This window comes from Haliotis rufescens, unplaced genomic scaffold (assembly GCF_023055435.1).
Source record: "Haliotis rufescens isolate VD_foot unplaced genomic scaffold, xgHalRufe1.0.p SCAF_18, whole genome shotgun sequence".
Classification (NCBI taxonomy): Eukaryota; Metazoa; Mollusca; class Gastropoda; order Lepetellida; family Haliotidae; genus Haliotis; species Haliotis rufescens.
Window position 1 is genome coordinate 27,762,711 of NW_025963868.1, and position 72,089 is coordinate 27,834,799.

At 42.1% G+C, this 72,089-nt stretch overlaps 2 protein-coding genes across 4 annotated transcripts; both read right to left on the reverse strand.

The window, feature by feature from the left end:
* Positions 1-6,016: 6,016 nt before the first annotated feature.
* LOC124148928 (A-agglutinin anchorage subunit-like) lies at positions 6,017-38,315 on the reverse strand. Of its 3 annotated transcripts, none has more exons than XM_046520217.2 (9): positions 38,118-38,315; positions 26,397-26,446; positions 11,920-12,001; positions 10,700-10,987; positions 10,045-10,350; positions 9,067-9,366; positions 7,069-7,113; positions 6,817-6,837; positions 6,017-6,532 (listed from the first exon to the last, which is right to left on the reverse strand). In XM_046520217.2, the coding sequence occupies exons 3-9, from the start codon at positions 11,981-11,983 to the stop codon at positions 6,162-6,164; spliced, it is 1,395 nt and encodes a 464-aa protein (XP_046376173.2). In that variant the 5' UTR covers positions 11,984-12,001; positions 26,397-26,446; positions 38,118-38,315; the 3' UTR covers positions 6,017-6,161. The 3 variants fall into 3 exon arrangements, with proteins under 3 accessions (XP_046376173.2, XP_048254501.1, XP_046376174.2); XM_048398544.1 differs by lacking the exon at positions 38,118-38,315 and adding an exon at positions 26,982-27,068; XM_046520218.2 differs by lacking the exons at positions 26,397-26,446; positions 38,118-38,315 and adding an exon at positions 28,243-28,314.
* Positions 38,316-41,166: 2,851 nt separating this feature from the next.
* LOC125381445 lies at positions 41,167-41,739 on the reverse strand. The gene is made up of 2 exons (XM_048397990.1): positions 41,731-41,739; positions 41,167-41,580 (listed from the first exon to the last, which is right to left on the reverse strand). Exons 1-2 carry the CDS (start codon positions 41,737-41,739, stop codon positions 41,167-41,169), a joined length of 423 nt encoding a protein of 140 aa, XP_048253947.1.
* Between the last annotated feature and the right edge of the window lie 30,350 nt (positions 41,740-72,089).

A 72,089-nucleotide genomic window follows, 5' to 3' on the forward strand; every position in this document is an offset into this window, starting at 1 on the left:
CAATTTTATAATGTAAGTGCTCATTTAATTCTCGGGTTTTTAAAAGACCAGGTATTATTTGATACATTCTATATTGTTTTAGAATAGTGGGATATTCTTGTCAACTGATTAATGAAGGTGGTGCCACTCAGGGGGTTAAAGTTGTGTCAAATTATTGTCCCCCTGACAGTGGCACGTGAGACCATCTATATTGAAGTAATTAATATCAATTAGTGTTTTAATTCCTTGATTGTGTTTTGATTTTTAATATTGGTTAACAGTTCGTACAACCACTCGTGACCAAAGTGATGGCATAAATCCTGCTGGGAATCATGCAGGAAGCAAAAACACTGTAAGTTCCCATGATCCCCAGTTAGCTGGTCTAGCTTTGGTTGCCAGTGGCCTATAGCCTGGTTTTACTTTCTAATGACTAATTGACTGAAATCTTCATTGTTTTAATTTTGCTCAGGTTTGTTTTATGTCTACACTGTGATACTTACCTTACCGTTTTACTGTCCTTTATCACAGGAATTTTATAGTAATAAACTTGTTCTCATCGCAATGTGGCTGCAATCTTGCCGATGTGATGTAAACTTAAAACTCACTCATTCACCATTATCATAAGGAATTAATTAATTAATCCGGACCTGCTGGACTGTGGTTCTACCAAACTGGATGATGTAAGCTAGTGTAATAGTGTAGGCATGTAAGGTATTATCGGCTAGTGTAATAGTATAGGCATGTAAGATTGTGTAAGGTATTGTCGGTTAGTGTAATAATGTATGCATGTAAGGTGGTTTATACATGTAAGGTGGTGTCGGTTAGTTTAATAGTGTCGGCTAGTGTTATAGTGTCGGCTAGTGTTATAGTTTTGGCTAGTGTAATGGTATTGGTTAGTTTAATAGTGTATGCATGTAAGGTAACGTCGGCTAGTGTGATAGTGTAGACATGTAAGGTGACGTTGGCTAATTTAATAGTGTATGCATGTAAGGTAGTATAGGCATGTAAGATAGTGTCGGTTTTTTGTAATAGTGTAGGCACGTAAGATAGTGTCGGCTAGTGTAATAGTGTAGGCATGTAGGTGAGGTGAGGTGAAATGGGGTTTAACGTCGCGTCCAAGATTATTGCACTTATATAGCGACGTGCATGTACGTGTGTGTGTATGTGTGGCTGCTTGTACTAGTCCGGACTGATGCCGATTTATAGTGCTAGCTCACTGAGATACCATGCCGCAGTTTAACATGAATACCCCACTCAGGAACATGAAAATTGACTCCGAGCCGCCCAGTCCTTGTTTTAGCCCCTTAATGCCGAGCGCCAGACAGGGTAACAACAAGTACCATCTTTTAACGTCTTTTGGTGTGACGCGGTCGGGGATCGAACCCCGGACCTTCCGCTCTCCGGGCCGACGCTCTACCACTAGACCACGGAGGCGGTTTGTAGGCATGTAAGGTAACGTCGGCTAGTGTGATAGTGTAGACATGTAAGGTGACGTCGGCTTGTGTAATAGTGTATACATGTAAGGTAACGTCGGCTAGTGTATTAGTGTAGACATGTAAGGTAGTGTCGGCTAGTGTATTAGTGTAGACATGTAAGGTAGTGTAGGCATGTAAGATAGTGTCGGCTAGTGTAATAGTGTAGACATGTTAGGTGGTGTCGGCTAGTGTAACACTGTAGGCATCTAACGTAGCGTCGGCGACAATCTTTGACCTCTATCTCACCCTTGTGTCTGATGATGTTAATATTCTAAAACACACAATTGACTCCTTGTGCGTGTGGGTGTCAATCAGATTAACAATGACACATTGTCTCATCCCGCAAATATTGTCTACTACAGCAATAGTACAGTAACATCAAAGCAGAGGGCACTGGAAATGGACTTCAAAGATTGCACCCATGTGAAAATCGAACCCTAGCTTTCTGCTCCTGACATATATGCCTCGCAAAACTGGTCACAAGCAACAAATAGCTAGTGAGTGAGTGAGTATGGTTTTACGCCGCTTTTAGCAATATTCCAGCAATCGCACGGGGGGGACACCAGAAATGGGCTTCACACATTGTACCCATGTCGGGAATCGAACCCGGGTCTTCGGCGTGACGAGTAAACGCTTTAACCACTAGGCTGCCCCACCGCCCCTCAACAACAAGTGTATCTCAAGCAATAAGAACTTATTGTAAGCATGATTTATTTATAGTGAAACCAAAACAGCGTACAACTGATACAGATGATGACAGAACAGTGATTCGAAATTTAAACATGTGACAAGATAGATTTTACGTCAAGGCATTTATAACAACGCATGTGGGGGTATTAAAATAAAATAATATATACATACACATCAACAGAAATAATAAGCGGACACTTCCTGGAAAGTCTTAAAATACTTTAGATGGAATAAATAACCTACACCGAAACGTCGCTCTTAATTGTAATAAAGAAGTTGTTCATCCATAAATTCTTATCCTTACTTAGTACTCCAACTTCTAAATGCCTGTCAAAGATATCAAAGAAGAATAAATAATCGGCAAGTTCGTTGAATGTTAAATTTAGCACAAACACATATGTGAAATATTCAAACAGTAAACATAATGAGAGTATTACAACGCCTGTATCAATATGAAAACAGTATATACATGCACAGCAAAATTAATTAATCAGATGACATGTGTTTCATCCTGGAATATCTTAAAATACACAAGCAGGTATAATTCGTCCGAAAGTTTTTCAAATGTTAATGATTAAATTCAGTACAAATATTCAGAGTTGTATAAAAATATACAAATAGTAAACATAATGACAAAAATATCACATATATATATATACACTTATAGAGTTAGTCCAGCTGACGTTGACTGGCTGGAATTAAAACATAATTGATTGAGACCTACACCTGGCAACGTCATTAACAAGAGATGCCTCTTGTCTCACCTGAGCTCTCAAAGAGCAAACCTCAGTCAGTGACCAGATCATGAACATTCCGCAGGGCGTCTTGAACGCACTATATCTCACTATGTAAATGTAATACACTGGTACAATTCTCAGACGGAAAGAAAATAGGGAAAATACTGCACATTCAGTTAATTTGATCATCTGAAAGGCTCTTTCAAAAGATCTGCTTGAACCTCTCAGTGATGGAAGTACAAACAGTTTGTCTTAGTATTGTAATTGCTTTTTATCGGTTTAGCTTTATAACAATTTTATATTTGATACCTAAATATAAGTCTAATAATAATATTTGAAAAAGCGAAAAATAATTTATTATAAGCTTAAGAAATATCTGCTAAAATCAGCGTCCATTGTAGGGTTCTCCATATGTAATAAGCATATAAAAAACCATAAAGTCATAAACACATATGTACATCAATGCACGTTAGTCATAAAATTAATGGACATATTATCCACTAAACTAATCTGCAACTGTGCGAAAAAAATGGGTGCAAACAGTTTGAAAACCAAGACGTATACAATCAGGAATTTGCATATTACAATGGCCAGTGTATTCGTCTCATTCCCTCACTCACTCTTTTCTTTCATTCACTCACTCACACTTGTCTATCACTCACTCTATCTGACTCACTCGTCTCACTGATTCAGGCGCTCATCCTTCTCAATCGCTCATCCTTCAAGGACGTGCTACGTGTTAAATGTAAGAAATGCTTGGAGAAAGAACAAAAAAGTTATATGTGTATAAAGTGATGAAATACAATTAACGAAACGGATGTTTTCGTCAGTATTTTAAAACTGTATGTTACAATTTAGCTTGATAGCTATATTTCTGAAATCCGACATACTAAATATATTGAACCCGTAAATATATTTACCATGACATTCTGTAGCATTTTTCATCATACATTATTCATGTACGTCGATGTCATCAGGGTGAACGTTATTTGCTTGTATATTGGTTGCTGTATAAAACTGTTTTGTTTTGTTTTGTTGTTGGTGAAAGCCGCACTCGGCAATATTCCAGCGATATGACCGCGGTCTGTAAATAATCAAGTCTGTACCAGACATCATGAGCATCAATCCATGCAATTGGGATACGATGACATGCATCCACCAAGTCAGTGAGCCTGACCACCTGATCCCGTTAATTGGTCTTACGACAAGCATAGTCGCCTCATACAAACTGACCTGACTTAATGGGTTTTTTTTATTTTTTATCACATACACATTACACAAAACTAACAACTCTTTTGAAAAGATATAAATGTTTTTTTGAACAATTGTTCCTGTTTCTTGGCTAACATATATTAAATGGGTTTTTTTCAGTATTAGAATATCTAAATTTATTGTATAATGGCTAGGTGTCTAGGATAATGAAAAAGGAAGAAGACGGTATCAGTTGCGGTCATATACGGATAAAGATGCAAATAGGAAAGGTCAGATAAGAACAACTTTCCGTGTTTACAAACAAACATGGCGTGGGCCTTGTCAATCGGCGACAGAGTCAGAATTAAACCATCAGGAATCTGGAGAATCTAACGGAATAGGTGTTATCATTATCAAACAGTAGTCAAAGATACCGAAAATCAGTGTCTAACTGGGACGTAGCTGAGGCATTTCACAGGTCTTGGCAACTTTGGAGATATATATTGCGAAATAATTTAGTGAAGACTCTAGCCTAGAGGGATCAGTTTCCATATCTGTGCTCGTAGACCTCAGAGGCTTGGGACCTTTCCCCCGAATTAGGGGCGGTCGGGTAGCCTGGTGGTTAAAGCGTTCGCTCGTCACGCCGAAGACCCGGGTTCGATTCCCGACATGGGTACAATGTGTGAAGCCCATTTCTGGTGTCCCCCGCCGTGATATTGCTGGAATATTGCTAAAAGCGGCGTAAAACCATAGTCACTCACTCACTCCCCCGAATTAAACAGTTTGATTTAGGCGAAATATGTCCGAATCGTACCCTTATTTCATTATGTCGCTTTGTGTACATCTGACTTTGCTCTTCCTAACGTTATGGATGGACAGGCAGACTCTACACAAACGTGACTTCGCGAAGAGCATTCGTCACCACTCGCCCCTTTCCGTAACCTGCAAGAAGACTCGTCCCCCTATCGATGAATGCTATGTGCGAAAATACGACAAACCAATCAGAATGCGCGCATGATTTCAAGTTCTTCGTCAAACAAACCCCTCAGGTATATTTTTTGATTTTACATATGTCTTGCATATAAAAATATACCCAAGACACAGTTAAATGTGTTCAATCATACTGTATAATACCTTACGTCCCGAAGTGTCTTAAATTGCATCTGGAATATATATGACATGTGGGAAATGTGCGTGAATCATTACGCAACGAGTTGACAATTGTTTAAGCTATGTCCGTTTGCGCTTAGACGGAACCCAGTCGCAAAAAATGGCAACGGAGAGGGGCACGAGTCATTCGGCTTGTCCCGGAATAACACGAGTTGGTCACGAATGCGCGAAGAGTAGAGTTAGAGTAGCTTCCCTTTGATGAAGTGGTGGGACCGATGGAGACACAATTTGTGTGGGCAATTTTGCCTATGTGTAATTACGCCACTGTCTAAGAAACATCCTGACGTGGGTACAATGTGTGAAGCCCATTTCTGGTGTCCCCCGCCGTGATATTGATGGAATATTGCTAAAAGCGGCGTAAAACCAAACTCACTCACTCACTCACTCTAAGAAACAGTCGGACAATATATTGACGGTTGTCACTGCGCGATAACATTGTTGAAATTTAGTCTGAAAACGTTTTTAGAAATTCCCCTTTCACTTTAAATTAGTATTTTCACAATCGAAATCGCTGCACATTGCTACTAGTTGTGAGATAAACTTCATGGACTGCGTTGTATCCAAAATAACACTTTAAAATAGACTAACATAGAATATTCCTCTTTGAGAAGTCGGTAGTACGGGTGGCCCAGTCGTCTAAGGCGCCGCGATCCGCTGTGCAGAGTTGCGTCCCTTTGGCACGCCAGAAACCTATGATTGTGGGTTCGAATCCCGGTTCGCCCCGATTATGTTTCTAGGTTTATCAGCACCATACCCGTGCTCGTGGGTTTCACCGAAGTGGTAAACGCCTGAAACCCGCATCACTTCGGGCTTTCCTCCCACATTAAGCTGACACGCCGTGATATAACTGGAATACTGTTAAAAGCGGCGTTAAACCCAACTCACTCACTCTTTGCGATGTCTTCATTGGGTCCTTCCGTCATATCTGCATCTCTGTAACTGACGCTCTTTTATCTCGTGAATCAGGGCCTGGAGTTGATCCAAGGACAGATTTCACAAAGTCTGTCTTTTTGTCAGGGTTGATTTGGGACATGCGTTTCCCTTTGTTCGGCTTCTCATTTTCCCTCAAGTTCTGAATTTGAGGCCTCTTCCTGGTAACGATGTACCTCTTTGCAACCCGTGAGATTCTGTTGCGGCAGACAACCAGGACAAAGATGATGATGAGCACCACGAGCAATGCAGCCACTATACCTATGATAAGGTAAACAGATACTGATGCTGGTGTTGGAGATGTAGTGGTGGAAGTGGGGATAGAGTTGGTGGAGGTGGTGGAGGTGGTGGAGGCTTTCACTGTGGAAGTAAAAAAGCAATTAACACTTCAGTCATATAATCACACGTAAAAGCTCTAAAGACAGCACATTCTAAATGAATCGTTCAGTATGTTATTTCTCACTCCAAAGGGTGTACCCTATCTTTAATTATCTATTGTATTAGAAGTGTTCATGGAATGTGTTTTGATAGATATGTTTTTAACTGAATGTTTCAATAAAATGAAATAGGTCTTACAATTGGATCACAGATACGTATCATAAAGCTATGATTTTTAAATGAATATCAGTACAAGTTATACGCACTTGTAGAAGTCGATGTTGTTGCTGAAAGGACGAAAAATACATAATATTAAAAATATCATTTTGAGAAGATTCTACATCTATCAGATTCTATTTATACCATTTTTTTATATTTATATTTTTTTTGTATTCAGTTATATTACCTGAGTTTATTAATGACAACAACATGTAAACATGTATCGATACGATATATACTTTATACATTATTAGCCAATAGAAGTACAGAAAGAGTATGGGGCAACTAAATATACCCACACGTAGGCGTCGATGTTGGTGGTTTTGCAGTTGATGTCACTCCAACTACAAAGGTGAAAAAAATGATGAAATACAAATTTCACCTACTTCAAACGAGGAATGATAAGTCATAACAATGTCCAAAGGTAATTAGGACATTGTAGAGCAAGACATTGGTACTGAACAGGACATTATATTCAGGTCCTTATTTGTCCTTGTACTCTATGGTTCTGTTCATGATATCGTTGTGTATCAAGTCTAGTTTGCATATAAACACCATTAAACAGAAATTGGAATGGCAGGTAATCTTCCTTCAAAGGTAAATGTGACTTTTATGCTATTTGGTTATTGTTCGATTTTGTATGAGCCTCTATCTTAGAAAACATAGACCCAATACATCATCGAGGTCAAAGACTCCTGTTGACAGTTTATATGTAGAACCCAAGACGCATAACAAATTACATTTTGAAATTATTCTGAAGTGTAGTCTTAATTCTTGTTCAACATGGCTAATAGAAGTCTGTCTGGCGGCCAAAGGTAGCAAAGAAAAGGCATGATTAATGCAATTATGTCCCACAGAGCTGTGTGACGTCAGCTTGGTTTCGGTTTAGCTGACATATACAGAACCATCCTCAAGGTATGAGGTAAAGGATCGTTCACGGTCTCGACCGCCTCGTTTGACGTCAGCACGCGAAGATGCGACCTGGCACAAATGAGAAATGAAAGTCTACACACTGATGTTGTATGCCATCCCAATCTTACAGCAAGTGAACATGCCACGACTGACGGGGGGCGGTTGGGTACCCTAGTGGTTAAATCGTTCGCTCGTCACGCCGAAGACCCGGGTTCGATTCCCGACATGGGTACAATGTGTGAAGCCCATTTCTGGTGTCCCCCGCCGTGATATTGCTGGAATATTGCTAAAAGCGGCGTAAAACCATACTCACTCACTCACGACTGACGGACCAACGCAACAACGCCATCGGCCTACTGAAATCAGGAAAATCGTCTGCAGTTGTAGCAAGGTTTTACCACGTAGCACCATGCATCATTACAAGACTGTGGAACCGTTATCAGCCACACGAGACAACACATGACTTTTCCAGATCCGGTCGACCTCGTATCAGTACAGAGCAAGGGACAGATTCATACGGCTACGTCACTTACATGAAAGACTAACCACGGCCACCCCTACAACTACGGCAGTACCAGGATTGCGTTGGATATGATCAGCCCAGACAGTGAGGAACCGTTTACGCGCTGAAGGTATTCGCGCTAGACGACCAGTGCGAGTTGTCATATTGAGGGACCTGCATCGTCGGCTGCGATGTCAATGGTGTCAAGGACAGAGAGCATGGACACAACTGCGATGAAGATAGGTTTGGTTGAATGGCGAGTCACGTTTTATGCCTCGCAGTGCGGGTGGTAGACGTCGTGTTTAAAGGCGTGGCAGGGAACGTTATGTACGAAGTGGATAGATTTGGCGGTGGTAGTGTGAGACTGTGGACCTCACTTGAAGAACAAGACTTGGCGCAAGTTCTGGGGAATTTAACGTCATAACGTTACACGAATGAGATTCTTCGGCAACATGTGCATCCAATTATTTTCCAAAAAGAAAATGCCCCCCAAAACGGCAAGATTGACAACAGCTCTTTTTCAGGAATCACAACATCCAGGTCTTGCCGTGGCCCTCAAGGTCTGCAGATTTAAACTCATTTGATCATTGATGGGACGCACTGGATCAGCAGCTGCGTCACGTCAGCAACAACCACAGAACCTCTCACAGATGCAACACGCACTGCAGGCAGTGTTTTAGACTTTAATGGTGGCCATACAATATATTGAGAACGGATTACTTTCACCTTGCAAATCTACTGTTCCATGTGTGCCATATGAAAAACCTGGGTCAAAAACAACGATGCGAGCCAGCTTTGAACAATCAATTACTATCTGTTGATTGTTTATGTGATATCTAACATATACATCTAAAATCACTTTTTTTGCAGAGTATATACTCACCTATAGTTATTGTGTCATCACCAGTGCAACTTAGTTCACGATTTATGTCGTCACAGCTGAAGCTGACTTTGATGTTTCCATTATGTGCAGGTGTGACATTGAATGTTTTCATGACGACCGTGCTGTTGATGTCCACAACATGATGACTCCCTACCAGCTCCTCTTCAACACTGCCGGTGGTGAGATTGAACGCAGCCTCTTCAGTGCAGTAGTAGTTGGTGATGTTCACAGTGAGAGTCAGGCTTGTACCAGGCATCAGAGATCCATTCCTAGAGCTGCTTATTTCACACTGTGGAGGGCCTGTATATTCAAAATTCGTACCGTTGGAATGCGGGTTTCATAACGGAAGCAAATAAGCGGGAAACGGAAGTGGTTATTATGTTCAATAATGATATCCATCCTTCCCGAACAAGTTTATTTTATTTAATGGAATATTTTTTTACACTGGGACAGCAGCCTCTTGAACCAAGGATCATTAACACTTACCGCAACGAATCATGTAAAAAAGAATCACAAACATTATCTATTCTGAAACCTGTTTAAGCCGTGTCATTTTCATCAGTCTCAGGTCATTCTGAGCCACTTACGTATGATAATATAAATTCAGTTTTGGAAAGAAATCACCACTAGGAAAAGCATAGAATCTTTACGAATATAAATGTATGTAATCTCTACACCTTTTGAGGGCTTAGTGGAACATAACTGAACACTGTTTTTGTCTCTGGCGAATTGTAGCAGATACAGAAGCACTTCGACATCAATTCTTTTACTTCTGATTTGAGAAAAAACACACAACAATCTTTACATATATACGTAAATATAAAACTGCAACGCCCGAGAATAATCCGTCTCGAGCATGCGACTGAACAGCTACTGGTTAAATACTGGTGAAAATTACATGAAAGGATCACTTAAAATCATCTCAGACAATTTTTAAATACTATATACACTGTTTAATATTTTAAAGTTTCTACTTACTCTTAAGAAGTGTATTCACCCCTCCACAAGCAAGATTATAAGTTGTGTTAGCACAAGTAAAGTCTAGTTTGATATTTCCAAGCCTCTTTAGTGTCACGTTGAAGGTGGTGTCGAGGACTGTGTTAGTGGCGTCGGTGACTGTTTTGTTCCTCAACCACACATCGGGTACCTCACGGCCACTGGTAAGATCAAACTGTGCCTGTTTAGAGCAGAAGTAACCCCGTATGTCTACGTCGAGGGTCAGCATCGAATTTGGTTCAAGGGAATGAGGGGCTTGAGAGCTGTTGATGTTGCAGCTTGGAAGTCCTATTGATAAAAAGAAAGGAAAAATAACGTCAACATAACGCGTGTTTTGTTGGTCTCACACAACATCCGTATCATTCCGTAATAATTATAATCTAACGAAAAGAGGGCATCCATTAAGTAGATTCGGGTATCCACGTATATTTTATTAATCAGTTATAACTTGGCTGTTATATTCGAAACGCCATGTGCCAAATGAATTTTATTTGGTTTGAAAAAAATAAAGAGGAGGAGATTTGATCAATTATTATATGATGCTAATTAGGAAAAATATTTAGTTATATTTCACTTGACATTTTCGATATCAGTCCCTGTAAATTAAAAAAAAACCGATGTCTTCATGCATACTAACCTGCGACATCTAAATTACATGCAGACGTAGTTGCGAACTCAGAGGTATTAGTAATTCTCCACGTTCCCACATCTTTAGGTGCAACGCTTTGTATCATGAGCTTTGTTGTGTTCCCACCATTTGTCAGGGTTGCATTATAACCAGCTGTAGGACTGCAATTTGGACTGCATGTGATGACAAACTGTCCATCTGGGCGTCTCCAAACGTACTTTGCATACGGTATTTCTGCGGAGATGTTGTATTCTCCACCAAGATGGGCGTTTCCCTGGCATGGCCTATCCGTCGATACTACAACCAAAATAAGCAATTATTACCGATGCATGATTTTATCTGATTTACGTTTTCAGTCATACAACTAACAAGATTAAAATACATATTAATAAGATTAACACAACGGTAAGGGATATTCCCGCTGGAGAGTGTTGACAAGTAACGGTAAACTTTATCATCAACCATCGACCAAGTCAACCGGGCCTTCGGCGTGACGAGCAAACGCTTTAACCACTAGGCTACCTCACCGCCCACAATACATAAAGTACATCTATCTCTAGGGACAATTCACAATGTACTAAATGTTTCATAATGTCTTCAGGCACTGGGTTTATTGCAGTATATGAAGTGTAGATTTGCCTTCATATGTGTGCGTAACGGGTGTCACCACTGGGGCAAGATACGCCCACCAGTTCAGAACTCCTGGTGCCATCACTATTTGATAGTGTTTCATAAGGACATGCTTTTGACAAAGTCAGAATCGAATAATGAGTTATGCTTTTTTCAGCGATTTCTTATGACTATATATATATAGTTTTGCTTCTTATAATTATAAGTACTGTATTCAAATCAATCAATCAATCAATCAATCAATCAATCAATCAATCAACCAATCAACGAATGAGTAAATGGATTACCACTGACTATTAAAATAAATATGAAATAATTATTCGTTTTAAGTATAGGAGAGACTTTCACAATAAATTATGATCGCACTGTGAAAATCTTGCTGACCCGTGAAGATCCGGGGTAGAATAGGTCTTCAGCAACCCTATGCTTGTGGATATGCGTGTCGTAAGAAGCGACTAACGGGATCGGGTGGTCAGGCTCGCCAACTGGTCCAGTCTGGTCCAGACTCGATTATTTAGACCGCCGTCAAATAGCTGGAGTATTGCTGAGTGTGGCGTTTAACAACAATGAACAAACAAATAAACAAAAAGTTGCCTTACCCGGCAGAAACTCTGCTGACCACAAAGCGATGCTACCAATCAGTACGATCCCGAAAGTCGTCATATTCTTGTTCAAGATCAGCTGGAACGAAATACAGATACTAGTATAAAACGAGTAAGTGACGTTGAATTTAAGGGCACTCAGACAATGTTTCAGCCAGCAATATAGCGACAAAGTTTCAGCAAATAGTGACACAATGGGTGACGTAGAAGTTAAGGGCGCCAAGACAATGTTTCAGCCAGCCATATAGCGACAGTGTTTCAGCAAAGAGTGACACCTTGGGTGTCGTATACGAATAAGTTCAGGGCGCCAAGACAATGTTTCAGCCAGCCATATAGCAAACGTGTTTCAGTAAATAGTCACACAGTGGCTGACGTACACGTAGAAATTAAGGTCGCCAAGACAATGTTTCAGCCAGCCATATAGCAACAGTGTTTCAACAAATAGTGGCACATAGGGTGAGGTATATGTAGAAGTTAAGGACGCCAAGACAATGTTTCAGCCATATAGCAACAGTGTTTCAGCAAATAGTGACACAGTGGGTGACGTAGAAGTTAAGGGCGACAAGACAATGTTTCAGCCAGCCATATAGCAACAGTGTTTCAGCCATATAGCAACAGTGTTTCAACAAATAGTGACACAGTGGGTGACGTATATGTAGAAGTTAAGGGCGCCAAGACAGTGTTTCAGCCAGCCATATAGCGACAGTGTTTCAGCCATATTGCGACAGTGTTTCAGCCATATTGCGACAGTGTTTCAGCAAATAGTGACACAGTTGGTGACGTATATGTAGAGGTCAAGGACGCCAAGACAATGTTTCAGTCAGCCATATAGCGACAGTGTTTCAGCAAATAGTGGCACAGTGGGTGACGTATATGTAGAGGTCAAGGACGCCAAGACAATGTTTCAGTCAGCCATATAGCGACAGTGTTTCAGCAAATATGGACACAGTTGGTGACGTATATGTAGAGGTCAAGGACGCCAAGACAATGTTTCAGTCAGCCATATAGCGACAGTGTTTCAGCAAATAGTGACACAGTTGGTGACGTATATGTAGAGGTCAAGGACGCCAAGACAATGTTTCAGTCAGCCATATAGCGACAGTGTTTCAGCAAATATGGACACAGTTGGTGACGTATATGTAGAGGTCAAGGACGCCAAGACAATGTTTCAGTCAGCCATATAGCGACAGTGTTTCAGCAAATATGGACACAGTTGGTGACGTATATGTAGAGGTCAAGGACGCCAAGACAATGTTTCAGTCAGCCATATAGCGACAGTGTTTCAGCAAATAGTGGCACAGTGGGTGACGTATATGTAGAGGTCAAGGACGCCAAGACAATGTTTCAGTCAGCCATATAGCGACAGTGTTTCAGCAAATAGTGGCACAGTGGGTGACGTATATGTAGAGGTCAAGGACGCCAAGACAATGTTTCAGCCAGCCATATAGCGACAGTGTTTCAGCAAATATGGACACAGTTGGTGACGTATACGTAGAAGTTAAGGACGCCAAGACAATGTTTCAGTCAGCCATATAGCGACAGTGTTTCAGCAAATAGTGGCACAGTGGGTGACGTATATGTAGAGGTCAAGGACGCCAAGACAATGTTTCAGTCAGCCATATAGCGACAGTGTTTCAGCAAATATGGACACAGTTGGTGACGTATACGTAGAAGTTAAGGACGCCAAGACAATGTTTCAGTCAGCCATATAGCGACAGTGTTTCAGCAAATAGTGGCACAGTGGGTGACGTATATGTAGAGGTTAAGGACGCCAAGACAATGTTTCAGCCAGCCATATAGCGACAGTGTTTCAGCCATATAGCGAAACAGTGAGTTACTTAAAAGTTCAGGGGGCAAACACAATGTTTCAGTCAGCCATATAGCGACAGTGTTTCAGCCATTTGGCGTCAGTGTCTTTATTGAGACCCATACCATTGCATATAGATATGATGTTTTTAATCAATGTTTTTCAATGTTATATTTGCCTAGAAATCTTTATGTTCCCCAATCACAAATTGAGACTGATCAGCACGGTCAAACCATTGTTGGATAGACGTCATGTGAAAGCGGATTAATTCATTTCATTTAAAAATCTAGTTTGTCCAAGCAAAGGCTCTTTCTGTGTAAATGTAGAAAAATGTGGATATCCTGATCACAAGTAGAGACATCAACGCTGTATATATCATGAAGAATTAGTTTATTTGTTATTTCTTGCATTATTTACGGTAATGCTTCCGCATGACATGACACTACTATGGGCTTCTTCGTAAATAAGGGGGCACGGGTGGCCCAGTCGTCTTAAGCGTCTCGATTCGCTGTGCAGAGTTGCGACCCTTGAGCACGCCAGAAACCTATGATTGTGGGTTCGAATCCCGGTTCGCCCCAATTATGTTTCTAGGTTTGTCAGCACCATACCCGTGTTCGTGGGTTTTACCGAAGTGGTAAACATCTAAGACCTGCATCACTTGTGGCTTTCCTCCCACATTAAGCTGACACGCCGTGATATAACTGTATTACTGTTAAAAGCGGCGCCAAACACAACTCACTCACTCACTCACCCGCTCTTTGCAAATAAAGAAACCAACACAGCCATTGTAACAAAGTAGTCAATCAACATGAAGCAGAACATAAAACACCCAGTGATACCAACTAAACGCCCAACTATACTTGTTTCCCTGTACGTGATATACACACATGCGATTTTAAAACAATGTAATCGTTGCATTCAGGAAGAGATCCTGGCACATTAAGGCAAACATTAGTTAGACATTTCGGAGGAATGTGTCAGCTTGATCGACTGTACAAAAGATAAATTTGCAAATATGCGATAAAACGAATTGTTCATCATGATCTAACCGGAATTTAACAGTGAAAGTGTTCCGTGCATGCTCTCCCGGTTATTGTTAAGCGGCAGCGGGGTAGCCCAGTGGTGTAGGTGTAAGACGACTTGGCCACACAAGCCCCCTTTAGTAATTCGAAATTGCGCTTTGGTTCTGTATTATTCAGTCTATTGTACCTCAACAAGACCCTTTGCAGCTTTAACAAATATCAAATATATTATGACGGTCGTGAGACAAATATTAACAGATGCCTACATGACAACACTGAAGTCTAGGGGTGACTGTCAAGTAATTATGGTTCATAAAATTAAGTGTAACGCGACATCGATGTTATACTTTTTTCTTTTCTTTTTTTTGGAATATTTTTTTTATTCAGGGTTCAGAATACATTGTACACGATATAATGCATATTAATACGTACATTTAACTGTTTGCACATCATTTGTAATGTGATGATTGATATTACCAGTGATAATAAATGATTTACTGCATAATATATATGTATCACATGATGGAATCCCTTTTTTTATCATTAAAACACAACAGCCTTTCACACTTCTCATACAGACACCATTTACACGCTCTCACACAGGGACGCCACAAGCATTCTCATACATACACATGTATATTATATTCTCAAAGCGAGGTCTCAAACCTCAAATCAGTGGTTTCAGTTCATACTTTTAATATTTAACTTTATTCATCGATGTTTACAATTGATGCTTTAACTATTCATCGATGTAATTGTAATCGTACCATGGGCAACTACAGTGCATCGATATTTTCAAAAAAGTGTTACAGAAAGTACACCATCCACCAACAGTTTCATGTTCCTGTAACGCCCTTTCATCCAGATCAAGTTGTTCACTTGCAGGAACGTGTTGCAGAACGTGGACTTGGCAGCTCATAATGGAAATTCAACTACTTGTGGCTACCAACCTATTGGAGACCCGTGAAGATTCCGGGATACAATAGGTCTTCAGCAACCCATTCTTGCGGTAAAAGGCGACTATGCTTGTCGTAAATTGCGACTAACGGGATCGGGTGGTCAGACTCGCTGACTCGGTTGATGCATGTCATCGATCCCCAATTGCGCGGATCGATGCTCATGATATTAATCACTGGATTGTCTGGTCCAGACTCGATTATTTACAGACCGCCGTCATATAGCTGGAATATTGCTGAGTGCGGCGTTAAACAACAAACAAACAAACAAAACCAACCTATTGGGCACATAATCACAGGACTTTCGTCAGTGATTCACATATGGACCAAAATATCCAGAGCAATCTCCAAACAATTGGGATCACATCTTCAAAGTCTTTATGGATGCAGTCAAAGTATATGCCAAAAATGGGCCTAAAAAGAAGAGGAGCCTTTTGAATGGGATTGATAAGTGCACAAACTTTAAAATATAATTGAAACAAACCCATTCTGTGCCAGCCAGTTGTCTGCATGGAAAGTACATAGTTGTTCCTACTAACAAGGCCTCAAATAGCATAACCATTATGAGTAAACAGCACCACATCAAAGAACCTGGTATAAGTGGCACATCAAATAATCGCACATATAAAACCAGAATGATAACTGAGGAAGAAATCTGTCAATACTAATCAGTGATATCAACCTTTGGCTTGACTCTAAACGCTGAAGACATGCCCAATCCCTTGTTTTACCTGAGAGACTTGTACTTGTACTTCAATAGCTCCATAAAAGTCCGTACAGAGATATATATTGCTGGGTCCAGCAAATCCCTGTCTCAAAGATTAACCATAGTCCTTAATACAATCAAAAGAGGACTTCCACAAAAACATTCGACATTTAGTAGTCTAGATCACGTAATTTGTGTACCCCTCAGACAAGTGTAAATTGGCACGGCTCCCATGGCCGAATACTATGCACACATAATGCCCTTTAGAGAGTGGTCAAATGTCACATGTCTAAAAGACATGTGTCCAAAAGTGTTTTGTAATTTTATCATTTGTATTCAAAATATATGTCATCATCAAACCAGTCATCATTGTGACCATATCGTCATCAAAAACATCCGCCATCAATCATATTCAGTTCTGTTGGGTTGTCGGCTGCCATATTTTATGGATCATAAGAAGGCTATTGTTGTATCCATACATCTTTTGTGAGAAACAACTTAACTTAAAAGAGGTATCAATCGGAAAGGATACCTCTTTTTAATCAGTCAGAATCAACGATTCTTCAATGTCATGGTAGAATTCAAATTTAACAGCTAGGCTTCGCCGCTTCCTCACATATCCCGAAATCCATTGGATTTTTTACCATCATCGGCAATTATTAAAATACCTTTAACTACAGTTACGGGGCTGCGTGTGATTAATTGACAAAAAACATCTCACTTCACTGTTAAAAATCATGTGTTTTAGTCGTACAAGGATCCGGGATTTGAATGGACACAGATCCCAAATTCGCTGAGATTACTATCCTTGATCTGCCAGTACAGATTTAGTGGGTTTCACCAAAGTGGTAGACATTTCCAAATTGGGTCGTTTAGGCTTTCGCCTCGCACTAATCTAACATTACACAGTGGAATTATGAAATTGTTCAAAACGGCGTGAAACCCAACTCACACATTCAGCATCCCGTATTGATGGGATTGAAATTGTGAAGAAAACAGCTCACGTGTAACTAAGAAGTGTGACAATGGTGGCGACGAAGCTAGAAGCAATCAGGTCGTATTTGGGACTCTAACAAACGGCCTCAGTTTCCTGGCACGCGTAGCGGACGCAACTCCGTAGACGTTGTGACCACGTAACAATGTACATGAGGAAGAGTTTCAGACATCGAATCCAGTTGTGCAGATCGGCACACTTATCTAGAAACTGAGAAAGAAAATGAAAAACCAGCATACCTGATAGTTGATCAGATTAGTGAACCTGGTCAATGTGGACCCTCGGGAAAACAAACAAGAAAGCAGGTACTTCACGAACACGTATTTCCAGTGTGGTATTTAACAACTCAACTACACACAAACTCTTGCTTCGCAACGCGGAAACCTTCGATAGTAATCGTATTAGAATGACAACAGTTTTACACATGAATATAACACTATTCACACAAACATACCACGCACGCATGATTCATGTTGTATTGTCCTCAAGTAGCCATTTACATTCACGTGGGTCAGTATCTTGAGGAAAATTGCAAGTGTGACCACGAGCTGCAATTTACATACATTTTCAGGGAAAAGACGCACCTGTACAATTAGCACAGCCATAGTCGATTGATAAATATCAGAGCATTCATTTAGTGCTGCAATCTACATACAGTTTCGGTGAACAAAAGCAATAGAGAATCATATGATCGACATCAGAAACATCAGATGAAATGGAGTTTAATGTCCATTCAAGATTATTGCACTTGGATACCTTGTCGCAGATTGACATGGGTACGCCACTCGGACACAGTATACTGACTCCGAGCCGCACAGCCCTTGTTTTTACCCTCCCCTTAATGCGAGAGCCACACAGGGAATCAAGTCTTTTAACATATTTAACATGGATCGAACTCCTGGCATTCCACTCTCCGGGGATACGCTGTGTCCTGTAGTCCACAGAGTTGGTCTTCCAACATGTGTGACAATAAACTTCATTCAATTTTTCCAGTGAGTGAGTTGGATTTAACGCCGCTTTTAACAGTATTCCAGTTATATCACGGCGTGTCGGCTTAATGTGGGAGGAAAGCTACAAGTGATGCAGGTCTAAGACGTTTACCACTTCGGTGAAACCCACGAGCACGGGTATGGTGCTGACAAACCTAGAAACATAATCGGGGCGAACCGGGATTCGAACCCACGATCATAGGTTTCTGGCGTGTCCAAGGGACGCAACTCTGCACAGCGACTCGCGGCGCCTTAGACGACTGGGCCACCCGTGCCCCCCATTTTTTCCAGTACTAATTCGTCTTATCGAGCGGTGTTGGTTCAGTGGAGTGAGTGAGTATGGTTTTACGCCGCTTTTAGCAATATTCCAGCAATATCACGGCGGGGGACACCAGAAATGGGCTCCACACATTGTACCCATGTCGGGAATCGAACCCGGGTCTTCGGCGTGACGAGCGAACGCTTTAACCACTAGGCTACCCGACCGCCCCTGGTTCAGTGGAGGGATTTTTAATCAACAGTACCTGTTGTAGTAATGCACATCCTGTTTGTTCAATACACGTTTTAATCCGGAAGTTTAACATCACAGTCAAGGAGATTCGATTTATCTAAAATATTAGTTGTATGATGTTACGAAATGTAAATTGTCATAAATTTATTCGAATGTTGTTTGTAGCCCAGGGACTGAACACATTTGGAATCATGCAATTGGAAACATTGACAATGATTCCGCTTTTGACTGCATTGTAATGTTGAAACATACGTCAAAGGACACTCCGATGTTGTGCTGATTGGGTGATGTCGTAATCTAAACCTTAAATGATTTCTAAATGTTTGTAAACCAGGTGTTTAAAATTTGACATTTACAAGCCTAAACAAGTGATGTGAAGAAACGTCTTACGACGGATGTTGGGAGCTCCACAGTAAGCGTGATGAGGTCAAGATTCAATTTGGAGGGGTGGCCCAGTCGTCTCAGGCGCAGCGATTCGCTGTCCCTTGGGCACGCCAGAAACCTATGATTGTTGGTTCGAATCCCGATTCGCCCCGATTATGTTTCTAGGTTTGTCAGCACCATACCAGTGTTCTGATTGAGGCAGACGGTGGCCAAGTATGGTTTTGATAATACATCACATAGAGCCTGGTGATAGTATCATGCACCCTGGTGGAAACAGAGCTGTTAAGAATTGTGCAAATACTTGGCACAGTCACGTATTCACAAGGCATTGAAACCTTAAGACAAGGAATGGACAACAACGTCAAACAGGAAAACAACGACTTTATAGATTAGTTCGACGAAAAACCTTGTGTGGAAGACAAAGGAATATAGTCTCCTGCTTAGAAAATTAATATTCACACCAAGACTAATAATGACTCCAAAACCTGCGATACATGTGTTTGATGACACCATTATAAACATCGAATGTGCATGTGATTGAGTAACTTTTCGTCAAAAGTAACGAACATGTATATAGGGCATGTCTGTTCATAAAAAGGCCCACTGACATTATGATAAAGTTGCTTGAGCTGGTCCTACATTAATTGTCTCCTTATGCATTTCATAACCCAAGTAATCCAATATTTTCGAAAGACTTTATTGAATTCATTTCGGGTAAATACCAAGCCTTACCGTGTCAACGTTTTTGCATCGCCAAAGGTGTATGCTAATTCTGCTATTTTTGCGTTTACCGAGTGTCTTTACGTTGTTATTTAAAAAATTTCAAAAACTAGTGTCCGGAAAATCGCCATCGGTGGCTGGATCCCTTGGCCGTGTCATACCCAAAACAATCAAAAGTGATATCTGCCGTTTCCTTGCCTTAATATGTGCATTAAAAGAGTAAGACGAGTTGTCACCTCCGAGACAGTATTCTGTGTTTGAGTGGTATTCCAATGTTAAACTGCAGCATGGTATCTCAGTGGGCTAGCACTATAAACGCGGGAAAATTCCATACTACACACAAGCAGCCACACACACGTCCATGCTCGTCGCTCTGTGATGGAAATCATCAAGAACACTACGTTAAATCAGCTCAGCTCAGCTCAGCTCAGCTCAGCTCAGCTCAGCTCACCCCACCTCACCTCACCTCACCTCACCTCACCTCACCTCCACCCTGACACCTGCCGTCTCGCTAACAATGTACAGCCTCGATTGCCCACAAGATCAGGTTCCCCTATGATCGTGCTCGAATATATCGAAAAGCGGCATAACACTACTCAGTACTCCAATTCTTAATATTCTGCTTTTTATCGGATTCGTTCGCGCTGTTCCATCAACTGAATACCTGACATTATATACAACACCCGCTTCACGGTTGTATTATTAGTGAAATGCTTCGCGTCGAGCTCCCGTGTTGACATGAGATCTATACAGTGTGTTCGGAACGTGTTGGACACACATACTGATGTCATCCCGGGTAATCCTCGGTCCGTCTCACTGTAGTATCTATGTTTGTAGTTCGGTCTGTGAGACATACACTTCTGTTCAGCTGACAATATCAGTTCTATGTTTGGTTCACTGTTACTATAACCCGTGATGATCCGGGGTAGATCAGGTCTTCAGCAACCCTGCTTGCCGTAAAAGGTGACTATGCTTGTCGTAAAAGGCAACTAACGGGATCGGGTGGTCAGGCTCGCTGACTTGGTTGATGCATGTCATCGTTTCCGAATTGCGTGGATCGATGCTCATGATATCAATCCCTGGGTCGTCTGGTACAGACTCGATTAATTACAGACCCGTCTTGAATAATGCTGAGTGCGACGTTAAATAACAAACAAACAAACCAATCACTATTAATATCATTATATCTCGCCCCTTAACATTTCAAATTAAGTTCACTCCAATTGCTTAACTCTGTGTAACTTATCTGTGCATATGTGATACACATAAGGCCCTTTTTATATTTTCCTTTTTTGTAAACAATGTGTTGTGTTGTATTGTTTTCATGTGCTATAGAAGAAAAGAACATGTACACTGCATTAAAGAAAATATACACTTGAAAATGGGATTTGACCAAAAGCTTATATCCGTTATCAAGACTGAAAACATTGATCGAATCTCGACAGACTTAAGGTCCAAAACATAACTATCATATCCGTATCAAAATACATCACCATCGAATAACAATTTCTAGTTTGTTCCATTTTTAGCCACCATCAAACATTTGTTTATACTTTCTGTTGCCGGGCAATTCATATCGGCGAAAAGCTTTTCGTGAAATCACTATTGACGTTTACTATAAATTATGCTGAATTGGAGCATTGACACAAAGTTGCTTCCTGCTGGGTTTGAGGATAACATTGTTACCATTTCATGGTTAGGTAATGATATTCATTCAGCAGTTAGAACATACTGCCTGGTAACATTTCAGAGGAATTACATCCGGATGAATTCCACCGCCACAATGGTCATTGGTCATTCACACGTACGTAATTCATCATGACAATACATTACATTTTAAGCGATAACAATACCAAATCAGTAATACAAATCAATAATGTATACGTGAGAACACTCTGACTCGTTTAACCGGATATAAATAAATATATTACAGTAAACTACGGTTAAAACGAACACGCTTATAACGAACTGACGGATATAACGAACTTATTTTTTGGTCCCGACTATTCGCTGTAATTATGTTGTATATATGTTTATAACGAACTACGGTTATAACGAACTAAAATTAGTAGTCCATTTGAGTTCGTTATAACCGTAGTTTACTGTAATTATAACTGTAGTAATTAATCTGTCAATATGTCAGTGATTGAGAGGTATTCTTGGGCTTGTTAAGTTTTTTTACTTTGTGGAAGAACAGAGCATTTTTAAATTTCGTGATGTTAGAATAATGTGCGTGTTTGTTGTCAATGAAAGAGGTTCTGTATTCATGGTTGCTGGTTATCTGTAGCCCATTTTCATAATGCATTGTTATGAATACCCAAATATTTATGGCTTTTACTAGTTTTAAATCGACATCTGTGCTAATCTAGTTATTTTACTTCCTTGTCGACAGTCTGTTGTAAAGTTTGAATTAATGTATTATTAATGTAAAACTTGATCTAGTCACGATATGGCTGAAATACTGCTGAGGTGACTATAAATCTTAACTCACTCACTCACGATCATTAAAATACTTCACATGTAATAGGTCATGACATTCGTCATTCATAGATGGCGATGTGCACTGATTCCGGTCAGTCCCTGCGTCTCTATGCCAAGCCAACAATGATAGTTACTAGTTCGAAATTTGAAATATTGTTGTAACTATGTTTAGGTAGTTGGAGGAATGTTTCAAATGTCGGCATATCTTTCAGGTATTTATAGTAATTTCCTCCGCCCTCCAATTTTGATAAAACTGATCTTTTCGGAGTATTTGGCTGCTCGTAGTCTGGACTTTTTTCCACCTTTGCTGGAGTATACAACCCCTTTATCCTCGGTCTTTGCAGCTTGGAGATCCGCTGCAGCATAAGACTGTCCTTGTTGACACTCCGTGATGGGTGGGGAATTATATTCCTATCGACATGGCTTTCCAACATCCTTGTTCACAAAGACGACACATCGAATCTAATGAAACTCCTATGCCCATTTGATCCGACTATTGGCAACGTTTCTTGGTAATCGAAGATTCAGACAAAGAACCAATCAAATTAAATCAATTTGCAATCTCCAAAGGTATCATTGGTATCTGCGGAGAGGTTACAAATGTCACAAAGCTTTGATCTGCCTCTCTCCTTGTAGAATGTGCACGGAGAAAACAATCTGTCAATCTACTCAAATTGAAAGAGTTTGTCAATATACTTCAATATCAAGGTTGTTGTCTCAGTGCACAAAACACTCAACAAGGGCATTATTCGTGACAGAGCTCGCTGCCTGTCAGGAATTACCGAAGATGGCATTGCCACGGAACTTGACCAACAGTCCGTCACAGCTGTGAGGTGAAATTGGGTTTAACGTCGCGTCCAAGATTATTGCACTTATATAGCGACGTGCATGCGTGGCTGCTTGTACTAGAACGGACTGATGCCGATTTATAGTGCTAGCCAACTGAGACACCATGCCGCAGTTTAACATGAATACTCCACTCAGACACAGTATACTGACTCCGAGCCGATCAGTCCTTGCTTTAACCCCTTAATGCCGAGCGCCAGACAGGGTAACAATAAGTACCATCTTTTAACGTCTTTTGGTATGACGCGGCCGGGGATCGAACCCAGGACCGTCCGCTCTCCGGGCGGACGCTCTACCACTAGACCACGGAGTCACTGTAAAGAGGGATGGTGAAGTCGAACCGACCAACACCTACCTCTTCACTTTTGCACGAAAGTCTTTCCCTCAATCGATCAAAGCTGGTTACTGTAACATCGGAGTGGAGATGTACATCCCCAATTCACTCCGGTGCTACACCTGCCAAGTGTTTGGACATGGATCCAAGTCCTGCCATGCCTCTGCTGTTTCTTTGTAGATAAGAAGAGGGTTGAAGGTTACACTGCAACCACTTCTTCTATCTCTTACTCTGCTGCTGAATCTTGTCCTCCTCTCACCACTGCCTCCATCGACTGTCAGATTGATCTAACATGGGTCAAGTCTGTACAGCCACTTCCAACTGCATCAGTCCAAAATCCTGCTGGGACACCTTCGTCTATGACTCCTCCAAAACCAAAAACTGTCGAAAATATTGAGTTTCAGATCCCAAAGCCAGTAACTGAGCCAGAACCAGAAATTGTTCATCTTACAAAAAGGGAAGGAAAATTATTGAAATTTAAAACAGCAAGAAGAATATTTGCAAAGACCCACATCAAAGGCCACCTCTCCTTTAGAGGTCCCCATAGAGGGCCAAAACTCCTTTGTCCTCTGGACAAGGAGGTAACTCCATCTCCACATGAAACCGATAGGAGTACTACAAAGTCTTCCTCACGTTCGCGTGACATTTCTCCCGTGGAAGCACCACCACCATGAATCCACAACATGTTATACAATGGAACGGCAGAGGTCTTAAGAAGAATTTTAATGAACTACAACTTTTAATCAAAGATTATAAACCACCAGCTGTCCGTCTCCAAGAAACGTATCTCAAAAACACAGATCTATTTGATATCCGTCAGTACTGTTCTTACCAGGGGCACGAGTGGCCCAGTCGTCTAAGGCGCCGCGAGTCGCTGAGCATATCTAGAGTTGCGTCCCTTGGGTACGCCAGAAACCTATGATTGTGGGTTCGAATCCCGGTTCGCCCCAGTTATGTTTCTAGGTTTGTCAGCACCATACCCGTGCTCGTGGGTTTCACCGAAGTGGTAAACGTCTGAGACCTGCATCACTTCGGGCTTTCCTCCCACATCAAGCTGACACGCCGTGATATAACTGGAATACTGTTAAAAGCGGCGTTAAACCCAAATCACTCACTGTTCTTACCACTCGTCCCCCTCCCCATTGGTGATAAAGCTACTGGAGGTTCTTCTGTCCTGGTGAAGCAGGGCATAATCCATAGCCCTGTTCCACTCAATACTACTCTACAGGCTGTTGCTGTCCTTGTTACTTTGCAAATAGTGCTTACATTTACATATACTTGGTTTACTTCATTAATTATGTATGAACTAGAGATGCAATGTCTGCAATGCGCGGAGCGTCAGCGGGCTATTGACATCCTGGAAACTGCCGGAAGTCAGCGTACAGTCGCCAATACGTTCAATGTTTCACAGTCCGTGATTAGCAGACTATGGAACGGGTACCAACAAACCCTAAATGTTGACGATCGACCCGGAAAAGGGCATCCCAGGTACAAGATCGATTGATCCGAAACAAGGCTCTACGAAATCGAGTTCAAAATCGCCTACGTACAGCTTATCCCTATGCTTATCCCTATGCTTGTCCCTATGCTTGTCCCTATGCTAATCCCTATGCTTGTCCCTATGCTTATCCCTATGCTTGTCCCTATGCTTGTCCCTATGCTTGTCCCTATGCATATCCCTATGCTTATCCCTATGCTTGTCCCTATGCTTATCCCTATGCTTGTCCCTATGGTTATCCCTATGCTTGTCCCTATGCTTGTCCCTATGCTTATCCCTATGCTTATCCCTATGCTTATCCCTATGCTTGTCCCTATGCTTGTCCCTATGCTTATCCCTATGCTTGTCCCTATGCTTATCCCTATGCTTATCCCTATGCTTGTCCCTATGCTTATCCCTATGCTTATCCCTATGCTTATCCCTATGCTTGTCCCTATGCTTATCCCTATGCTTATCCCTATGATTGTCCCTATGCTTATACCTATGCTTATCCCTATGCTTATCCCTATGATTGTCCCTATGCTTATCCCTATGCTTATCCCTATGATTGTCCCTATGCTTATCCCTATGCTTATCCCTATGCTTATCCCTATGATTGTCCCTATGCTTATCCCTATGCTTATCCCTATGCTTATCCCTATGATTGTCCCTATGCTTATCCCTGTGCTTGTCCCTATGCTTGTCCCTATGCTTATCACTATGCTTATCCCTATGCTTGTCGGCCACGTGCTGGGCCCGTCCTTACGTATCCTCATATTGCATGCATGCGTCAGTGGTGTACACAACCTCGAAACTGGGGAAAACGGTGTCTGGTCACGTGTCCTGTTTTCAAATGAGTCCCGTTCAAATTACACTTTATTGATAGGTGTGGTCCTGTCTGTCGACGTCGACATGAACGACAAGCCAATGTGAACACGAGACATGACAGATCCCAATTTCCCGGGGAAATTAAGGTACAGGTGTATAGATTGTCTAGCATTGCAAAAAGATGGATTGAATTTTAAAGGACCGTGTTGTTTCTCACAGAGAGAAAATTCAAATTTATAATTAGTCGATTATTCTTTTGTTATCACAACAATGATCACTATAATAAAAAATGAAAGAAAAAACAGAAACTAGCGAACTTTGAATATGCTCCCCGTTTTGTTAATATTGAGATAAGATAATCACTCTAATAAGTCTGCCGTAGAAAATAATGTGGAGAATCAATAAATTCGAAGCTTTACCTGTATTGATGTTTCAGTCCTATTGTAATGTCCAACGTGACCCAGGTGAGCTAGAACCAAATAAGGAAATATAACTGTATATTCATGTGTACGTGTCTCATGTCAAGACATTTTACAGATCCAACTTCACTTTTCAAAATTATGTCCCTAAAAGGATCCGGGGTTTGAATGGAGTCATATCTCCAATTCGCCCAGATTAGGATTCGCGGTCTGGGTTTCACTTAAGTCTTTTCAGCTTTCCTCGCGCATTATACTGTTATCACACTGAAGTAATTAAACTTAGTTCAAAGCTGTGTGAAACCTAACTCACTCATTCAACATTAGGCTGTCAAGGGGTGATGAATTTGTGTAGGAAGCAGCTAACGTGTAACTAAGAGGTATGGGTATGGTGCTGACGGAACATAATCGGGGCGTATTCGGGACTCGAACCAACGATCATAGGTTTCTGGCACGCCTAAGGGACGCAACTCGACAGAAAAAAATGGCAGCGTGTCGTGCGTGACCGACATATAATTCAATACTTGGAAATACTGTAAACCTGGAAATTAATACGACTGCTTGACCCTAGCCACAAATGCGACTCACCCAACCCCATCAGCGGTCAAATGATCCGTACCTTGATTCAACCGTAACTTAATCCAATCAAACAGCAAATATCACTGCTTGTTAGCAGTGAAAAGAGCACATCCGTAAAAACAATAAACAGTGTTTTCCTAAGCACAACACACAGTTTATATGTTTTCTCTGTTGACTGGCATTAAGGAAGTTCAAAGGCAATAAAATAATTGAACCAACAACAGTTCACTGATTGGTATGCGGAGAAGGTGTCAACAAGCTTGACACGAGTGGGTAGAACTCTTGACCACAGCAGTGATAACTCACCGGATGCCCATAGTGTAATTCCTATTGTTTGAATGACATTGTTATATACTTGTTACAACTGCTGCTGCATAAACCATGTTTGTGTTATTATTCAAGATGGTAATTCCACTATCCACAGTGTGCAGTTAGGCCGCCTTATCGTTAAGATAGACGCATTTTTATGGATAACAACTTCTTTAATACTGTGAAAAGCGACGTTTCGGTATAGATCCTTATACCGTTGTCAAGCAAGATTATTCACAGTATTAAAGAAGTGGTTATCCATAGAATTGTGTCTATCTTGTCATCCGTCAACTTCCAAGCAATGCCTATCAAACAAAACACGTCATTTTGGAGACATAAATGCGAAGTTAATAAATGCAACAAAGACCATTCTCATTTTTCTCATCTAATTCACGCTCGCGTTAATTTCAAGATTTACAGTATACTACTCAACGTTTGATAAGGATATCCTGAGTGCCCAGTTTGGGTTCTGAACAAGACCAATTGTTTGGACGTGTTGACATACAAATAGTATCTAATATTGCAGATTCATGCTTGGCTTCATGTCAAGTTAATTCAACCAAAGTCCATGATTCAATAACACTTTGGACCCGTGAAGATCCGGGGTAGAATAGGTCTTCAGCAACCCATGCTTGCCGTAAAAGGCGACTATATGCTTCTCGTGAACGGCGACTAACGGGATCGGGTGGTCAGGCTCGCTGACTTGGTTGATGCATGTCATAGATCCCAATTGCGTGGATCGATGCTCATGATATCAATCACTGGATTGTCTGGTCTAGACTTGATTATTTACAGACCGCCGTCATGTAGGTAGAATATTGCTGAGTGCGGCGTAAAACAACAAACCAACAACAATAACACTTTGTTCACTAGTTTTGTAACAGGATAAAAACATCACTCAATCTGGCTGTGCAGAAGCGCATTCTTATCTAAAATTGAGAACTTTAAAAAAAAAACATACGTGATACGTGATCTGGTGAATGTGGTCCTCCAGGAAAACAAACGCGTCCTTCCAGCCTGGCATCTAACTACCCGACTACATACACACGTTTGTATCACAACGCGGAAGCTTTCGACAAGGAAAAAGTGATCGCATGATAACAAAGGTGATACTAATGTGTCACGTTATATACTAGTGTACACCATTCACACCAAACACGCCCTCCGTTTTGTTATGCACGTTGTGCCCTCCATAAATAGCTATCAATATTTGCATGGGTCAGTATCTTGAGGAAACATCCAACTGTGACCACAAGCTGGAATTTACATAGAGTTTCAGGAAAGAAACACACCTGCACATTTGTTATATATGTACAACTGCTATTTACATGTATTTTCCGTGAGCAGACGCAATAATTATAATATTCTACCCAGAAGAATAAGGGAATTGATGAAATGATTGGACCCGTGAAGATCCGGGGTAGAATAGGTCTTCAGCAAACCATGCTTGTCGTAAAAGGCGGTATCGGGTGGTCAGGCTCGCTGACTTGGTTGATGCATGTCATCGATCCCAATTGCGTGGATCGATGTTCATGATGTAAATCACTGGATTGTGTGGTTCAGACTCCATTATTTACAGACCGCCGTCATATAGCTGGAATATTGTTCAGTGCGGCGTAAAACAACAAACCAAACCAAGATGAAATGATTATGAAGGTCTAATGACGATAAATGTCTCTAAAAATTATTCGGGCTTATAGATTGATATCTTGTGTGCCCACCATATGGGCGATGCATGCATTACACATTCAAGGCATAATGTTGATTAACTTGCGTATGTTGCCTTTGGTATTGCGGGCATTCCGCCTGAAGAGCTACCCTAAGGGTTACACACAACCAAATGTTTTCCCATAGACTTCTACAGTAAAGTTATATATTTTTTTTAATTAACCAAACATTCAACAGCTATTACCTGTACGTGTGTGCACAGTTTGGCCTTAGAGCAGCAATAAAAAACAAAAAAAATGACTAAGCTTAGCCAGCTCCTGTTCAGAGTACAGGAAGCTGAACACACCACGCCCAGTTTCGCACCAAATGTCACCTACTTGAAAATATCTGTGGTCACATTCAGCATAAGTCATCATGTTGAAAAAGACAGTACTAAATATAGTAAAACATGGTCAGTTTTAATAACTGGATGGATGTACATATAAAAGACATAAAACTGTTAAACAATATCCTCCAGTCACAGCCTGCAGCTATCTCTCGATCTGCACCGAAGGATCCCCACGAAAACCGCACTGTCCAAACTGGTTCTGATTTGGTGTAGTAGAACCTAAGATGAGCCGCGTTGGCGTACACTCTCCGCCCGAGAACATCCCACAGATGCTCTATTTGGGTACATGTCAGAGGACTTAGCGGTCCATTGCAATGTTCCTATGCCTTCTTGTCGAACGTAATCGGTAACGGCTTTGTCACGACGTGGTCTGGAATTGTCATCTTGCAGTTTATAATTTCAGCCGAAAATTCTAGTGAAGAGATCTAGGACTGGACGCGAAATTTCGTCCACATACCTCTGGCCAGTCAAATGTCCATTCACAATAACCAAATCAGTTTGCCTGGCATATGTGATACCGCCCACACCATGACGCTACCGCCCCGTACCGATCATTGTCAAGAATTGTTGCCGTGGCGTACCGCTCGCCGCTACTTCGCCACCAACGTTTTTCTGTCATCGGAGGCAAAACTTCGTCTGTAAACATAGTTAAACCCCATTTGTCCACAGCCCGCCCCTGGTGTTGCCTTGCCCACCCCAATCTTTGCCGCCTATACTGAATTGTAAGAGTCACACCCATCTCAGGACGCCTTGCTTTCAGGTGGGCGGCGAAGAGCCGGATTTTTACGGTAGATGTTGAAATTCGCCTTCCTGGTATTGTACGGAAAACTCTATTGTTAAGAGGAGTAAGTCTGAATCTACTGCGTTGTGCAACTAATGCAGTGAGACGATCAATTTAGGCTTGTCACGCCCCGATCTCATTTCAACCCCACCCATTTGACGGTACTTCTTCCACAGTCGAGAAATTAAACTTTTTTATTTGCCAAATATTCGGGCACCGCCTCCCCCACACCCCGGTCGTACCCACACTTTGCCATTTTGTCTGTTTATTGAGATTCGGTCTCGGAGGCATTTTAAGCATGTGATTTGGTCAGCAGCATTAGTGATTGTGACTGTTCATACGTGATGTGAAATTTCATTGTGATTAGATTTGTGTTCAGATGCGGCGCCACGGCGTCGTAGATGTACACCTCAACGATAGCTACATTCCAATTATAAGTTCCTATTTGTTTCTTTGGCAGTATAGTTCAGACAAATCATATGGCCGATCACATATTAAGAATTCGCATCAACTGAGCTATACAAATCTGAAAACAGGATTTCGGTATAATCTGCTTGTATTAGTCCGGACTTTCCATGCCTGTTTGATACAGTGCTAGACCACTGAGATACCATGCCGCAGTTTAACATGAACACCCCAATCAGACACAGTATACTGTCTCCGAGTCCTTGCGTCATCACCTTAATGACGAGCACCAGGCAGGGTAACAACAAGTGGTGAAAGCCTGTAAATAAACCGAACTTGTTTTGTTGAGGCACAGCTTTTTAATTTTTTGTTCGGTACTGTTTTAATTCGGACGGGAAACTCTATCATCCCAGTGAAAGATCGACGCTGCATTAGAACACACAACGAAATGTTAGTTGTATGATCAAGACTAATGTAAATAGTCATAAATTAATTAGAAGGTTGTACATGTAGTTCGCAGGACAGGGGTTGGGCATTTACCACGTCATACACCACGGGTAGATCGTGACAGGACGTCATACACCACGGGTAGATCGTGACAGGACGTCACACACCACGGTTAGATCGTGACAGGACGTCACACACCACGGGTAGATCGTGACGGGACGTCACACACCACGGGTAGATCGTGACAGGACGTCACACACCACGGGTAGATCATGATCGAACGTCATACACAACGGGTAGATCATGATGTGAAATCTTCAACAAGTGGAAGATCATGATCGGACGTCATACACCACGGGTGGGTCATGATCGGACATCATACACCACGGGTAGAGCGTGACAGGACGTCATACATCACCGGTAGATCGTGACAGGACGTCATACACCACGGGTAGATCGTGACAGGACGTCACACACCACGGGTAGATCGTGACAGGACGTCACACACCACGGGTAGATCGTGACAGGACGTCACGCACCACGGGTAGATCATGATGTGAGATCTTCAACAAGTGGAAGATCATGATCGGACGTCATACACCACGGGTGGGTCATGATCGGACATCATACACCACGGGTAGAGCGTGACAGGACGTCATACATCACGGGTAGATCGTGACAGGACGTCATACACCACGGGTAGATCGTGACAGGACGTCACACACCACGGGTAGATCGTGACAGGGCGTCACACACCACGGGTAGATCGTGACAGGACGTCACACACCACGGGTAGATCGTGACAGGACGTCACACACCACGGGTAGATCATGATGTGAGATCTTCAACAAGTGGAAGATCATGATCGGATGTCATACACCACGGGTGGGTCATGATCGGACATCATACACCACGGGTAGAGCGTGACAGGACGTCATACATCACGGGTAGATCGTGACAGGACGTCATACACCACGGGTAGATCGTGACAGGACGTCACACACCACGGGTAGATCGTGACAGGACGTCACACACCACGGGTAGATCGTGACAGGACGTCACACACCACGGGTAGTTCATGATGTGAGATCTTCAACAAGTGGAAGATCATGATCGGACGTCATACACCACGGGTGGGTCATGATCGGACATCATACACTACGGGTAGAGCGTGACAGGACGTCACACACCACGGGTAGAGCGTGACAGGACGTCATACACCACGGGTAGATCGTGACAGGACGTCATACACCACGGTTAGATCGTGACAGGACGTCACACACCACGGTTAGATCGTGACAGGACGTCACACACCACGGTTAGATCGTGACAGGACGTCACACACCACGGTTAGATCGTGACAGGACGTCACACACCACGGGTAGATCATGATGTGAGATCTTCAACAAGTGGAAGATCATGATCGGACGTCATACACCACGGGTGGGTCATGATCGGACATCATACACCACGGGTAGAGCGTGACAGGACGTCATACATCACGGGTAGATCGTGACAGGACGTCATACACCACGGGTAGATCGTGACAGGACGTCACACAGCACGGGTAGATCGTGACAGGACGTCACACACCACGGGTAGATCGTGACAGGACGTCACACACCACGGGTAGATCATGATGTGAGATCTTCAACATGTGGAAGATCATGATCGGACGTCATACACCACGGGTGGGTCATGATCGGACATCATACACTACGGGTAGAGCGTGACAGGACGTCACACACCACGGGTAGAGCGTGACAGGACGTCATACACCACGGGTAGATCGTGACAGGACGTCATACACCACGGTTAGATCGTGACAGGACGTCACACACCACGGGTAGATCGTGACAGGACGTCACACACCACGGGTAGATCGTGACAGGACGTCACACACCACGGGTAGATCGTGACAGGACGTCACACACCACGGGTAGATCATGATGTGAGATCTTCAACAAGTGGAAGATCATGATCGGATGTCATACACCACGGGTGGGTCATGATCGGACATCATACACCACGGGTAGAGCGTGACAGGACGTCATACATCACGGGTAGATCGTGACAGGACGTCATACACCACGGGTAGATCGTGACAGGACGTCACACACCACGGGTAGATCGTGACAGGACGTCACACACCACGGGTAGATCGTGACAGGACGTCACACACCACGGGTAGATCATGATGTGAGATCTTCAACAAGTGGAAGATCATGATCGGACGTCATACACCACGGGTGGGTCATGATCGGACATCATACATCACGGGTAGAGCGTGACAGGACGTCACACACCACGGGTAGAGCGTGACAGGACGTCATACACCACGGGTAGATCGTGACAGGACGTCATACACCACGGTTAGATCGTGACAGGACGTCATACACCACGGTTAGATCGTGACAGGACGTCACACACCACGGTTAGATCGTGACAGGACGTCATACACCACGGGTAGATCATGATGTGAGATCTTCAACAAGTGGAAGATCATGATAGGACGTCATAAACTACGGTTAGATCATGATTGTAGACCATAAATCAGTTGAAGATCGTGGTCCGAGATTATGGTGAACCAGACGCTGACAAAAGATCACGATTCCAGATATAAAAAAAAAGATCATAAACCAATTGGAGCATTGTCAGAAAACACTAATCAGCGGATGAATCATCAGAACACTTGGCAAGTCGGTCCTTCACACACTGGGAGCAGTGCGGTAACTGATGAGTGGGTAAAGCGTTCGTCACGCCAAAGACCCGGGTTCGATTCCCCACATGGGTACAATGTGTGAGCCCATTTCTGGTGTCCCCCGCCGTGATATTGCTGGAAATTGTTAACAGCGGCGTAAAACTATATTCACTTACTCACTTCACACACTAAAGGTTCTTGGTGCATGTAAATGTAAACTAACGACATACAAAGAACTATAGAACGTACACTGAAACCCTCAGCTAATATTTATACGAAACCAATATCATTGATGCAAACAAATGTTTATCAGGTAGAATAATGACAAGCGCGTCGTTGGGAACAGGCTGAAAATTCTTTTTTGATTGAACCTAATAAATGCATTAAATTCTGTTTATCAGTTCAACATGCTTGGTTAAATAAAAGGAAAATCATAGAACGGTCAGCCATTCTGGTCTGAGGTAAGCTTGTGTCATCATCGCTATATAATGACAGAGGTGATCTGGCTTGAGCAAGAGAGTGAGTGAGTTGGGTTTATCGCCGCTTTTAACAGTATTCCAGTTAAATCGCGTCGTGGTAGCTTAATGTGGGAGGAAAGCCCGAAGTGATGCAGGTCTCAGACGTTACCACATCGGTGAAACCCACGAGCACGGGTATGGTGCTGACAAACCTAGAAACATAATCCGGGCGAACCGGGATTAGAACCCACAATCATAGGTTTCTGGCGTACCCAAGGGACGCAACTCTGCACAGCGAATCGCGGCGCCTTAGACGACTGGGCCACCCGTGCCCCCGACTGGAGCAAGAAAAAACACAAATTTTCATAGGAAAAGGTTACTTAGGGCAGTATGTTTCACGCTTTCATCCCCATGGGGAATACGGGATAGAGTACGTTCCTTTAGCTATTGGCTCTAATTGTTGCAAGGTGAGGTGAAACGGGGTTTAACGTCGTGTTCACGATTGATACATTTATATAGCGATTGTATAGTGTTGGCCCACTGAGGTATCACGCCGCAGTCTAACATGAATACCCCACTCAAACACAGTTTACCGACTCCGAGCCGACAAGTCCTTGTTTTTGCCCCTTAACGCCGAGTGCCAGACAGGGTAACAACAAGTACCGTTATGGTATGACGCGGCCGGGGATCGAACCCCCGACCTTCCGCTCTCCGGGCGGACGTTCTGCCACTAGACCACGGAGGCGGTCTTATTGTTGTCACATCGGACTGAAATTGAACAGGTGGCTATGCTCGATGGCATTGCATGTCGATTTGGATGGTTGATCAGGCTTTCAGTAACAGACTTGTTTTATCCAGACACGATTATTTACAAGTCCCTGTTTTCTTACGTGGATATTAGTGTTTGCGCCGTTAAACAACATTCACTCACTCTTAGACCCGTGAAGATCTGGGGTAGAATAGGTCTTCAGCAACCCATGCTTGCCGTAAAAGGAAAGAAACACGCCTGCACATTTGTTATATATGTACAACTGCTATTTACATGTATTTTCCGTGAGCAGACGCAATAATCATAATATTCTACCCAGAAGAATAAGGGAATTGATGAAATGATTGGACCCGTGAAGATCCGGGGTAGAATAGGTCTTCAGCAACCCATGCTTGTCGTAAAAGGCGACTAACGGGATCGGGTGGTCAGGCTCGCTGACTTGGTTGATGCATGTCATCGATTCCAATTGCGTGAAGCGATGCTCATGATGTCAATCTCTGGATTGTTTGGTCCAGACTCGATTATTTACAGACCGCCGTCATATAGCTGGAATATTGCTGAGTGTGGCGTTAAACAACAAACAAACAAACAAACAAACAAACACTCACTCTTATGCGTCTTTTTTCCCCGCGACATAACGGCTGGGGAAAGTGGGAAATACGTTGGACTTTAAATGGGAAATAGATACAGGATGTTCCATATGACAACAAACACTTAACGCCTAACCTGTCACTATGACAAATTTCACGGACGGGAACATCAAGAATTGGATTCACACGTTATACGCAGGAAATCGGACCTTCGAATTCTTAACGGGAGGGACATTTCATGTTCTGGATCAGCACAGATATATATAGTCCAATTGTTTACCTATACAGTCAACTACGGTTATAACGAACACGCTTATAACGAACTGACGGATATAACGAACTATGGGTCCTGTCTTTTTGCTGTATATATATTCCGTACATTTGCTTATAACGAACTACGGTTATAACGAATTAAATAAGTGGTCCCTTTGAGTTCGTATAATCGTTTACTGTATTTATCTGTAATTACTTGTAAATCAAATATTTACAAGGTAACACTATTTGCTGATTTTTCTTCTATTTGTTCATACCTGTCTGTCTACATTTACATATTTGTGTATATATGTATAATCCATACAATAAAGTGATTGATGATCAATCAACCAAGTACCGAGTCTGGCACTCGTTCAATACATGATCGCCTCATACGACCAGCATAGGTTGCTGGGGACCAAATTCGAACCCGGAATCCACACGAGGCTAATACACAGGGGAAACATACTAATCATCCATGCTGAAAAACCTCCTTTAAATCTGACCCAAAAATGCCAGGAAAATTCGCGGTAAGGAAAGTATTGTGTTGCTATTTAGATAGCTATATATATATAGTGTATGTGTGCTAGAGCATCGCGCAGTAGTTGTGATATGAAAATCATGTTATTCGAGTGCTCTATAGATGGCTAAATCGGGATAAAATTTTAATTTCCGTGTAATTACATTATACTTTCATGACAACATTCTTATTGTGTACGTGTGTGTATGTATTTGTGTGTAATTATATGTACGTTTGTATGTACGTGTGTGTATGTATTTGTGTGTAATTATATGTACGTGTGTATGTACGTGTGTGTATGTATTTTTGTGTAATTATATGTACGTGTCTATGTATTTTTGTGTAATTATATGTACGTGTGTATGTACGTGTGTGTATGTATTTTTGTGTAATTATATGTACGTGTGTATGAACGTGTGTGTATGTATTTTTGTGTAATTATTTGTACGTGTGTGTATGTATTTTTGTGTAATTATATGTACGTATGTATGTACGTGTGTGTATGTATTTTTGTGTAATTATATGTACGTGTGTATGTATTTTTGTGTAATTATATGTACGTGTGTATGTACGTGTGTGTATGTATTTTTGTGTAATTATGTGTACGTGTGTATGTACGTGTGTGTATGTATTTTTGTGTAATTATATGTACGTGTGTATGTATTTTTGTGTAATTATATGTACGTGTGTATGTACGTGTGTGTATGTATTTTTGTGTAATTATATGCACGTGTGTATGTACGTGTGTGTATGTATTTTTGTGTAATTATGTGTACGTGTGTGTATGTATTTTTGTGTAATTATATGTACGTATGTATGTACGTGTGTGTATGTATTTTTGTGTAATTATATGTACGTGTGTATGTATTTTTGTGTAATTATATGTACGTGTGTATGTACGTGTGTGTATGTATTTTTGTGTAATTATGTGTACGTGTGTATGTACGTGTGTGTGTGTATTTTTGTGTAATTATGTGTACGTGTGTGTATGCATTTTTGTTTAATTATATGTACGTGTGTATGTACGTGTGTGTATGTATTTTTGTGTAATTATGTGTACGTGTGTATGTACGTGTGTGTGTGTATTTTTGTGTAATTATATGTACGTGTGTATGTATTTTTGTGTAATTATATGTACGTGTGTATGTACGTGTGTGTATGTATTTTTGTGTAATTATATGTACGTGTGTATGAACGTGTGTGTATGTATTTTTGTGTAATTATTTGTACGTGTGTGTATGTATTTTTTGTGTAATTATCTGTACGTGTGAATATGTATTTTTTGTGTAATTACGTGCGTGGAAGCGTGTATTAACAGCTTCACACCGCCTACGTGGTCTAGTGGTAGAGCGTCCGCCCGAAGAGTGGAGTGTCCGGGGTTCGATCCCCGGCCGCGTCACACAAAAAGACGTTATAAGATGGTTCATCTTGTCACCCTGTCTGGCGCTCGGCATTAAGGGTCTAAAACAAGGACTGGTCGGCTCGGAGTCAGTATACTGTGTCTGAGTGGGGTATTCATGTTAAACTGCGGCATGGTATCTCAGTGGGCTAGCACTATAAATCTGCATCAGTCACACGTCACACACACGTACATGCACGTCGCTATATAAGTGCACTATAATCTTAGACGCCACGTTAAACTCAATTTCACCTCACCTATCAACAGGTTCCTCGGTAACGCGTATCAGTAGCACTGCACTCTCGCAATGTTTCCTTTTCAGCAAACGGAAGCATTTAGTCATGAGAAGTTTTACGCTATGTAGCTCTGTCCCGTTATTGTTAGGACTTTCTACTTAATTCATAGATAAACGGCAAAGTGTATGTACTACAAAATATGACCAAGAAAGGTTACTGTACCTCGTAAAGTGAGTGAGTGAGCGACCAAGCCTGAGCCTCTCAACTCGATCCCGTTAGTCCCCGACCGCACGAATCAATGCTCACTTGTTTGCAGGACACATCTGTATAACTTGCATATTGTTGAGTGCAGCTTTAAACAACGAACTTGAGAGAAACACTTCAGGATGAAGTGTCAACAATTGATTGTCTAAATATTACATCCTTTTTGACAAAATACAAGCATGTATACACACACAGAGACACGGGGCGGTCGGGTAGCCTTGTGGTTAAAGCGTTCGCTCGTCACGCCGAAGACCCGGGTTCGATTCCCGACATGGGTACAATGTGTGAAGCCCATTTCTGGTGTCCCCCGCCCTGATATTGCTGGAATATTGCTAAAAGCGGCGTAAAACCATACTCACTCACTCACAGAGACACACATGACCCTACTCTAACCAGACACACGGGCAAGTTTTTTTCAGGGTTCGTCTGACACATATTTATTCAGTTGTGGCTTGATATAACAAGTTTATGAACAAGAATTCATGTGTACGTTTAATGTGTACAATGTAATATTGTTATGTGTTTATCAAGTGACGCCATGGTTAAAACCAGGAAGCTGTCAACATTGTTTGTTAAATCAATATTAAACAGCAATAAAACATCACGTCGTGTTTACATTCAAAGCTTTCGTTGTGATAATCCATAGCCATGATACAACAGTAACAGGTCATTTTATTGTTCAGCATTGTACACCAATATCCAACACGACAATCTATATTCATCGATCCATTGGGACATTTGTCTCTAGGTGAGGTGAGGTGAAATTGGGTTTAACGTCGCGTCCAAGATTAATGCACTTATATATCGACGTGCATGCATGTGTTTGTATCTCTGTGTGTGGCTGTTTGTACTAGTCCTGACTGATGCCGATTTATAGTGCTAGCACACTGAAATACCATGCCACAGTTTAACATAAATACCCCACTCAGACACAGTATACTGACTCCGAGCCGACCAGTCCTTGTTTTAGACCCTTAATGCCGAGCGCCAGACAGGGTAACAACAAGTACCATCTTTTAACGTCTTTTGGTATGACGCGGCCGGGGATCGAACCCCGGACCTTCCGTTCTCCGGGCGGTCGCTCTACCACTAGTCCACGGAGGCTGTCCATTTGTCACTAAATGTGCTGAACATAGATATATCCTAACGGAAAAAAGTAACTGTGCTTCACATAAAGTTTAATAATAATTTATTTCGAAATAAAACAATGCATCTTTCAATACATATTCATGAAGATATTTCCTCGACTTTAAGGTCGTGATTCACAATTTGCACGTGCATGTTTAAGGCCCGGTGCACAATTTGGATGTATCGTGTTTGTTGTGAGAATGATACACAAATGGACTTTTGGTTGTGAAAAGCACACAATGGTTGTTTAGCTACCTTATGTCCATAAAAACTTATTTATTCAACTGTAAAAATGCTAAGCAATGCCAGGGCTTGCTGAAACTCAATAACGACGGGACGTGGCTATGCTGCCAACAGGACTGGCGTAAAATGAATTCGAAGTTGCCGGACAGGGCAGCAATAATGACTTGCCATGGGCAGGTCGTCCATGTGTGGCGTGACGTCAAAAAAACAGCCATATTCGGTTGGTGCAAGTATGGAACCGTTACCAAAGTGCCCCCTCCCCCTAGACAGCTCGGACCTGGTTTTAGACTAATCAATGGTAAAAGTTACGAAATCAGATGAGGGAGCACAACATCCCCGACACTAAAGTCCGGTCGTGCAGTGGTCTACAGGCGTCCAGGAGAACGTTTTAGCGACGCTTGCGTTACCCAACGTCGTCATTTTGGGGGTGGAAGTATAATGGTATGGGGTGGCATCACAACTCATGGGAGAACTGAACTCCCACATTCAGCACTGGTTCTCCAGATTTTCCCGCAATAGAACATGTCCGGGACGAGATTGGTTTTGTCAATATATTTGTTGCTGCCAAATAATTATCAGACGAATCACCAATTATTATGTTGTTTTAACATATAGGAAGCACACTATATTTCCGCTGGTGTAGATTCATCTCTAATTTTAAAGTTTCAGGATACAGTTAACTACGGTTATAACGAACTCAAACGGACCACTAATTTTAATTCGTTATAACCGTAGTTCGTTATAAGCAAATGTACGGAATATATAAAGCAATAAGACAGGCCCCAAAAAATAATTCGTTATATCCGTCAGTTCGTTATAAGCGTGTTCATTATAACCGTAGTTTACTGTAATTTGTTAAACATAAAAGCAAAAATACCCTCAGAAGTTTACACAGATAGATATTCTTTATTTGATAATAATATGAAGTTACAACATATTATATGTAGCCATAACACCACATGAAGAAGCTCAATAGCAGTGGATATCAACAGTAGATATATATAACAGTAACTTTCTTTATGTTCAACACAGAGCCCGGACCATCTGCTGCCATACATGGGCATCTAAATTGCTTTCACAGTGATCAGGTTTTTCCCCAAGCAACTGAGGATAATGTAATCTTCAGCTTCCCATAGTTCTACATACACCGCAGCACAAGTCCATCACAAATTCAAATAAAAAAGTCTCTTTGGAGGCGGTTCATTTGCTATGACATAAAAACATGCTTAACGATATCATTGGCAAATGTGTCACATGAACATGCTTTAAAGTGAATAGAGGCTGATCCTTTGCGAACACGCCTACAATGTCCACTCGTCACACCGATGACCCGGGTTCGATTCCCGACATGGGTACATTTCTGGTGTCCCCCGCCGTGATATGGCTGGAATATTGCTAAAAGTGGCGTAAAAAAATATTCACTCACTCACTACAATGTCCACAAGGCTATCTGGATGTAATATCGCAAGTTCCAATAGCCTCTGTGCACTGCCGGCTATGATGGATACGGATCTGGAAAGTGATAATCTGGTCGGCGGTTCTCTTTCTATTCCTTATGTTTCATGATTAATTAATTAATTAAATTACGCATTTATATAGCGCTACTTATCCAGACATACTGCCTGCTCAAGAGCGCTCAGCCGTATGCTCTTTTGAAGAAGATGGTCTTGAGTTCTGATCTAAAGGTGTTGACATCTTCAGATCCCCTGACATCAATGGGCAGTGCATTCCATAGAGTTGCACTTGCTTTTCGGAAGGTTCTGTCGCCATATGTTGTTCTGCTGGTTGGTGGAACAGCAAGCTGTAGTTTGTTTGCAGATCTCAGTGTTCGGCCAGGTTGGTAAAGGGCAGTGAGTTCCTGGAGGTATACTGGGGATAACCCACGGATCGATTTGTAGACAAACATGATCAGCTTGAACACGATCCTGAGTCTCACAGGTAGCCAGTGCAGCTCTTTCAGGACGGGTGTAATGTGTTCACGCATTGACTTCCGTGTGATGAGTCTGGCAGCAGTGTTTTGCACACGCTGTAGTCTATCCAGATGCTGCTGCTGGATACCATACAGAAGACTATTACAATAGTCAAGTCTTGATGTTACAAATGCATGGACTAGGCACTTGACTGATGCTGTGTCTACGTATCTTGCTATCTTGCTATGATGGCGTACTCCTCACCCAACTAATTGGATTTGATTGCTTACCCTCCTCATATTGGTCAGTTTTAATATGAGCGATCTGTGATTGCGACATGGACCTGTGTGTTGCCAGACGTTTCACTTGCAACACTTAGTGCCGTGACAATATATACTGACGGATCATTTACAATCCTCCGGCGTCATATACTGTATACCATACAGGTGTTCCAGCATGAAGGTTAGACCCGTGAAGATCCGGGGTAGAATTTGTCTTCAGCAGCCCATGCTTGCCGTAAAACGTACTATGCTTGTCGTAAGAGGCGACTAACGGGATCTGGTGGTCAGGCTCGCCGACTTGGTTGATGCATGTCATCGTATCCCAACTGCGTGGGTTGATGCTCATGATATCAATCACTGGATTGTCTGGTCCAGACTCGATTATATAGCTATATGGGGTATAGCTGAGTGCGGCGTTAACCAAACAACAGACAAACAAACAAATTATGAAGATTAGCTTCGCACGTCGCAGTAAGAATGTGACCGGTAATACAGGATTAGTGTAGCGGCCACTCACTGATGAGCATGAACTCAGCGACATCGTCTGCTTCAGGGCATCATCGTAATTACGGTCCCAGCCTCCAACCATGAGATACGTTGTCAGTATGTTGATTCAGGATAAGAAATAGTTTACGTAAGTAACAATATTTATGGGGCGGTCGGGTAGCCTAGTGGTTAAAGCGTTCGCTCTTCACGCCGAAGACCCGGGTTCGATTCCCGACATTGGCACAATGAAGCCCATTTCTGGTGTCCCCGCCGTGATACTGCTGGAATATTGCTAAAAGCGGCGTAAAACCATACTCACACACAACTCGGACCACACCCCTATCTGAAGAACAAGTAGCCTCCAGGTGAGAGGAACGCGAGGACATTCATTTTATAGAGAAAATGACATAAAACTGTCTTATTTTCATGTGTATATCCCAACAGTTATTGCTTGCGTTTGCTTTGATGACTGATTAAATAAAATGTGCATGACACAATGTTGGTTGTATTCTTAAATCGAGTATATAACTTCAGGGGTTGAAGATTGAAAAAAATGTATATCAAGACGCAATCTGAATATGTCAAGTTTAAGGTAAAAACAAAATCACAGTAATTATACCGTGACATCATGACACGAAGGTGGCTGCCCGCGTGGTATTATTGCCACAATAATGCAAGACGCTATTGATCGAAGCGCCATGAAAATCTTTCTATTGCTTCTCATTTTTAAAACACCGAATTGACGTGGACCAGTGCGGATTGGGTTTTCACAAGTCAACACTTCAAGTATAAAAGGCTTGTCTTGCAGTTGATCTGCGTCAATATGTACCGTTCTAACAGAGTGGTTACATGAACGGTATTAGTCGTTCGATCATAATTTCCGTATTAAACTGAAACGTAAAGGTGTCCATCTTCTTTTTCACACACGCACGTACTCACGCACTCACTCACGCACTCACTCACGCACTCACTCACGCACTCACTCACTCACGCACGTACTCACGCACTCACTCACGCACTCATTCACACACGTACTCACGCACTCACTCACGCACGTACTCACGCACGTACTCACGCACTCACTCACGCACTCACTCACGCACGTACTCACGCACTCACTCACGCACTCATTCACGCACGTACGCACGCACTCATTCACGCACTCACCATGTTATGTCAGTTGCAGATCCAGAAAAGCATCAAATGAGTCATCTGCATGTTATGTATATCCCTCGTTATCCCTGTTTTTTTATGTTGGTTTTTATGTTTTTTACGCCGCGCTCAGCAATATTCCAGTTATATACAGTTTAATTTAAATGCCCGGTTAAGAAGATTTAAGCCAACATTTGGAAACACGTCTAGTAACTAAAATACACAGAGGTGTCCCACCAAGTTGTTTGTTTGTTCGTTTGTTGTTTAACGCCGCACTCAGCAATATTCCATCTATATGACGGCGGTCTGTAAATAATCGAGTCGGACAATCCAGTGATTGATGTCATGAGCATCGATCCACTCAAATGGGACACGATGACATGCATCAAGCAAGTCAGCGAGCCTGACCACCCGATCCCGTTAGTCGCCTTTTACGGCAAGCATGGGTTGCTGAAGACCTATTCTATCCCGGATCTTCACGGGTCCCTGGTAAAAGAAGTATAGTACAGAGAGTGAGTGAGTGAGTTGGGTTTAACGCCGCTTTTAACAGTATTCCAGTTATAGCGCGGCGTGTCAGCTTAATGTGGGAGGAAAGCCCGAAGTGATGCAGGTCTCAGACCTTTACCACTGCGGTGAAACCTACGAGCACGGGTATGGGGCTGACAAACCTAGAAACATAATCCGGGCGAACCGAGATTCGAACCCACAATTATAGGTTTCTGGCGTGCCAAAGGGACGCAACTCTGCACAGCGAATCGCGGCGCCTTAGACGACTGTGCTTACGAATACATCGATAGGCTGAATATCGATTCATAAAGAAAGGACGGCCGATCGATCACCCATAGGAAATGTAACGCGTATTGATATGTTCCTATTTCCCACGAATGTAAGCCAGGTCTCTAATACACGCCGGGTCAACCGCCCTCGAGAATTGTATACACGGCCTAGCGCCTACAAGAGTAGTTGGTTGGGTTTAATGCCGCTTTTAACAGTATTCCAGTTATATCACGGCGTGCCAGCTTAATGTGGGAGGAAAGCCCGAAGTGATGCAGGTCTCAGACCACTTTGATGAGTCCGACGCATCCGACGAGTTCGATTATTTACAGGCCGCCGTTATGAAACTGAATTATGCTCAGTGCGGCGTTAAACAACAAACAAACAAACAAACAGCGCATTAAAATATCACATAACACAACATTTAATGATCACAAATTATTCACAAGATAACATTCTATATGTTGGCTAAGTTACTTGAAATAGATGGTCAGAAAACAAGGCATTGTGAGTAACCGACAACCAAACCTTTGAATTCAAAGACAAGGAAATTGAAGGTAATGGCTACCGGTCATCTCTTTGATAGCCTGTCAGCATGCCTGACCACTGACCATCCCCTTTAGTGTACATCTTCACCAATCAGGAATCTCCCCAGATCCCGACCTAGTTGCCTTTCCTGTCAGGAAGAGAAGTGAAGAGACATGGTTCTAAATGGAATGTACCTAGGTGCTCGTGTTCTTTACAGTGCAGCAATAGTACACCTGGGAACGTCGAGATGAGAATCCAGATGCTGTTATGCGCCATTCCATCAATATGTATGTCGGAAAATAGCATCTTCCCGAGACAAGGGCGTTAACTGACAATATAAGTCAACCCTGTTTCAACCCTTGCCGGGGGCACGGGTGGCCCAGTCGTCTAAGGCGCCGAGATTCGCTGTGCAGAGTTCCGTCCCTTGGGCACGCCAAAAACCTATGATTGTGGGTTCGAATCCCGGTTCACCCCGATTATGTTTCTAGGTTTGTCAGTACCATACCCGTGCTCGTGGGTTTCACCGAAGTTGTAAACGTCTGAGACCTGCATCACTTCGGGCTTTCCTCCCACATTAAGCTGACACGCCGTGATATAACTGGAATACTGTTAAAAGCAGCGTTAAACCCAATTCACTCACTCACTCAACCCTTGCCGAACTAGGCTGGGATTCCGGAGTTAAATTTTGGCTGGGTTCGCGAAACGAAGTAGACATCCGGTTTGTAAACAACATAGATTGCAACGTGCAGATCTCGGTCGACTGCAGGGTTTGCAAAGTATGTGTACCGTCAACTGGGTGTCGACAGATATTTTCCAAATAGTTTCATGTTTTTAATCAAGGTGCTCAAGTGACTTGAAGCACTTCGCGAGGTAAGACCCGTTTTATTACAATATAGATGTTGATTGTTGATCTGGTCGTAATGACTGGGCGCCGCCATTTTATTTGAAGCAAATGCAAGTGACATGAGAGATGGAATCTGATTGGTCAATAGGAGGGACATAGAAGGGACATAACTCGTAATAACCACTGGCGTTACGATTGAGTCGGGAAATTCCAGCCTAGTTCGGCAAGGGTGGAAACTGGACTGTTTTTATTTAGTTAACGCATGCACACTTGCTTCGGGAAGATAAAAAAATAGTGGACGCAACAATATGACGAAAGCGTAGGAAAATATTGGTGTCATTTGTTGATATATTTAACACGCCTTTGATATACAGTAAACTACGGTTATACCGAACTCGAAAGGATCGCTAATTTTAGTTCGTAATAACCGTAGTTCGTTATAAGCATACATGCAACATATATACAGCAAATGGTCGGGACTGAAAAATAAGTTCGTTATATCCGTCGGTTCGTTCTAAGGGTGTTCGTTATAAACGTAGTTTACTGTATTGTGTTACCACCCTTTGGAAGTTCAAATGTGCTTCTAACCGCCTCCGTGGTCTAGAGGTAAACTCGATTCCGCCCGGAGAGCGGTTCGATCCCCGGCCGCGTCACACCAAAAGACGTTAAAAGATGGTACTTGTTGTTACCCTGTCTGGCGCTCGGCATTAAGGACTGGTCGGCCCAGATACATTTTCATCAGGCACATTTTGTCTGAGCCATTTATTTAATTTCTTTAAAATGTTATGTGATGTGCGTAGCTTTAGTCGTACCAGAGCACCCTCTTGAAGCTGGAATCTTATTGAGTGATAGAATCTGATGAAGGTGGGTTCGAATCTTAGAGTCGCCCTTGCGGTTACAAGTTTACAAGCACCCGTGCGCGTTGAATCAATCAGATGTCTGAGACCTACGCCACTTTTCACCCGTTCTAAGCTATAAATAAGATATAAAATTGAAACACAGTTCAACGCGGCGTTGAAACTAACTCATTCTCTCGGTAACGAAAAAAGGAAGATTTGAGAAACCAAAAATATTTCATGCCCTAAGACATTGCTTGTCACCAAGAAACAGTGGTAATCTGAACACAAGAAATAGCATACATTTGATGAGGCCATAATTGCGATGTAGCACTTGGAACAAGATACAGTAAACTACGGTTATAACGAACTCAAAGAGACCACTAATTTTAGCTCGTTGTAGCCGTGGTTCGTTATATGCATATATACAGCATAACTACAGCAAATAGTCGGGACAAAAAAGTAAGTTCGTTATATCCGTCAGTTCGTTATAAGCGTGTTCGTTATAACCGTAGTTCGTTATAAGCGTGTTCGTTATAACCGTAGCTCATCAAGGATGTAACTCCGGCCACTGACCCACAGGACAACTGAGGAGAGTGACCACGTTTATCTAATTGACCTGCAAAAGAGAAATCTCCCTGCGTTGGCCATCATGAGAAAACCCAGATCCCGTTTACATCTCGTTGGCATATACATGAGAGTATTAACCTTGCCTTTCACAGAGGTGCGACCATTATCACGGCTCAGTGGGGTTTTATGAGAACCTCTTTTAAATCACAGCAGTCAGGGAAGGGAATTGGGTCACAACTCAAGTGAGTAATTATCACATGGGCATGCATATGACGTGTCTAACGTACCGTGTGGAAGCCCAGCGGTGTTTGCCTAACCTACACGTTAATCAGTTTCTGGAATCTAGTCAATTATAACTTGTTTTGTGATCTTTGCATGACCGTGGCCGTTGATTACATTTTGATCTAATGCATTTACATTAATTCTCGTTGTGTCTGATTTAGAACAGCTTCGTTCGAAAACAACTGTTTATGATGAGCATCAAAGAAGACACAATTTATTGATAACAACTATTTTGTTGTTTACTGGAATAGATCCTTATACCGCTGACAAGCTTGACAACAGTATAAGGATCTATACCGAAACGTCGCTTTTACAGTAAGTAAAGAAGTTGTTATCCATAAATTGAGTCTAATTTGTCATCTGCAGCTTCTAAGTAATGCCTATCCAGAAATGTATGAGTGAGTGAGTGAGTGAGTATGGATTTACGCCGCCTTTAGCAATATTCCAGCAATATCACGGCGGGGGACACCAGAAATGGGCTTCACACATTGTACCCATGTCGGGAATCGAACCCGGGTCTTCGGCGTGACGAGCGAACGCTTTAACCACAAGGCTACCCGGCCGCCCAGCAATGTATGATGAGTAGGCTGTGATTCGTACTCTGAGATTGATTTAAGTCAGTGCCTTAACTAAGGCGTGGCATGAAAACAAGATACAGTGAACTACTGTTATAACGAACTTAAATGGACCAATAATTTAAGTTCGTTATAAGCGTATATACATCTATACAGCAAGTAGCAGGGTCCGAAATTAAGTTCGTAGTGTCAGTCAATTCGCTATAAGCGTGTTCGTTATAAACGTATTTTACTGTATACTGCACTAATCAGATCGTTACTGAAAACAAACCATGCTGTTTCAGCATCTTTCTTAACCAACATCATCTCATCTCGACTCATCTGTTGACATAATGATAGCCTCATCGCCATGCAGCTCAGCTATCGTACTGAGTCTTCGTTTTGGGGGCACGGGTGGCCCAGTCGTCTAAGGCGCCGCGATTCGCGAGTTGCGTCCCTTTGGCACGCCAGAAACCTATGATTGTGGGTTCGAATCCCGGTTCGCCCCGATTATGTTTCTAGGTTTGTCAGCACCATACCCGTGCTCGTGGGTTTCACCGAAGTGGTAAACGTCTGAGACCTGCATCACTTCGAGCTTTCCTCCCATATTAAGCTGACAAGCCGTGATATGACTGGAATAGTGTTAAAAGCGGCGTTAAACCCAACTCACTCATTCACTCACTCACTCACTAGTCTTCGTTGTACAAAGCTTCCTTAGCGCAAGTTTACCCTTACATGTAGGTCTACATGCTGAGGTTGGCAAGCCGTTTCACAAAGCAACCTCGGATTGTGTAACCACATCTATCACTGGACTCTCTGATTCATCGATCAATTGATTGCCTGGTTTTTTTTACAGGCAATCGCATGGCAAGAGTCGTGCTGTGCTCCACCGGGCAGTGAACTACGGTTATAAGGAAGTCAAATGGACCACTAATTTTAGTTCGTTATAACCGTAGTTCGTTATAAGCATATATACAACATCTATACAACATGTGGCAGGGAGGGGCGGTCGGGTAGCCTAGTGGTTAAAGCGTTCGCTCGTCACGCCGAAGACCCGTGTTCGATTCCCGACATGGGTACCCTACGTGAAGCCCATTTCTGGTGTCCCCCGGCGTGATATTGCTGGAATATTGCTAAAAGCGGCGTGAAACCATACTCACTGACACTGACTGTGGCAGGGACCAAAAATTAAGTTCGATATATCCGTCAGTTCGTTATAAGCGTGTTCGTTACAAACGTATTTCACTGTACTTACTTTTTTATGCTAGTTGTTTACCCTTCATGCGAACACCTAGTGTCATCACAGATTTTCATAGATCATTTCAAAGCTATTTTACCATTTACGCCAAAAGGAATCTATCTCAGCTGGTGATTCTCTTGCATTGATAATTTATCGTTATACTTCCGATTCAAATCTAAGTTTCGTCAGAACTAACCTAACTTATTACTGTTGTTTCGTGCAAAAGGGGGAACTAATGAGGTTACCTTATCCCTGACCATGCAACTAGCAGACTTAAAATTGTCAAACTGTCTTGACAAGTATCTCTTTCATAAGCATGCAAACTTTCAGTCATGTAACTTTAGTGGTTTCTGAGACAACTTGTCCCTATTTCATGCAGTATGAATTAAGTTGAAAAGCACTGAACAAGGGCCATAACACTGTAAAAAATTGACTTTACGACACTAATGTTCGCACTCATTTGCGATCATGACCAGTAACATCAGTGTGTAAAATTTTATTTTCTGTTTCAAATAGTTTTTGGAAAATTTCGACGGAAGGACGGATGGAAGAACGGACAGAAGGACGGATGGAAGAACGGACAGAAGGACGGATGGAAGAACGGACAGAAGGACGGATGGAAGAACGGACGGATGGAAGGACGGATGGAAGAACGGACAGAAGGACGGATGGAAGAACGGACAGAAGGACGGATGGATGAACGGACAGAAGGACGGATGGATGAACGGACAGAAGGACGGATGGAAGGACGGATGGAAGAACGGACGGATGGAAGGACGGATGGAAGAACGGACAGAAAGACGGATGGAAGAACGGACAGAAGGACGGATGGATGAACGGACAGAAGGACGGATGGAAGGACGGATGGAAGAACGGACAGAAGAACGGATGGAAGAACGGACAGAAGGACGGATGGATGAACGGACAGAAGGACGGATGGAAGGACGGATGGAAGAACGGACAGAAGAACGGATGGAAGAACGGACAGAAGGACGGATGGATGAACGGACAGAAGAACGGATGGAAGGACGATGGAAGAACGGACAGAAGAACGGACAGGAGGACGGATGGAAGAACGGACAGAAGGACGGATGGAAGAACGGACAGAGGGACGGATGGAAGGACGATGGAAGAACGGACAGAAGGACGGATGGATGAACGGACAGAGGGACGGATGGAAGGACGGATGAAAGAACGGACAGAAGGACGGATGGAAGAACGGACAGAGGGATGGATGGAAGGACGGATGGAAGAACGGACAGAAGGACGGATGGAAGAACGGACAGAAGGACGGATGGAAGAACGGACAGAAGGACGGATGGAAGAACGGACAGAAGGACGGATGAAGTAACGAACGGACGGACGAACTCCGTTCCCATAATTGCAGAGTGCGGCGTTAAACAACAAACCAAACCGTTCCTATAACCCCGCCCCAATAATAAGCGACCAACTCAATCACCGCAGTCCATTGTTTGGCTCAGAATTTGGCACTTTGTCTCCCACCTATCGTATCTTCATTAGATGCAGCCTTCTGACACATTTAGTTCAGCGAAGGCAATGTCCTTTGCCAATGACGTCAACCTGTAAAATAGTTGAGGCTCAGGAGCTCAATGCAGATCACCGATTATGTCGGCACTTCCTGTCCGGTGACAGCTCGTCTAAGGATAGCCAGTTGAACGAAACAACACTATTCGTCAGTATGACGGTCAGCCATCGGTCAATGTCATTAACGAGCTGTATATCGTCAATACTGAGGATACATCACACGTTTAGTGCATGTGATCGATACGGGTAGTGAAACATTTATATAATGCCTGGAAAGGTGAGGTGAGGTGAGGTGAAATGGGGTTTAACGTCGCGTCCAAGATTATTGCACTTATATAGCGACGTGCATGCACGTGTATGTGTGTGTGTGTGTGGCTGCTTTTACTAGCCTGGACTGATGCTGATTTATAGTGCTAGCTCACTGAGTTACCATGCCGCAGTTTAACATGAATACCCCACTCAGACACAGTATACTGACTACGAGCCGACCAGTCCTTGTTTTAGCCCCTTAATGCCGAGCGCCAGACAGGGTAACAACAAGTACCATCTTTTAACGTCTTTTGGTATGACGCGGCTGGGGATCGAACCCCGGACCTTCCGCTCTCCGGACGGACGCTCTACCATTAGACCACGGAGGCGGTCCTAACGCCTGGAAAGAAAAAAGAAGGATGTTGATATACAGTAAACGACGGTTATACCGGACTCGAGGGGACCGCTAATTTTAGTTCGTAATAACCGTAGTTCGTTATAAACATACATGCAACATATGTACAACAAATGGTCGGGACTGAAAAATAAGTTCGTTATATCCGTCAGTTCGTTCTAAGGGTGTTCGTTATAAACGTAGATATGTAATATACTTTATCCAATATTAGATAGTGTTTATATCATGAGAACCGGGTGGGTGTCGTACTGTTGCACACAACGACTCGCGGAATGTTTAATTTGTATTCCTGAGCGAGAATGAGTTCTGATGCGACTTCATAAAAGTCAGGAGGATACACTCACCAATGGAATGAATATTTGTCTTTATTATCTTATTCTTATTCTGATATATTATCAACACTTCAACTGTAGGTAGGAATAGCGTTTTCTGTATACATTGAGAATCGTGTTTCCAAGCTAAGAGTGAGTGAGTTGGGTTTTTAACCGCTTTTAACAGTATTCCAGTTATATCGCGGCGTGTCAGCTTAATGTGGGAGGAAAGCCCGAAGTGATGCAGGTCTCAGACGTTTACCACTTCGGTGAAACCCACGAGCACGGGTATGGTGGTGACAAACCTAGAAACATAATCGGGGCGAACCGGGATTCGAACCTGCGATCATAGGTTTCTGGCGTGTCCACGGGACGCAACTCTGCACAGCGAATCGCGGCGCCTTAGACGACTGGGCCACCCGTGCCCCCTTCAAGCTAAGAGGTCACTTTTGTCATAAAGCATTATGCCATTAATATTGTCTGCACTCCGTCAATAGTGGCGTTTGTAATATGTCAATAATACTCTCTGTATTACGTCATCAATGATGTATGTGCTACCTGACCACTGGTGTTTCTGTTATGTTTGGTTTGTTTGTTTGTTTGTTGTTTAACGCCGCAGTCAACAATATTCCAGCTATATGACGCCGGTCTGTAAATAATCCATTCTGGACCAGACAATCCGGTGATTGACATCATTAACATCGATCCAGGCAAAGTCAGCAAGCCTGACAAACCCGATCCCGTTAGTAACCTCTTAGCGTGAGGGGCATTGAAAGCGCCATGATGGACGCAAATGTGTGCGTGATGTTTTCATTGAGTGTGATCTACGATTCTTGCTCAAAAGGTGTTTGATCAGTGTTACAGTTTCATGGCAGACATGTGGTGGGCGTTTCCATTTCCATCAGTGACAAACATTTTGTCCGAGGAGAATTCCTGTTTTATGTTCCCGTGATTGTCTTGTTCAGGTGAAAATTTGACTTGCCTTGGCCTTGTTTCTGACGGGTGCTCCCTCTCTCCTTTTCGAGAACACTTGTCGTCTCCACGATTCAGACACTCATACTCGGACAGGTCAAACATTATTAGAGTGCACTGTGACGTCATTCATTGTTAGAGTGCACTGTGACGTCATACATTGTTAGAGTGCACAGTGACGTCATACATTGTTAGAGCACATTGTGACGTCATTCATTGTTAGAGTGCACTGTGACGTCATACACTGTTAGAGTGCACTGTGCCGTCCTACATTGTTATAGTGCACTGTGACGTCATACATTGTTAGAGTGCACTGTGACGCCATACATTGTTAGAGTGCACTGTGACGTCATACATTGTTAGACTGCACTTTGACGTCACAGCAGCGTAACGGTATATCTGTACTCTTGAAAATCCCATTCGTGAAACCAGTTGAGTAAATTATACAGCTCATCTTTAAACTTGTGTATTTTATATATACATAATAAAGTCCACGTTAGTCCAACATCTTCTTTATATCGGTTTCAGACATTTATATGTCATTGTCAGTTACACTGAAGAGCTGTCATGAGACGGTGAAAGTACCATGTCCGAAACTGATATAAAGAAGATGTTGGACAAACATGGACTTTATTATGTATATATAATTATTTTATTTATATATATACATCGTAACCATGTAACAGGAAAACTCGTATGCCGCGTTGGTATATATATATATATATATATATATGTAAGGCAAGGCTACTGTCTAATCAGAACATGTTTCATTAGCCACGGTGGGTTCTAAATATAGACTTACAAAAGGGCAATTCGTGAAGCACGGCTGCATGGCCTTCCGACTAATTTACACGGCTTGTCATATGACGTCAGTGATGACCTCTTCGTAAATAGAGTTGTTGTTGACAATAATATAGTTGCTGCTAATATTTTGCAGTGATGAATAGAACACCAGCATTTCGCTGGTGACACTCTGCAAAGGGGTCTATCATGTATTTTTACAGGAGAGAGAGAAATTCTTTTGAGAGGCTCGGATTTTCATTTACTTTTAACCACATTCATGACAGGCTTTTATGAATTAATTATACATTTTGAATTCTGAATAACGTTTAAGATATGTGTTCACATTCATGCGTAATTTGCGTACAGTAAACTACGGTTATACCGAACTCGAGGGGACCGCTAAGTTTAGTTCGTATTAACCGTACTTCGTTATAAAAATACATGCAACATATATACAACAATTGGTCGGGACTGAAAAATAAGTTCGTGATATCCGTCAGTTCGTTCTAAGGGTGTTCGTTATCAACGCAGTTTACTGTACTTTGATGTACATATATCAAATCTGTGTTAAGGAACGCAAACAGATATGAATAAACGACTCAACCCTTTCTATAATCATTAGAAATTTCTGCTGAATCCGGGGCGGTCGGGTAGCTAGTGGTTAAAGCGTTCGCTCGTCACGCCGAAGACCCGGGTTCGAATCCCAGACAATACAGCGATTATCATGAGCATCGATCCACGCAATTGGGATCGATGGCATGCATCAACCAAGTCAGCGAGCCTGACCACCCGATCCTGTTAGTCGCCTCTTACTACAAGCATAGTCGCCTTTTACGGCAAGCATGGGTTTCTGAAATCATTGACCTTCTTCACTGCAAAGCGTTGCCTTCTGCGGACACATGACCCTCTGTTTGTTACATAACTGTTCTTGAAGGGAGCCGTGAGGTGTACATTAAAAAGACATTTCAACGAAAACAAAACACTTCAGTACAATTATATTATTGAAGCATCATTGTTTGCCTAGAAGGGTTATGCACGTACGACGATGTCACGACAATACCTGGTAGGTGTGTCAGTGAGAGGAATGTACCAAGGCACACGACTGTAGCCCTTGTGTTATATGTAACATTGTATGGCTGTTTGTTTGTTTGTTTGTTTGTTTGTTTGTTTGTTTGTTTGTTTGTGTGTTGCTGTTGAACGAGTGAGTTTTTCCCCTCTTTGAACATTTAACTTTCAGCTTCATGTGGGAAGAATGACAGAAGCGATGAAACCCAAGATTGTTTGTTTGTTTGTTTGTTTGTTTGTTTGTTGAACGAGTGAGTTTTTCCCCTCTTTGAACATTTAACTTTCAGCTTCATGTGGGAAGAATGACAGAAGCGATGAAACCCAAGATTGTTTGTTTGTTTGTTTGTTTGTTGCTGTTGAACGAGTGAGTTTTTTCCCCTCTTTGAACATTTAACTTACAGCTTAATGTTGGAAGAATGACAGAAGTGATGAAACCCAAGATTGTTTGTTTGTTTGTTTGTGTGTTGCTGTTGAACGAGTGAGTTTTTTCCCCTCTTTGAACATTTAACTTTCAGCTTCATGAGGGAAGAATGACAGAAGTGATGAAACCCAAGATTGTTTGTTTGTTTGTTTGTTTGTTTGTTGAACGAGTGAGTTTTTCCCCTCTTTGAACATTTAACTTTCAGCTTCATGTGGAAAGAATGACCGAAGTGATGAAACCCAAGAGTACGGATATGATGCTAACGACCACATAATCCTACGCAGGACTAACCTGGAATTCACGACCTAGTTCATTGGACTCTGGCAAAAACTAAGGGACGCAACTCTGTGAAGTGATATACCTTTGTGACTGGAGCTTTGTGACTGCATTACATGTGGAAGCGAAACGATTATCCTGCCACACCACTGCACCGGTCACAAACCCATGCAAAGGCAAGTCAAATGTTCGACGGACACGGAAATTGGGAATTGAATCGGATTTTGATCACCGATGCATCAAACTTGGAAATGTCCTCCACATGTCTAACATAACACTTTCTGAAAGCTTTACTAACCCCTTGAGTTTTGTAACCCTGATCAAACAACTTTTGAGCAAGAGTAGTATGACGCTCATTTATATATTCGTCGAAAGAGCATGCTTTATTGAACCTTTAAAAGTTGCGAAATGTAGACACCAGAAGCTGGAACTGCAGGAATATCGACATAAAGGGAAAGTTGACTTTTGGAAAATCTCTTGTCATACAGTCTTGTGGATAGTTTTTTATAACTCCTAATCGTATGCTTAAATCTAAAGTAGATCAAAGATCTCGGATCTAAGATGCGATAACACACTACGAAATCGTTCACTTCATAGCATCTGCAGGGACGGTTGGGTCAGTGATCGGTCAGTTGACTTTTGGAAAATCTCTTGTCATACAGTCTTGTGGATAGTTTTTTATTACTCTTAATCGTATGCTTAAATCTAAAGTAGATCAAAGATCTCGGATCTAAGATGCGATAACACATTACACAATCGTTCACTTCAAAGCATCTGCAGGGACGGTCGGGTCAGTGATCGGTCAGTTGACTTTTGGAAAATCTCTTGTCATACAGTCTTGTGGATAGTTTTTTATTACTCTTAATCGTATGCTTAAATCTAAAGTAGATCAAAGATCTCGGATCTAAGATGCGATAACACATTACACAATCGTTCACTTCAAAGCATCTGCAGGGACGGTCGGGTCGGTGATCGGTCAGTTGACTTTTGGAAAATCTCTTGTCATACAGTCTTGTGGACAGTTTTTTATTACTCTTAATCGTATGCTTAAATCTAAAGTAGATCAAAGATCTCGGATCTAAGATGCGATAACACATTACACAATCGTCCACTTCTTAGCATCTGCAGGGACGGTCGGGTCGGTGATCGGTCAGTTGACTTTTGGAAAATCTCTTGTCATACAGTCTTGTGGATAGTTTTTTATTACTCCTAATCGTATGCTTAAATCTAAAGTAGGTCAAAGATCTCGGATCTAAGATGCGATAACACATTACACAATCGTCCACTTCTTAGCATCTGCAGGGACGGTCGGGTCAGTGATCGGTCAGTTGACTTTTGGAAAATCTCTTGTCATACAGTCTTGTGGATAGTTTTTTATTACTCCTAATCGTATGCTTAAATCTAAAGTAGATCAAAGATCTCGGATCTAAGATGCGATAACACATTACACAATCGTCCACTTCTTAGCATCTGCAGGGACGGTCGGGTCAGTGATCGGTCAGTTGACTTTTGGAAAATCTCTTGTCATACAGTCTTGTGGATAGTTTTTTATTACTCCTAATCGTATGCTTAAATCTAAAGGAGATCAAAGATCTCGGATCTAAGGTGCGATAACACATTACACAATCGTTCACTTCATAGCATCTGCAGGGACGGTCGGGTCGGTGATCGGTCAGTTGACTTTTGGAAAATCTCTTGTCATACAGTCTTGTGGATAGTTTTTTATTACTCTTAATCGTATGCTTAAATCTAAAGTAGATCAAAGATCTCGGATCTAAGATGCGATAACACATTACACAATCGTTCACTTCAAAGCATCTGCAGGGACGGTCGGGTCGGTGATCGGTCAGTTGACTTTTGGAAAATCTCTTGTCATACAGTCTTGTGGATAGTTTTTTATTACTCCTAATCGTATGCTTAAATCTAAAGAAGATCAAAGATCTCGGATCTAAGATGCGATAACACATTACACAATCGTCCACTTCTTAGCATCTGCAGGGACGGTCGGGTCAGTGATCGGTCAGTTGACTTTTGGAAAATCTCTTGTCATACAGTCTTGTGGATAGTTTTTTATTACTCCTAATCGTATGCTTAAATCTAAATTAGATCAAAGATCTCGGATCTAAGGAGCGATAACACATTACACAATCGTCCACTTCTTAGCATCTGCAGGGACGGTCGGGTCGGTGACCGGTCACGAGGTTACTGGGTCAATGAGGTCACAGACGCCAGAGGGCAGTTCTTCATTTGGAATGGATCTGACCACTCATTCTGAAGCCATCAGATGACCACTCAAATGGTGATTGTACTTCCGCTTGGTCAACCGAGTGGCTGAACACTCTCGTTAAATCTGGGACATGACATTAAATTTTCTTCTGCTGGGGTCTGATCCTGGAGACCTCCCCTGTGATTGATGGACTGCCTGGTCAAATAATAACACCTAACCAATACACGCATAAGGAATGGATGTGCAAGTAAAGACAAGATATGTTAATTGATCCTTACCGAGAGGCGTTATTCTAAATCTACCTCCGTATTCGGTCAACCTTACTCTGTACATTACTTGCTTGATAACGGCGTTAGAACCTACCCCGAAACGTCGCTCCTATTTGAAAAAAAGAAGTTCTTCATCCATAAATCTTATCCCTACCGAGAGGTGTTATTGACCGGTGAAGATTCCGGGGTAGAATAGGTCTTCAGCAACCCATGCTTGCCGTAAAAGGTGACAATGCTTGTCGTAAAAGGCGACTAACGGGATCGGTTGGTCAAGCTCGCTGACTTGGTTGATGCATGTCATCGATCCCAATTGCGTGGATAGATGCTCATGATATCAATCACTGGATTGTCTGGTCCAGACAGTCCGCCGTCATATAGCTGGAATATTGCTGAGTGTGGCGTTAAACAACAAACCAACCAACCAACTTTATGTAAAATGCAAGAAATATCAATCTCTTTTTCGGTGTATCCCGATACAGCTTGAAGTGTGCTAAAAGCTGTGATGATTCCTTGCTACACTACTTGATACATCGGGTAATGATACGTTACGGATACACATTGGCAATGCTCTTCCATTTATGTAAACGATAGCTTTCAGGAGTAGAAAAATAACACGGTAAGGGTGGCGTGAAACACTCAAGTCTCGCACACACTGTTATTGTCTCATAATCATCACTCCATCATGATGTCATTGGAATGATATAGACCAGACTAAGCCTTTTATTCACCGAGAGGTGTCAGAACACAATAAGAGCCACGGGGAAACCACCATCCAGCCACAAACTAGAACCATCAGGAGCATTGTACCACATTCCGTGCAATTGTGGACAAGCTTACATAGGAGAAACATCTAGGCCCCTCCAAACCCGAATTAAAGAACATCAAAGCTCAGTCTCCAAAGATGACTTTAAATCAGCTCTATCAAACCATATCCGTGACAACCCAAGCCACAGTATTCAGTGGGATAAAGTCAAAGCCCTCACCACCAACCCAAAGACTTCAAAATCAGAAAACTACAAAAAGCCATCAACATCAAACGACTCCAACCGTCGATCAACCGTGACCAAGGTTGTTACATACTCCCTGCGTACCATCAACTCATCTAAGACCCCAATCAGTCATAATCCTGTTGTTTATATTACTGGGTTCACCCTTTTGTTTATGTCACTGACTTCGCCGATAATTATCTTTACTACCCGTTTGTGTACAAAACAGGCTTCTCCACTCCAGTTGGTTGGTTGGTTGGTTTGTTGTTGGTTTGTTGTCAGCAATATTCCAGCTATATGACGGCTCTCAGATCAATTGTTAGTAGGCGTCCTGCTCCGCCATCAGCGTGCTGTCAGTTATATGGACTGAACACGATATTATGAGTGAGTGAGTATCGTTTTACGCCACTTTTAGCAATATCACGGCGGGGGAGGAAAAAAATGGGCTTCACACATTGTACCCATGTTGGGAATCGAACCCGGGTCTTCGGCGTGACGAGAGAATACACTTCAACCACAAGGCTACGATATTTTGAAGTGAGCACTGTATTATGTATGTGTGTTTGTTTGTTGTTTAACGCCACACTCGGCAATATTTCAGCTATATGACGACGGTCTGTAAATAATCGAGTCTGAACCAGACAATCCAGTGATTGATATCATGAGCATCGATCCACGCAATTGGGATCGATGACATGCATCAACCAAGTCAGCGAGCCTGACCACCTTTAGTCGCCTTTTTACGATCCACTCCAGTGTAACTACATCTTATATCGACTCTACTGTATACCTCCTACCTGTGTATATACTTGTCAACCATACTCTGTACATCACTTGCTTGATAACGGTGTTAGAACCTACCCCGAAACGTCGCTCCTAATTGAAATAAAGAAGTTCTCCATCCATTAATCTTATCCCTACCGAGAGGTGTTATTCTAAATCTACAGGACCGCCTCCGTGGTCAAGTGGTAGAGCGTCCGCCCGGAGGGCGGAAGGTCCGGGGTTCGATCCCCGGCCGCGTCATACCAAAAGATGTTATAAGATGGTACTTGTTGATACCCTGACTGGCGCTCGGCATTAAGGGGCTAAAACAAGGACTGGTCGGCTCGGAGTCAGTATACTGTGTCTGAATGGGGTATTCATGTTAAACTGCGGCATGGTATCTCAGTGTGCTAGCACTACAAACGGGCATCAGTCCGGACTAGTACAAGCAGCCACACACACACACGTGCATGCACGTCGCTATATAAGTGCAATAATCTTGGACCCGACGTTAAACCAAATTTCACTTCACCTCATCTAAATCTACCTCCGTATTCGGTCCTTTGCATAATACACGGATCACACTTGAGAAGATCAGAGGGTCTGTGGGTTTTGTGTTCAGTCTGCACTGTTGTTGACAGAGAGTTACAGAACAACATTTGAAGAGCTTAGAGCTACAAGGGGCCAAAATGCACTTTGGCCCTTTTTGCATACTATTGAATAATTAACACCTATGAGTTCTTGTCTACCTGTAGACAAAATATTGTATGTTTTCATTGATGCGTTTTTGAAATATAGATACTCAAAATTATCTAAAAGGGCCAAAGTCAAGTTTCAAAAGGGCCAAAGTCACTTTGTAAGATTGTGGTCGTTTTAGCTCTCATTTCTGTGTGTGGTTGAGACCTGAGAGAGATTTTGAAAGTTTCATAGTTCAACTATTTCAACAAAGTTGGCATTAGTTTAAATCATTTAAAAGTTCTTCAATAGCACGTGTTTGTACTTTTAGTAGTAGTTTATCAATCTCACATGTCATGCAAATGCCTCAGGGCCCAAAAGGGCCAAAATACAGACACTGGCCCTTTCCATCCTCACACAAATTAAAAACATAAGTTTATTTCCTTTTTTGGATGTTTTTTTTTTTATAACAACATTTAAATCTCTGCTGTCAGGATGCGTCTAGGAATTTATCGGTGAAAAAAAGTTCATTAACATTCACAATATGATGTGTTTTCATCACTTTTCTCAAAACAGACTCCACATGACATTGGCCCTTATGGCTCTAAGCTCTTCATTTTATTAGTCGTATTATCTTAAGTGAAGCGGTATGACGTCACCAATTGAGTGTCGCGGCATTCTAAAAAATGATGATCATACCTTACTACACACGTTTTTATCTATTTGTCACAATAAACTATTTGTTTTCATAAATATAGAATTGTTCGTGTTTAATAATGTTAAAAGCATTTTTCGATACTATCAATAATACATTTATGCAAACTGTTGATTCGGTGCAGGATGTCTTTATATTGCGTGGTACTACATAAATGCGTCCATCACAATTCATTTGCACAGTTAAATTAAATCATTAGAGGTTTAAATTTAAAAATTAATTTCTTTATAAAGCTGAATATTCTTAATGCAGAGTGTAGATGGATGGTGCCCGCGTTCGGCGAGCTCGGCTCTTTAGTTTATTAGTCTTTCTGTCTTGATGTAAGGGGCTTTGCTCGAAATTGGCGTCTTTTAACCAAGTAGTTAATGGGTACCAACAGGCAGTTTTGGTGTGTAGTCCTCAAAAAGGCTTGGGGCGGTCGGTTAGCCAAGTGGTTAAAGCGTTCACTCGTCACGCCGAAGACCCGGATTCGATTCCCGACATGGGTACATTTTGTGAAGCCAATTTCTGGTGTCCCCCGCCGTGATATTACTGGAATATTGCTAAAAGTGGCGAAAAACCATGCTCACTCACTCACTCACTCAAGAAGGCGGACATATAATTTGAAAGCACACCAATCCATTCATCAGGATATTAATTGCATCTCGCCACGAGGGCGTATGAGGGCATAGTATTATGCATTATTATCTAAACAAAATTATCATATACTTTTGGGGGACATAAATGCGAAGATAATTAAGGCAAGCAAAGACCACTCGCAGTTTTCGCATTTAATTCACGCTCGCGTTAATTTCAAGATTTACAGTCGTACATCATATATTACAACATCCCAGCTGTTTTAATGAAGATTAGATGTCACACGATGTTACTCTGATTATATCGGTTTCAAATTAGATTTAACACAGTTCAAATTAGAGCAAACATAAATTACCATAGTTGTCACTCCATTCCATGACTGGCGCTCTGTGGAGTATCCATGTTGAACTGCGGCATGGTATCTCAGACCGCGACGTCAAACCCCATTTCACCTCACCATTCCACGAAGATAAAGTTCAGATAACCTTCTTAAATGTGTAATTCTATCTGTTAAATGATTAAATATCAGATTTTTGGGAATCGCCAAAAGCGGCGAATGGATAAGTGATTTTCAGATTTACAACACAGTTACCAATATGCCAGCTATATCACGGCTGCCTGCAGATCATAAAATATCTGATACTCACATTTTTAGTTGGAAGCAAGACACGATCGCTTTCAGCATTCAGGTCACAGAGCCAGATCATCGATCATGCCGGAATCAGAGGAACGGATAAAATAACCTAATGGCTGTAATATACTATAATCTGTCAGTCATCGTTTTGGCACCAGGTTTTTCACAATTATTTGCCACCACACACAATCATGGTTCCAGAATAGGTCATTGATTATATTCGATGATAACCTAACTAGAAAAAACATTTTTGTAATATTTAATATTCGAATAAAATGATTTATATATTTTCGTCATTGTTATCATGTACTTTTGTCACCGTTGATTTACCGCCTCACAACAATGATACAAGTGTGTCAAACAAACATTTTAATGTCCAGCCCGGTAATGTAAATAAATTAAAATGAGTTATGAAATGAATTATGATTTAAAATACAGTAAACTACGTTTATAACGAACACCCTTAGAACGAACTGACGGATATAACGAACTTATTTTTCAGTCCCGACCATTCGTTGTATATATGTTGCATGTATGCTTATAACGAACTACGGTTATTACGAACTCAAATTAGCGGTCCCCTCGAGTTCGTTATAACCGTAGTTTACTGTACATTAGTTCATGAAAACGTCTTTGGAAACGGTACCCGTCCCAATCGGAATCACTGAATGTACGACAATCAATGCGACCTTGATCTCTCAGTTGAATATCTAATATGTTTGATTTTTTTATTAGGTTAGCGACATTATGTATCCAAAACACGAACTTCGTAAAGACTGAAAGAATACTTCTGCATGGTTTGATTTTTTTAAATAGTTTTAAAAATTAAACAAATTTCGTTTAATACACGACTGCGGATTGGTATCTTCGACAACTTGTCGTTGAAAATCAATAAACTTGCTTCGTTCGGCACAAATTTGTAACATTAAAAGCATGGTAGGATGTGGTTGCAAATTCATTTCTAATCCCATTCTTCAATGAATAGTTTGACACACAATTATGTGTAATGTGTAATGCTTAAACAGACATAAACAGAACAATTCTTTCAATTTTCAATTACCTAAAAAAACAATCTCGGTATACTTTCTTTTGTCCCTCAGCTTGTAACCTTTGTATGACAACCGCCTACTTACTGCCTTGTTTGGAGGGTTAAGTAAAACTTAAACTTATTCGTCGTCAAGAATATATTTTCCAAGCATAAAGATTTTGTCAACGTTGGTCCGATATATTTGAACTTCAATCAATCTACTCGCCCACATCAGGGAAACAAATTTACGAGGAATACAGAAACGCTAAATTCTAGCTAATTGTGGGCAGGTGCCTTCTTTTGGAAATGCTGCATCACTGATCCCGACAGATCCTTCATCAGGGCACCAAGTGTACATCCTATAATAGCAGCTAAATGATTAATCAGGTCACTGGGTGAATTGAAGAAGTCTTTCGGAAAGGTACAATCAACTAGTCTCTATTTAGAATTCTGTTCTTGGAAAGTTTCGATTCACCAATTACTGGTCATGGCTGCAGTATACTCCCTGAACACTTAAAATACCCAACCGATGGGTTCACCAGATACACATCGCCATGTGTTACAGTATATGTATATACAGTAACCCACGTTTATAACGAACATTCTTATAACGAACTGACTGATATAACTAACCTATCCAGTGATTGACATCATAACCATCGGTCTACACGATTGGGATACGATGACACGCATCAATCCAAATGAGCGAGCTTGACCACCCGATCCCGTTAGTCGCCTCTTACGACAAGCATAGTCGCCTTTTACGACAAGCATAGTCGCCTCTTACGACAAGCATAGTCGCCTTTTGCGACAAGCATAGACGCCTTTTACGACAAGCATAGTCGCCTCTTACGGCAAGCATAGTCACCTCTTACGACAAGCAAAGTCGCTTTTTACGACAAACATAGTCGCCTTTTACGGCAAGCATGGGTCGCCGAAGACCTTTTCTAACCCGGATCTTCACAGGTATCATGTGATGTTCATAGCGGTGTCAAACTCACACGTGTTGTAGTCCGGAATAGAAGACGCAGACGCACACACACACACACTTATAAAGCAATAATCTTGACGTTAAACCTCATTATCAGACCTCCATGTCAGAATGATTGGTCGACGTGATCTTGATAAAACACTATGTAACCGCCTTGAAGGGAAATACATTTCTCAGTGGGAAAATAAATCCCTTATACCCCGCTTCGAAGCAAAAAGCCGCACGCTTTTTCCGAGCCAAATGGCGGAAGATGTCTGGTATACTGCATTTTTGCCAACGAATGTCAGGGATACTTTTTTATAAAGGCACGGTTCTCCTCTCTACCCCACCGCTACGCACCTCCCCACTTCACCTACCACCACCACCCCCCGACCCCCCACCACCCTCCCGACCGCTCCTCTCTCCACCGCGCCACTCCTTCTAATACCATGAAACTACATAGAACTAAGGAGACGTTACATATACATATGTATACTAGTCATTAGGGGGCACGGGTGGCCCAGTCATCTAAGGCGCCGCGATTCGCTGTGCAGAGTTGCGTCCCTTGGGCACACCAAAAATCTATGATTGTGGGTTCGAATCCCGGTTCGCTCCGATTATGTTTCTAGGTTTGTCAGCACCATACCCGTTCTCGTGGGTTTCACCGAAGTGGTAAACGTCTGAGACCTGCATCACTTCGGGCTTCCCTCCCACATTAAGCTGACACGTCGTGATATAACTGAAATAATGTTAAAAGCGGCGTTAAACCCAACTCATTCACTACAAGACAATACTTCAGAATAGATCCTTTATGAATATTGACGTCTTTTTTACGAGGCACACAACGTTTCGGAGTATATACCAGGTGAATGATGAAGGAGTAAGCATATACTCCGAAACGTTTTGTTCCTCGTAATAAGGGGGCACGGGTGGCCCCGTCGTCTAAGGCGCCGCGATTCGCTGTGCAGAGTTGCGTCCCTTGGGCACACCAGAAACCTATAATTGTGGGTTCGAATCCCGGTTCGCCCCGATTATGTTTCTGGGTTTGTCAGCACCATACCCGTGCTCGTGGGTTTCACCGAAGTGGTAAACGTCTGAGACCTGCATCACTTCGGGCTTTCCTCCCACATTAAGCTGACACGCCGTGATATTACTGGAATACTGTTAAAAGCGGCGTTAAACCCAACTCACTCACTCACTCACTCACTCACTCCTCGTAATAAAGAAGTTGACTTCCATGGCTTTTCTCCCTTATGTGTATCACTTCTACATGCCACTCAAAGACTTAATGGCGGCTCCTGATGGAGCTTGACAGCATGGAAGATCACGAACTAGCATCGGTTTGTCTCCATCCTTTGTCCTCTGGCAAATCTGACAAGTGGTATTTTTATACCAGAGATATCGAATTCATTGATAACACTAACGAAGACAGACGCTATATCGCAGCTGAATTTAGACCTACTCTCAGATCAATTGTTAGTGGGCGTCCTGCTCCGCCATCAGCGTGCTGTCAGTTATATGGACTGAACACGATATTATGAGTGAGTGAGTATCGTTTTACGCCGCTTTTAGCAATATCACGGCGGGGGAGGCATGACATGGGCTTCACACATTGTACCCATGTGGGGAATCGAACCCGGGACTACGTCATGACGAGAGAACACTTTAACCACAAGGCTACCCGACCGCCCCACGATATTTTGAAGTGAGCACTGCATTATGTATGTGTGTTTGTTTGTTGTTTAACGCCACACTCGGCGATATTTCAGCTATATGACGACGGTCTGTAAATAATCGAGTCTGAACCAGACAATCCAGTGATTGATATCATGAGCATCGATCCACGCAATTGGGATCGATGACATGCATCAACCAAGTCAGCGAGCCTGACCACCTTTAGTCGCCTTTTTACGATCCACTCCAGTGTAACTACATCTGATATCCACTCTACTGTATACCTCCTACCTGTGTATATACTTGTCAACCATACTCTGTACATCACTTGCTTAACGGCGTTAGAACCTACCCCAAAACGTCGCTCCTAATTGAAATAAAGAAATTCTTCAACCATAAATCTTATCCTTACCGAGAGGTGTTTATCTAACTCTCCCTCCGTATTCGGTCCTTTTCATAACGCCGTGATATTGCTGGAATATTGCTAAAAGCGGCGTAAAACCATCCTCACTCACTCACTCAAAAAGGTGGACATAAAATCTGAAAGCACACCAATCCATAGACCAGGATAATAATAGCGCCTCGCCATGAGGGCGTATAAAAATATGTATTTTTATCTAAGATTTTTTTATCATATACCTTTTGGAGACATAAATGCGAAGATAATCAATGCGAGCAAAGACCACTCGCAATTTTCGCATTTAATTCACGCTCGCGTTAATTTCAGGATATACAGTCATACATCATATATTACAACATCCCAGCTGTTTTAACAAAGGTTAGATGTCACTCGATTTCGGTTTCAAATTAGATTTAACACAATTCAAATTAGAGCAAACATAAAATACCATAGTTATCACTCCATTCCATGACTGGCGCGGCATGGTATCTCAGACCGCGACGTCCAACCCCATTTCACCTCACCATTCCACCAAGATAAAGTTCAGATAACCTTCTTAAAAGTGTAATTCTATCTGTTAAATGATTAAATATCAGATTTTTGGGAATCGCCAAAAGCGGCGAATGGATAAGTGATTTTCAGATTTACAACACAGTTACCAATATGTCAGCTGCCTGCAGTTTATAAAATATCTGATACTCATTTTTTTGGTTGGAAGCACGACACGATCGCTTTCAGCATTCAGGTCACAGAGCAAGACCATCGATCATTCCGGAATCAGAGGAACGGATAAAATAACCTAATGGCTGTAATATACTATAATCTGTCAGTCATCGTTTTGGCACCAGGTTTTTCACTATTATTTCCGTGACACACAATCATGCTTCCAAAATAGGTCATTGATTAATATTCGATGATAACCTAACTAGAAAAAATATTTTTGTAATATTTAATATTCGAATAAAATATATTTTCGTCATTGTTATCATGTACTTTTGTCACCGTTGATTTACCGTCTCACAACAATGATAAAAGTGTGTCAAACAAACATTTTAATGTCCAACCCGGTAATGTAAATAAATTAAAATGAGTTTTGAAATGATTTATGATTTAAAATACAGTAAACTACGTTTATAACGAACACCCTTAGAACGAACCGACGGATATAACGAACTTATTTTTCAGTCCCGACCATTCGTTGTATATATGTTGCATGTATGCTTATAACGAACTACGGTTATTACGAACTCAAATTAGCGGTCCCCTCGAGTTCGTTATAACCGTAGTTTACTGTACATTAGTTCATGAAAATGTCTTTGGAAACGGTACCCGTCCGATTCGGAATCACTGAATGTACAACAGCCAATGCGACCTTGATCTCTCAGTTGAATTTCTAATATGTTTGATGTTTTATTGAACATATCATTAGGTTAGCGGCATTATGTATCCAAAACACGAACTTCGTCAAGACTGAAAGAATACTTCTGCATGGTTTGATTTTTTTAAATAGTTTTAAAAATTAAACAAATTTCGTTTAATACACGACTGCGGATTGGTATCTTCGACAACTTGTCGTTGAAAATCAATAAACTTGCTTCGTTCGGCACAAATTTGCAACATTAAAAACATAGTAGGATGTGGTTGCACATTCATTTCTAATCCCATTCTTCAATGAATCAATATAGTTTGACACACAATTATGTGTAATGTGTAATGCTTAAACAGACATAAACAGAACAATTCTTTCAATTTTCAATCTAAAAAACAATCTCGGTATACTTTCTTTTGTCCCTCAGCTTGTAACCTTTGTATGACGACCGCCTACTAACTGCCTTGTTTGGAGGGTTAAGTAAAACTTAAACTTATTCGTCGTCAAGAATATATTTTCCAAGCATAAAGATTTTGTCAACGTTGGTCCGATATATTTGAACTTCAATCAATCTACTCGCCCACATCAGGGAAACAAATTTACGAGGAATACAGAAACGCTAAATTCTAGCTAATTGTGGGCAGGTGCCTTCTTTTGGAAATGCTGCATCACTGATCCCGACAGATCCTTCATCAGGGCACCAAGTGTACATCCTATAATAGCAGCTAAATGATTAATCAGGTCACTGGGTGAATTGAAGAAGTCTTTCGGAAAGGTACAATCAACTAGTCTCTATTTAGAATTCTGTTCTTGGAAAGTTTCGATTCACCAATTACTGGTCATGGCTGCAGTATACTCCCTGAACACTTAAAATACCCAACCGATGGGTTCACCAGATACACATCGCCATGTGTTACAGTATATATATACAGCAAACCACGTTTATAACGAACTGACTGATATAACTAACTTTTCCAGTGATTGACATAATAACCATCGATCTACGCAATTGGGATACGATGACACGCATCAACCAAATCAGCGAGCCTGACCACTCGATCCCGTTAGTCACCTCTTACGACAAGCATAATCGCCTCTTACGACAAGCATAGTCGCCTTTTACGGCAAGCATGGGTCGCTGAAGACCTATTCTACCCCGGATCTTCACAGGTATCATGTGATGTTCATGCGGTGTTAAAACTCACACGTGTTGTGGTCCGGAATAGAAGACGCAGACACACACACACACACACACACACACACACACACACACACACACACACACACACACACACACACACACACGAGAATGCACGTCACTTATAAAGCAATAATCTTGACGTTAAACTTCATTATCAGACCTCCTTGTCAGAATGATAAGATCTGATTGGTCGACGTGATCTTGATAAAACACTATGTAACCGCCTTGGAGGGAAATAAATTTTTCTGCGGGAAAATAAATCCCTTATACCCCGCTTCGAAGCAAAAAGCCGCACGCTTTTTCCGAGGCAAATGGCGGAAGATGTCTGGTATACTGCATTTTTTCCAACGAATGTCAGGGATACTTTTTTTTATAAAGGCAAGGTTCTCCTCTCTACCCCAACGCTACGCACCTGTCCACTTCACCTACCACCCCCACCCCCACCCCCACCCCCACACCCACACCGACCGCTCCTCTCTCCACCGCACCCCTCCTTCTAATACCATGAAACATAGAACTAAGGAGACGTTACATATACATGTGTATACTAGTCATTAGGGGGCACGGGTGGCCCAGTCGTCTAAGTCGCCGCGATTCGCTGTGCAGAGTTGCGTCCCTTGGGCACGCCAGAAACCTATGATTGTGGGTTCGAATCCCGGTTCGCCCCGATTATGTTTCTAGGTTTGTCAGCACCATACCCGTGCTCGTGGGTTTCACCGAAGTGGTAAACGTCTGAGACCTGCATCACTTCGGGCTTTCCTCCCACATTAAGCTGACACGCCGTGATATTACTGGAATACTGATAAAAGCGGCGTTAAACCCAACTCACTCACTCACTCACTCACTCACTCCTCGTAATAAAGAAGTTGACTTCCATGGCTTTTCTCCCTTATGTGTATCACTTCTACATGCCATTCAAAGACTTAATGGCGGCTCCTGATGGAGCTTGACAGCACGGAAGATCACGAACTAGCATCGGTTTGTCTCCATCCTTTGTCCTCTGGCAAATCTGACAAGTGGTATTTTTATACCAGAAATATCGAATTCATTGACAACACTAACGAAGACAGACGCTACATCGCAGCTGAATTTAGACCTACTCTCAGATCAATTGTTAGTGGGCGTCCTGCTCCGCCATCAGCGTGCTGTCAGTAATATGGACTGAACACGATATTATGAGTGAGTGAGTATCGTTTTACGCCGCTTTTAGCAATATCACGGCGGGTGAGGCAAGATATGGGCTTCATACATTGTACCCATGTTGGGAATCGAACCCGGGACTACGTCATGACGAGAGAACACTTTAACCACAAGGCTACCCGACCGCCCCACGATATTTTGAAGTGAGCACTGCATTATGTATGTGTGTTTGTTTGTTGTTTAACGCCACACTCGGCGATATTTCAGCTATATGACGGAGGTCTGTAAATAATCAAGTCTGGAACAGACAATCCAGTGATTGATATTGTGAGCAACGATCCACGCCATCCGGGTACAATGACACGCCATCAACAAAGTCACCGAGTCTGACCACCTGATTCATTCAGTCGTTTCTTAAGGCCAGCATATGGTGCTGAGGATATATTCTAACCAGGAGTCCCTACGGGTACCCACTTCAGTCGCCTCATACAACTAGCAATAGCGTGCTGGAGGCACATTCGCCACGGGGACGCTTTATTATATTTTTTATCATTATTTGCTTGTTAGTTTGTTATTGAACGCTGCATTCAACAATATTTCAGCAGTATGTCGACAGGCTGTAAATAATCAAGTCTGGGGAAGACAAACCAGTGATTGACAACATGAGCATCGGCTTTGTTTAAGTATTCGTTTATGCAGGTCACACTGTTATATTCCTCGTCACGATATGGCTGAAATATTGCCGATGTGACGTAAAGCATTACCTCACTCACTCACTCACTGTTATATTCAATGGCAAGAACATCCTATAATTCGGAAATGAAAAACAATTACATCTCCTCTGTTAACGGTTTGAATAAAAGCTGTCGATTTTTAAACGTTCACGAGAGGCGGTCGGGTAGTCTAGTAGTTAGAGCGTTCGTTCGTCACGCTGATGACCCGAGTTCCATTCCCGACATGGGTACAATGTGTGAAGCCCATTTCTGGTGTCCCCCGCCGTGATATTGTTGGAATATTGCTAAAAGCGGCGTAAAACCATACTCACTCACTCACTCACTCACTCACTCAATAAATGCGCACGATTCCATGCCCCAGGTGAATGCTCATAGCCCGAACCCATTGTTACCCCGGTCAATGGATCGATGTTCACTCCATTTTCTTTCTCAGTGCCCTGGGGAGCATAACACCTGGTCGAAGTATCACGGCCACGTTACCATCTGTCCCTACCGGGTACCCATGTAACAGGTGCTTCAGTGTGGGGCAGGGGCGAAAGTAGAGATGAAACTTTGCCCACACAGTATTTGTTGTTAATGCTGTTTTTTTAAAGAATAATAAAAAATGATGTTGTTTATGCTGTGTGGAGGTCCTGAAAAATGAAAAAAGTAATGTTGTGTATGCTGTTTTGTTAAAGATTAATGCAAAAATAATTTTATTTTTTCAAAGATAGAAAGCTTTTGTGGAAAATACTGCATGTAACATGATGTTTAAAGAAATTAATACGCAGTCTTGCGACTTCAAACGTCAGTTTTTAACCACAAGTAAGCTATAAAGCATTTCACGATGTTAAAATCGTAATAGCTAGAAACCTGACATTGAAAATGGATCGCAAAATGTTTGGAAAGAATGAAATACTAGTACATGCCATGCTCAGAATTGTTATTCCTATGTTTTCCTGCAAAGACTGAAAAAGTAACGAATTCATACGATATCTATTAATTCCGACTCAAAGCTTTCCGGAATAATAGTAAGCAAGAGTTTTTGAACCACCACATACATCATAGTATTATGTTACGAATGATTAATGGTTTGTCAGAAGGAAGTTTTATGAACTCTTAAAGTGGACTTGACCTTAATCGTTATGAGTTGCGAATCTTTGCCAGTGGGACATGTACTCAAGAAGGTGAGGTGAGGTGAAATGGGGTTTAACGTCGCGTCCAAGATTATTGCACTTATATAGCGACATGCATGCACGTGTATGTACGTGTGTGTGGCTGCTTGTACTAGTCCGGACTGATGCCGATTTATAGTGCTAGCCCACTGAGATACCATGCCGCAGTTTAACATGAATACCTCATTCAGACACAGTATACTGACTCCGAGCCGACCAGTCCTTGTTTTAGCCCCTTGATGCCGAGCGCCAGTCAGGGTATCAACAAGTACCATCTTTTAACGTCTTTTGGTATGACGCGGCCGGGGATCGAACCCCGGACCTTCCGCTCTCCGGGAGGACGCTCTACCACTAGACCACGGAGGCGGTCTCTGTACTCAAGAACGAGCGGCTTCGTCTTTGCGCTATTGTATAATCCGAGACCAACGGCTGACCCACGGTGTTAAGATAGTTTAAAAGGTGACAAGATAAAATATGCCTTCCAAAGAAATACAAGGAGGATTATTTACAACACGAGAGATTCAAACTAATTTTCTCCAGAGCGGGGTGATG

Coding starts and splice junctions, on each gene's coding strand:
- LOC124148928 (XM_046520218.2), bottom strand. CDS start 28,305: ATGCCAGGCTGGAAGGACGCGTTTGTTTTCCTGGAGGACCACATTCAC. Junction 7,114..9,066: donor TGATGACACAATAACTATAG/GTGAGTATATAC, acceptor TCACCTTTGTAG/TTGGAGTGACATCAACTGCA. Junction 6,838..7,068: donor ACCAACATCGACGCCTACGT/GTGGGTATATTT, acceptor TCGTCCTTTCAG/CAACAACATCGACTTCTACA.